This window comes from Pygoscelis adeliae, unplaced genomic scaffold (genome assembly GCF_000699105.1).
Source record: "Pygoscelis adeliae isolate BGI_AS28 unplaced genomic scaffold, ASM69910v1 Scaffold21, whole genome shotgun sequence".
NCBI lineage: Eukaryota > Metazoa > Chordata > Aves > Sphenisciformes > Spheniscidae > Pygoscelis > Pygoscelis adeliae.
Window position 1 is genome coordinate 5,004,818 of NW_008824243.1, and position 51,754 is coordinate 5,056,571.

Consider the following 51,754-nt stretch of genomic DNA (forward strand, 5'->3'; position numbering starts at 1 on the left):
AGCCCGGGAGCGGGCGGGGGAGGGACGGAGATGCTGAGCCGGTGCGAGGCCCTCCGGCGCGGGGCTGGCCCCGGCCGATACGCGTTGCAGACGGAGCCGCAGCCCGCCCTTCCTCCTCCTGCCCTCCCTCCTGCCCTAATAATCCCGCGAAAGGACCCCAAAGTTGGCCTCTGAATCCACATTAAGTCACTGACCCCGTTTAACCCTCTCAGGCAGGTACCCTGTGGTCTCCTGGGGCCAGGAGCTCCCCAGGTTACACAGAAAACGTGGATGTTTATTTAGGTGCCTGATAATACGCTTTTGGATCCTGATGCTAGGTACCTGTTCTAGGAAGTCTTGGCTTTAGAGCTAACATCAGGGTTTAGCTTGCACTGCATGCCACTCAGAGAGGACTGCTGTTTGTTAAGTGCTCTTGAACCACTTAGCTTTCTCTAAATCAGACTAGGCAATTAGGAAGGAATAAGGAAACATTAATATTTTTGTTTGCTATGTTCAGACTTTGCCACTTTCCTCCCCAGGACCAGTTGAAAGGACACTTTCTGCATTGTGCTTGGGTCTAATTTTAATCCTTACAAACTTGGAGCATCTGATTGGGTTTAGATTTTTGAAACTTCTTGGTGGGGGAAAGGAGAGCTCAAACTTTGTCTGTCAAAGCTTTATTAATACAGTGAGGCAGTAATAAACTTGCCAAAGAAATGGGTGTGTGCTAAGCACACCAACGCAAACAGAAGGGAAGCCTATTTCTGCACATTTTGTTGTTTTAGTCTGTATTTTTCCCCCTTATTTCCAGGTTCTTCAAGAGCAGCTACACGCAGTTGCCAGCTTCCCTCCATGTGGTGCCCCAGCATGCCTTGTGCTGGTGATGCCACACATACCATTCATCTGCCCTGGAGAATGGAGCCTACCTCTAGGGTAAGGCAACAGGCACAGCCCCGGAGGCCTGGCTCCTGCGGGGTCAGCAGCAGTGGTCTGGGAGAGGGAGTGCAGATTGCGAGCCTGCTCCCCTTCCACGTGTCCACGCTTCCACTTAAACGGGCTTGCTCTTTCACTTCCAACCAGATGCCCAGGGCATCCCACACATAGTTCTGACTTAAGCCTCAGTCCTCCCTTTGAAATGCCTGCTCTGAAATGCAGAGAGGGAGGGTTGGATTTGGGGTTAAAAAAACTTAATACAAAATCCAGACTTGGGGTAAAATAATCTGGGTGCTCACCTTTCTTCACCAACAGTAAGTAGTTTTCTAAACTTTTCATTGTTCTTAATAATTTCCAGTCCTGTGGGCCAGTGGGCCAGGGATACTGCAAAAAAAGGTTTAGGAAACAGTACAGGACTGAGGAGAAAACCCGGGCGCACTTACCTTCCTTCTGAGGCAGGCTCCGGCTTTTATTGCTGATGAATGGTGGGTGTGATGCCCTGCAGACTGCATAAGAGAGCACCGCATGAAGGGGAGCTGGAGACTCTTAGGTGGTTGTAAGACTTCAGCATTGGCATAAAGTATTAGGAACTCCATGATTTCTTTCGTGTGCTTCAGCCAGATGTGCTTGTATACAGTATGCTTCTCCCAAAGACTGAACAGATTCGCAGCAGAACTGATGAGGTGGTTCTAATAGTGTGCTGCTCAGCTGTCGCTGCCAGTATATCCTGCAAAAGTAGCATCCAAGAAATGGAGAGACTGAAGGGAAGAATTAGAGCCTCAGGCAGAAAAGGCATACAAGAGCTCATAGTTCAAGGCAATTCTAGCTCATGGCACCAGTACTGTGACAGAAGGTGAAGTTGGTTTAGCGATAATGATGTTTTAAAGCTACCTATTCCTTGGGGTCTGTGTACTTAGCTTTTGGAGATGTTGTGTTGTGCTGGTCACATTTAGTCTTTTCTGGATAACCCACAGGCACTGGGAGTTCTTTTAGGAAAAAAAAGCTGAGATTTTCAGAAAGCTACAGGAATTTGGGGCTGTAAGAGAAACGTAAATGCTTGGAAGTATTGGCAACTCTGCATTATGGCTCCTCCAAAAATGTGTCCACTTAGATGAGGCGTTGGACTTGAACTCAATGGTCTGTAGGAGGAGCTATGACAACCCTCTGTAAGAATGGGACTTTGGAAGGTTAGAGGTATATAAGAAAACCTTTTACCTGTATCAAACCTGAATATTTGCAGTGCTAGTTTGATTTAGGGCGTCTGTAGAAATCTACCAAAGATGTTAATTCCCAAACCTTGTTCCTGCACTATAACATAGTGCTTGAAGAACTGACCTACTTACAATTTGTAGACTAAGAAATAGCTGCATAATTTTTAGGTAATATAATATATTTTGGTATATAATGCTGCATAACAGTATGTTTCTAAGTTTTTTAACCTGGTTGAACACAGTAATGAAAAACAAATTTCTGTTCTTTATCTTTTTCCATTCCCATTCCACTTGAGAGTATTCACAGAGTTGTTTTTTTTTTCTTAACTTTTGCAAAACAATGGATGTTGTCTGGATTATTTTCTTGGGGCGGGGCAGGGCAGGGAGAGAGAGACAGAGGGAGGAATTGGTCCTGAAATAGTTGTCCTTCTCTGAATGCAACATAGATTATGTTTTCAATGGTAGTCCTTTCTTGACAAAGTTGTTTGTGTTTGTTTGGCCAAGTACTTTCATGTCCTGAAGGGGAAAAATAGATGAAATTTAGCTGAATGAATTTAGCTCAAGGGAACCTGGCTAGTCAGCATTTTAGGCTGTATGTTTGCTATTTAATTGACTGCCTGAGGTATCTCAGGTTGTGATTTTGGTCTCCTGAAGATAGTAGAGATTCAGTCTTTTCCAGGAAGAATCAAAACAAGTGTAGTGAAGCAAGGAAGCCAGTGACACTATTTAACTTGCTTGCAAAAGAGATCTAGTACTATATATTCACTGGATAAGCTCTCACATGCTGAGGCAGACACAGGAGGAGCTAACCAGTAAGAAAAAATGCTAGGTGCAAACTTTCCACTTGGCACATTTATTTGTAGTAAATATTCAAATGCACAACTTCTAGAATTAAACAAAATTCCTCTATTGTCTTTTACCAGTTTTGTCCCCCTAGTTATAATAACAATAGTAGTAGTTATTATTCGCTGATTTGGTTAATGAGACCAAAGAGCTAAAACTTGTTTTCCTGGGACGGAGGGAGATGAAGGCAACTGTGCCTGAAGGAATCGGTGGGACTCTTATGTGGGCACAGTGGCCACCCTCACTGAAAAGGGAGGTCTAGTCCCCGAGATGTTTCTTACCTGAGGTTTGCCACAGAAGGAGGTGTACAACAGGCAATCATCAGCTTTTATGTAGGACAGGTATGGTAGATGTGAAGAAGCATAAGATGCACTGAAGAAACCCTGTTTGAGGGAATACCAACACCCGGTGCAGTTCAAGCAATGCAATTTTAGAAGCATAGTCTCAAGAGTGCACAATTTCAGTATGATGTATATAGAAAATATAGAAACAAAAATATGAAAAATACAGAGAATGTGAAATCTAGTTATTGTAATACCTTTCTGAAGTAATGAGAAGCTTGAGAGTATGACTGACAAATGGGTACTGGACTGACAAGCAGAAAGTGTGCATTCCATCAAAAGACAGAAGTCCACAAGAGATATTTTTTATTGGATAGAGGAGGATATGCAAAGTGAGAAACATCCTAATACATCATTTCCAGTGTACAACCTGGACTAGTGACTGAGGCTTGTCTTGCATGAATACTTTTTTATGGCTAAAGTGGTTATCATGCACTTACTAGTAGTTTAGAAGATAAGCACAACAGGTCAATTCATGAACACAATGTGTGGTTTACAGCATGTTTCTTTTAGATGCATATAGTCTTTGGCTTCAAGTTGCTGAATTAAGAGCAAACCAGTGGTTATGCTAAAAACCTTAATAAAGGAACCTCTTAATTACAGCTCAGCAAGGCTGAGTGAGTCTGAATTGTGGAAGAGATGGGATTAAAAGCAGACCCTGGACCCTGATTAACTGTGTGTGGTGGGCAAGTGCCACGCAGGAGGTGAGGTTCTGATGGGCTTGAAGAGCCGCAGTCTGTGAAGTGTAGATCATGGCCGGTCAGAGAAACAGTCAGCAAAGTCTCTTCTGCTGATCTTCCTTTAGCCTCAAGAAACTGTCCTTGGCCGGCTGTTTGGTAGATACACTTATATACATTTATGTATGTTATATACTTTTAACACTACAGTATATCAGTACTTCTGGGGAAGAAATGAGCTTGCATCTCCACCATCAGGGCTCCATTATAAGCATGTTCTTGGGTGTGCTCAGTCTTTGCAGGGAAGGCTGCTGTGCTGATGGTTTCAAGCCAGCCATTACTGGATATTGTGTGTTGTGGTTATTTAATTTGATTTCACAATTAATGACCTAATAATAGTTGCATCTAAACTGTCTTAGGACAATAAAGTGTCCAACTATCCACTGGAATTCCATTTGATAAACCTTTGTTATTTCTGATGTATGTCAAACTTGAAGATTTCCAGTGATGGTGACTACATCATCTCTCTAGGCAATCTATCCCAATGCTTCAATGTCCTTATGACTAGAATGTTTCCTAATGTCTTACCTGCATCTATATTACTGTAATTTGAGCTTGGTACTTCTCATCCTGTCCACGCTTGAGCTCAAGAAGAGACTAATTCCCTTCTGTAACAAACTATATACTTGAAAATATTGTCATGCCCTGCCTCAACCTTTTCTGTCTTATGCAACACAACCCTGTTCAACCTTTTTTTACAGGTCATTTTTCATTACAGTGGAGTTTTTCATTTTGACTGCCTTCTTTTGGATTCTCTCCAGTTATCTTCATCTTTCTTGAAACCTAGTACCCAAACCTGGATGTAAGGTCCTATCTGAAGTCTTACCAGTGACAAGTTAAACAGCAAAGAACTTTGTAGAGCTTTAAGAACTTTGTAGACTCCTGAATGTAAGAATTTAATTATGTTGTCAACATTTTTTGTTGTTGTTGTGTTTTTTTGAAATAGCATTGCATAGCTGATGCTTATTCATCTTATACTACACTATGGTCTCTAGACTTTTTTGTTGTTGGGTTTTGGTTTTGGGGTTTTTTTTAGCACTACTACCTTAGTCAGCTGTTTCCCATTCTGTACATGTACAGGTGATTCTCCTCTTCATGTGCAGAATCTTGCACTTGTCTCAGCTGAATTTCAACAGTTTTCAGAGCATTTCTCTAAAAGAAAAACATTGTCAAAAATTGACTGTCAAAAATAATTTTGAATTCTAAACCTGTCCTGCAACATAACTGCAGTCCTCATAACTCATATCATATTAAGATTTAATGAAGATATCCTTTCTTCTGTCTCCAGCTTATCAAAGAGTACTCCAGCTGGTGCGGCTATGATGAAGTCTAGAAGCTGCCTTGCCTTTATAATGCTCTGAGGCACCACGTATGCAGTCCGGGTAGCCCAGACAAAAATATTATTGAAGAAATTATAGTCTGTAAGCAAACCTCAGTCTCTTTTTCACTTGTGGGGCCATCTTGAGGTTATGTGTTCTGAAGAAGGAAACTGGCCAAAAAAATACGTTTTTGCTACTTGTTCCAGCAAAAGCCTGAGTGCCACTAATCCAACAACAATGAAGCTGGGAATGGAGACAGACTCATGAGAGAATACTGAGTTGCAGTTTGGTAAAGGTTGTCTAATCATGGAAACTTTTAAGGTCAATATTTAAAAAAAAATACTTATGGATTTAGATACTGAACTTGTAACACTTCACTAGAACCTCACTTCCAGTACTTGGTTGCTTTGTGCTTTGAGAAAACCAAGTTTTTTAAGCTATATAAGACTAAGTGCCTTAAACACTCTGTCCAAGATTTTAAGTGGTTCAGGATTTCAGGCCTCTCAGTTTTTATCCATTTCTTGGTAACCACACAGTAAAGAACTGAAGTTATTTATGGTATATGTAACACTTAGATCCGTGATTAGAGATTAGTGCATCCAGCATAAAACAAGTTAGACATCTCCTTTCAAGCTTTTATAATTTGCCTTAATGATCAGAAAACCCTTTGGAAAAAATGCACAAAAATAATTTATTTAGATACATTGTCTTAAATCACCTTTCCTTCAAAAGTACGAGTACACAGTGTTTTTTTGGTCAGTCAATATCCTTTTACAGTTTATTATGATCCCTTATGTTTTTCATAGCATCTTCTCTTTCCTCTTTTATCTTGTGGTAACAAAGACCCTTCCTGCTGGAGAAACAATAAAACATTTCTTTGCAGAAAGAAAAAAAAGCTAATCATCTGGTTAAATTCAACCATCTTGTGGGACTTACACTTTAAAAATTGCAGAAACATTTCAGGTTTGACATTTAATATCTATGAGTTTGGCAGAAGGCTGGTTCAGCTATTCCAATTACTCACCATACCTCTCTCAAAGTTGAGGTTGTCCCTAAGGATAGTCAAAGTCCAACACTGAGGACAGGTGATGTGTCTGTTGAAAGCAGTTGCATCTATACTGCGTGGTGTGATATCGCTTGCTCTTCTCTTACTCTCGTTTTCTTTGTGTTGCTTCTGGGAGCTAAGTTTGGATTTTATTTACAGTTGCTTCCTCTCTTTTGAGTTATCCATCACTGCCATTTGTTGGCCAGGAGGCCTTCTACATCTTTCTTTATCTTCTTTTTCCCTTCCCTCCCATATGCTGCGCCTTCCAAAATCCTGAAACTCAGGCTGCCTGGCCCTGAAGCCATTTCTATTTTTATTCTAATTTCTCTTCTACCAGCCCAGACGTCACCCTTAGTTTGTCTTAAGTCTTCAGTTTCTCCCTTCAGGAAACAACTCTATTTCTAGCACATTGCTCTCACTTTCCCTGAATACTAAGAAAAAAAACGTAGTTCACAGTTGTATGTGATCTGAAGCCCTTCATCATGGACCAGCCATCTTCCTTCATTGATCTCTTGTTCTTTATATATTTGTTAAATTTCTGTTTTCACAATTCAATTTTTTTCTTATATTTTTTAGATTTTCTTGTGAACAAGATATTTCTTGTTATTTCTTATTTTGTGTTTTATTATTTGATTGTTACTCATATTGTGTTTCTGTTTATTTGGCGATACATGTTTAATAGGTTTTCCATAGGTGACTTATGAAACGTCCTAATTTCTTTACTGCACTCATTTACTTTAAATTAAGCACATGCATATTTCTAGAAAGTTAGTGCCATTTTTTATAGCTCTATCACACTAGAAAGTCTAGTCTGATTTGCTGTCTTCTGTTTGCAGTATCTTTCATATTAGCTCTCTTCCATTTCTCATCCTCCATAGAATAGTTGTATTTAGGTTATTTTGCTACATGTGATTAAATGATCTAATCTGATGTCTTTTTTTTCCCCGCACTGTTATTTTGTTTACATGTTAAAGTGCAAAGGAACAGGAGGTTTTTTTGCTTAATCTGTTTCATGTGATGCAAAGCACAAATTAAACTCTTAGCGACATTATCAGAAATTTCAGCTGAAAAGAAAACTGGCAGACTTATCCGTTGGAAGGCCTAGAGCAAAATAACAAGAGGAAAAAATATGGGTCATATGGCCAGAATGTTTTTGGAGCGATGCTGTGATAGAAATCTTGGCTTAGCCTGAATTGACCCATGCTTGGCTATGTCTCCAACTGTACGTCTTTGCCATTTTATAAGGGGTGAATACTGATTGTTGAATTAAGTGGTAAAACTTCAGAGAAATCAAGGTTCACCAACACCACAGAATACATAGTAGGAGTTTCCAGATTGACCTAGTTCTCATTCTCATAAGGTCTGGCCTCCACAGTCACTGTTGCATTTCCTTCATTAGTGTATTGTTTTAAGAAGGAGCCAGTCTCCTTTATTGTCTCTATATCCTGATATGAATTTATTTAATAGTCCCAGATCCCAGTTCATTGACTTACGTGGTGTCTCCTCATTTCAGGCTCTGTGGCTGCATTGCCACTCTTGCTGTTTTTTATCAAACTACAGTAGATTCAGCTGCGGTAGGATATTTCTCCTAGTTGAAGTACAAAACCATTTATAAAACCATAGAGAATGGATTGCATTAAAAATGTTTAAGCAGGTTTTCACTGCAGAAGTGACCAAAATGACTTGCCTGGAGGTGGGAACAAGCACACCCATGCTTAAAACCATGTTAAATAGTCATGGTTGATTTTTGCTGTAGATCAACCTCAATAGGCTGACACATTTTCTATATTTGATACGGTTTAAACCGAGTTCTGAATCATCTTTAACATGTTTCTAATAACATATTTTTTCCAGTTTAAACCTGGCTTGGGTGTACAGTTTCTGGTATACTTGGTTGGAAAAATTTCCAGTCATTTCTTCTGCCATCATGTCAACTGCTTTTTGAGGAGACTTCCTATGCAAAACATGTTATATGCAACGTAGCATGGTTTGTGCTTACTAAATAGTCTGTCTACATTTTTTTTTGCTATGTAAGAAATATATCCGGCTTTGAACTATTAGGCCTCTGTGCTTCTTACCCGTTTTCTACTCTTCCTTTTCTATGAATTTAACAGTATCTTTTTGGAGACCTTAAGATAACCCAGGCTGAAATTGCCCTTGATATAAGAAGGCACAATTCCTAGTGAAGTCCATGGGAGTTATGTCAGCTTACCCAAAGATTGAATTTAGCCTCTCTGTTTTATTGGGAAACCAGCACACAGTGCTTCATTTTGTATTTGCAACAGCCAAGGCCTAGTTTTGGAAAGGTAAAGGTCTATGATGAGCTGTTACTAAGCATATGTTATTTCAACAGCATGTACTTTGGAAATTTCCATGCAATGTATAGTTTTTAGTTGAAGATCAGTTAGTGCACATCATGGATTTGTTTGGTTTTCAGTGATAATTTTGTTTGGTAAATCCTGATTCTTGCTCTTTCTCACAATATTCACAAGGCAATTTAAATGCTAGAAAGGATTTGTCAAACCATCTGGCATCCTCTGAAGTAAGAAACCCTGGCCCTGGAGGAAAGGCAAATGAGTAATGTAGGAGCAACTAGTTAGCAGAGCACTTGCATTCTACTTGTCTAACAGCATACACTAACCTGTAGTTTATGAAAGAGTAGGAAGTTACTTTTTAGAGATATTATTTTCCATGAATTCTAGAGGGAGAATTTTTTTCAGTGTGGAAAATACTTCCTGCAAAACTGGAAAAACACCCATTTCATTCTTACATTAGGGAACTTGGTTTGAATGCTAGAAGTGTAATCGAAGAAAACCTTTGCTTTGATCTGAATGTTGTACAATGAGTATTAATATGAAGACGGTTTTCTTCAGAAGCTGCATTAATCTTCTGTAGTCATGTTTTTCTTTTACCAGACAAGGCTTTGAGGGTAACAGTTAATATCAGATAGGCAAATGTCTATCAGTTTCCTCCCTCTCGGGAAGTCAAATGCTCTGCTGAATCTGTACATCTTTGGCAAGGCTGACTTTCCAAGCAAAGAAACTAATCTTCATATGGAACTTACATAATTATCACACTGCCATCTCTGTTGAAAGGTAGCCAATAATTGCTTTGTATAGATCATTCCTTTTTCCAGGTTTCTCACTGAGGCTTAGCAGAGCCCGGTGAGGACATATAACGTATCACTTAAGCTTTGCATGGAGCCTTGTGCAGGTAAAGTGCTTTGGTCTCGAAGGGAATGTCTGGGAAATCACATACACTTGGTCTGAGCAATAAGTTATGCGTATGTGAGAGAAAGGGAGAGACTGGAAGGAGATCTGATAAGGGGATGTGAAATACAAAATCTCTGGAACTTTTCTGGAAGCTGCCAAGACAAAGGAGCTGTTTTACTTTCCAGGCTCGCAAATTCTCAAAGAGCACCTGTGCTGAGTTTCACACCACTGATTCGGTTCACTAAAACCATCTTCTTTTGATGAGTTGACATGAAACAATAATATAATATAGCAAGCAGTGGTGATGGTAGGTGCAGTAAGGAAACACAAATCAGGCTTTGGGAAGAAGATGGGGAAGGGACACCAGAATTACTGCATTTGATTACCAGTAACCTTGAAAATTTTAGCTGATGAAGTCTATGAGCAAATGATATATTGAACAAACCTCAGGAACACAGGAAATTTCTGAAATTTTCAGATGGTTTATGTGTTGGCATTTTACATGGTTTTATGAAAGTCAACCAACTGTGCTGTTCTTGTATGATAGAAATTCTAAAGCATGATATATTCATGCTTCACAGTGCAGAGCACGCTCAGTAAGGAAATAGATGTATGATGTCAGTGAAGCAATTATCATGCAGATTAAAAATTGGCTAACTGATAGGTCTCGAATAAATGTATGTAGGGAATACTTGTCCAAATACAGCAATTTTTGTGAGCTCCTACAGGGACTTACAGAGTGGATAGGAGTGATGACATTTGCTTTGGCAGCAATCTAGCTTGCTTGCTTGCTTGGTAATCTAAGCTTGTTTAAAAATGGGTATTTTAATATGGCAAAACTACAGGTAACATACAAAATCAGTGGTTGTACTTCACAGACCAGTAGTTGTGAAACCAACTTTGCTGTTGGAGTGAAGATACAGCTGGGCATAACTTGCCACACCGAGGCATTGACTAAGAGATGTAACAGTGCTTGGGCCTATGCACTCTTTAATGTTAGATAGGACAAAATGGCAGATATATTACACTTGCTTTTAATGTTTGTGAGGTTGTTACTAGAACTGGGTGCCAGTCTGAAGCTCGAGTATTGTTAAAGGCTGCTGATGAATTAGAAGGGATTCAGAGGAATTTCAGTAATGTTTAGAAAACCTGCCTTACATTTAGGAACTGGTTTATCCAAGGTAACTTTAAGGGTTTTGCTTAAGATGAACAAGTATCTTTATGAGGCAAGAGGGTAATGGGATCCAGCTGTTCACGTACACAGTAAAAATAAGGGGGAGGTGGGTGTGGGGAGAACCACTGTTGTGATCTGTTCACTTCTAATCAGTCATTACTAGAGTGTCCACATCAGGCCAGCTCCACTACCTAGAACTGCAGATATTTTTATTGGCTCATGCGACTGTCGTGCTTGCCCATTAGTAAGACAGAGTTAGCTTGGCTAATTGTAGCTGAAAGGAAAAAATGAGTTTCTGTCTTGATGCTGTCCATAACTTTATTTTAGAATCTTAATATTCTAAATAATGTCTTCCCTCTTTTTTTATAGGGCACCAATGCCTCTGCTCTGGAAAAAGACATTGGCCCAGAGCAGTTTCCAATCAATGAACACTACTTTGGATTGGTCAATGTAAGTACCATTTTCAGTAGGCAAACCATATACAGAACTATGGCTTTGGTGTTACTTGAACTTTGGTATCTTCTTTTTTTTTTTTCTTTTTTTTGCCCTCCCCCAATCCTGTTCTAAGGTAGGATTGCCTTTTTTTGAAAAAGTGCTGCTCACGTTCCAATTTTAGGCAAAGTGGGTTGCAAAACTGTATCAGATGTTTGAAGATAGCTTCATACACCCTCAGAGAAAACAGTTTACTGTTCTATGAATGTTTCCAGGGATTAGAACTTACACTTCAATAAAGTTAAAACTCTATTTTAGCTATGAAATGTGAGGGAGGAAGTGATGGAAGTATGTACAAGCCTAGGTACAGCAGTCTGCATTGGGAACTCTCTTAGGAGGAGCTTTTTTATCTGACTAAGGAGAGAATGAGTGAGAAGGGTGTTTAATCGCTTGTTTATTCCCATATAAATAAAACAGATACAGTATTCTTTCCATTGAAAACATTAGTTATTCTGCTACTGAGCAGGAAGATAGAACCCAGCAAGAGTATATTAATATATGGAAACAAGCTTAACGAGATCCGCTACAATAAATGTCTCTTGCAAGTGGAAACTTTTACTTTGTATCCCAGTTAATTTAGAACACCATAGGTTTTTTTCTGTGACGTGTCAGGGGTGGGTGTGGAAATATATTCCTACAGCAGCTGCATGGCAAAATGGCTGGTATGTGACAGGGGCACAGAAGCCAGAAGTTGAATGAAACAACTAGTTTTATTGTAATGCACAGGGATTAAGATTGTTTTTAATTTTACATGGCAGTTTGGGAACACCTGCTACTGTAACTCCGTGCTGCAGGCATTGTATTTTTGCCGGCCGTTTCGGGAAAATGTATTATCATACAAGGCCCAACAGAAAAAGAAAGAAAATCTCTTGACTTGCCTGGCAGATCTTTTCCACAGTATTGCTACTCAGAAGAAGAAAGTTGGAGTTATTCCACCAAAGAAGTTCATATCAAGGTTACGAAAAGAGAACGGTAAGTGTAAAACTGGAATCCTCTTAGACATCCATACATTGATCAGGAAAATATAAATAAATATTGGGCAATGTGGTCATATTAATCAGATGTTCAGGTTAGATTTGTAAATTCCTTTTAGTACTTTCTGGGGTTTAGATATTAATATTTTAGTATCTGTGTACATGATATTATGTTTGAAATAGCCATACCAGGTTTCGCAAGTTCCCAGAGGTGCATGAATTAATGAAGTTTTCACAGCATGGTGGGACAGACTGCACTGTACAGTGAGCTAGGACTGGGAATAGCATGACACTGCTGTAATTTTTTAATTATTTTTTTGTGGAGTATGGCAGAGAGAAACGTTGAGGGCAGCTGGCAGTATAGAAACTGTGTGACCTAGGAGTGCTACAGGCACCACAAGTCCAAAATACCCTGGAAGATAGGTAACTGTATGTGTGGGGGGGTGTTCAGTGGACTACATGTCAACTGCTGCTCTTGTTCTTAGAAGTGGTGAGCACAGTCTTACTTTGTGAAGCATCAGGCCCTTTTTGAGCATTAGGTTGGCAACGGCATATGCTTAATCTTGTAGTAGTTCTGTCAAAGGGATATGAGGAACATCTTGAAATAAGGACGCCTGCCACACAGCTCCATTTTGGCCTGGATTCATATCAATGCGGGTGGTATGCTTAGAAACAGGGGAGCTTTGAATGAAGAGACAAAGTACGAGTCAAACACCTGGAAGAAGTTGCTTGCTGGTGACAGCATATAAATGGATGGACTGTTCATTCCAGAGCAGGCATTTGAAAGTGTGACAAAGTTAGCGCTGAGTCACCTAGTGATAAATGCCCCCACACTGTTGGGGACCACTTTTAGGGACTGGATCTTATGTTTTCAGCTTTTTTAAATTAGGGCCAGACTCAGTGTGTATTAACCTGCCTATGTGTCCAGGCTAGACACTGCAAAGCTGAAGGATCTGTGCAGTATTTTCTGAGGAAATCCACATGAGTTTTTTCAGGAGCAGGGGGATAAAAATACACATTTCTTGGGAACACAGATTCTTTTTTCTTCAACATGGTAGGCAAATTAAACCTTCACTGGAGAAGTCTGTACCAAATCACTGCTGAGATATTCTCCTCTCCTCCTGTAAGGATTTCTTATTGAAGAGGAAAAGTCTCTGCTCATCAGATTTGTGTGTGAAAAATGAGCTTTGTTAGATGGTGTTATTATTACTATTAGTGGTGGGTTAACCTTGGCTGGCTTCCAGGTGCCCACCAAGCCTGTGTCTCACTCCCCTCCTCAGAAGGACAGGGGGAGAAAATAAGATGAAAAAAACTCATGCATTGAGATGAAGGCAGTTTAATAAAAAAAAAAAAGGAAAGACCGCATGTGGAAGCAAAGCAAAACCCAAGGAGATTTATTCTCTGCCTCCCATCAGCAGGTGATTTCCAGCCACTCCCTGGGAAGCAGGGCCTTGGCATGTGTAGGAGTTGCTTCGGAAGACAAACTTCTTAATAATGAATGCCTCCCCCTCCTCCTTTCTCTTAGCTTTTGTTGCTGAACATGAAGTCACACGGCATGGAATATCCCTTTGGTCAGTTTGGGTCAGCTGTCCCAGCTATGTCCCCTCCCAACCTCTTGCCAAACCCCAGCCTACCAGCCTTTGGCAGGGGAGTGTGTGGTGTTGGAGAGACAGCCTTGATGCTGTGTGAGCACTGCTCAGCAATAGCCAAAACATTGGCGCATTATCAACACCATTCTAGTCACACGTACAAAGCACAGCACTGTATGGGCTGCTATGAGGAAAGGTAACTCCATCCCAGCCAGACACAGTCCACTAGTATGTGTCAGCATCCAATGTCTTCAGTTTCCCCAGCTGTGTGTCTTACTGTCCAAATTCTGTGATGCTCCTAAGTGTCTGAGGGACTTGGAATATATGGGTAGGAGTCAGTTCTGCCTGAAGTTAGGCATCTAGTCTAAGGAATTAATTTAGGATGAGTCACCCTCTTGCTTTCTTCATTGACTGTAGTGGGAACCTACACAACCAGCTCCAAAGAAGAGCGTAACCTTTCAGACAGCTAAAGTTAGGTGAGATGAAGCCTTCCCCCAAAGTAGCTTCGCTGAATCCAGTGTGACTGCAAAACTGCTCTTCTTTGGCATGATTCCAAATATTTTGCTGAGCAAGGGCCAGCACATGTATTTGGAAAGAAATAATGAATGTAGTTTGTTTTCTTGAAAGAAAGGATATACTCAGCTTTAGAAATCTCGACTCTCTTCTTCACAGATCTCTTTGACAACTACATGCAGCAGGATGCACATGAGTTTTTAAATTACCTGCTCAACACCATCGCAGACATTTTGCAGGAGGAGAAGAAACAGGAAAAGCAAAATGGGAAACTGAAAAATGGCAACATGAATGAAGCTGAAGAGAACAATAAACAAGAACTCACCTGGGTGCATGAGATTTTTCAGGGAACACTGACTAACGAAACTAGATGTTTGAACTGTGAAACCGTAAGCATTGGGATAGATTTTTTTGTTGTTGTTGTTGCCCATTAATAGATAGATACATTTTATATCTATAAATATATGAATCTTTTCAGACATCTGAGAATTGTGGATATTCCTGTAGACTTTACTTCTTGAAGTGAGTATATTCTTTTCTAAAAATTTATTTTTCTAAGCATTACTTGGCTAATCTATGCCAAGTCTTGCTGTCCTAATACATATCTCTACAGTTAAAATCCTTGCTAGTTAATCAATACCCTTCCTTATTACTGTAACTTTGGGAGAAGATATTCATATCATTATTCCATGAATAAGTAAAATGTTAAGACGAATTTGTGTTAATTCACTCCTAAGAACGTGGCGGCATACAAGAGGGTTTGTTATTAACAAACCATATGTTTTCTTTTATCTCCCTAATATTTTCTAGACGATGCTGTCAGTTTGAAGTCTGTTGTGTTTGAAGTATGAGTAAAAATTAGTTTTAGTTAGGCAACCTGATTGTAAGTCTCCTACTGATTTCTGTGGTTTTCAATCACATGCTCCTACTTAAAGGGAAAAGAAATAATAATAAAAAAAAAGTTTCTCTCTGTGAGGTTGCTATATGAAAGAGTAACACAGACAGGAATAAAATCTGTTTTGGGGAGAACAGTGACACTGACTTTCCAAAAAGTTTGGAATCAACCTCACCTAACCTTTGCTTTGTAAAAGGTAGGTGTCAAGGATGAGCTAGTTTTCTCAGCTCCTTCTGTAGATGATGGAGATTGCAACGGAGCTCCTGCAGGAAGCTCTCTCCATCTGTCTCTAGGCTGTTTCATGAAACAGAAAGTTTTTAGCAGTTTCAGGTATTCTGCTTCATACAGCTTGTCCTGGCTCCATTGTGTTACTGAGCTGTTGCAATTGTTGGTGCAGCAATGCTGTGAACTGGGCCAGCAAACTGATCTGGCATAAGAATAATGTGTTTTTAACTCAGACCAGTACTGCTACCAAGGACTTCCTCTAAAGCAAATGCAACTTTAGTTTATCTGCATTAAGATGGGAGAAGGTGCCTGGAGAAGATACCTTCAGACAGCAAGCTGAGGTTAAATACCTAACTTTAGACAGCTGAAGTTAGATGAGATAAACCCTACCCAGGTCTAACCGGATGTGTAAAAGAACATATTCTGATATTTCTAATCATAAAGAATAGCTCTGTACTCCAAGAAAATATGACTTCTCCAGGGATTTGGGTCAGAGAGGGGGGGGAAGAAATACAGTGACAGTCAACATGAAAAAAGGGGTTGGACCAAGCTTGGAACAAGCTTGTATAAGTGAAAACATGAGAGAAATATTGAAAATTAATTCTTTAATCTATTTCAATTACAAAAACCCAAGTAATAATAGCAAGTTAAAATAAGTGAAAGGGTAGAATTATTTTTTAACTGACAAACTCCTTTAAACGGTTGTAGCCTAATTCTAAATTAATATCCAATGTTTACTCAGACAAACTGTACAGAAGTCAGGATGTGTCCTTGGATAACAGCAAAATTGCACAATGCCCTGTTTGTAATTCAAAGTGCCCAAGCTTTATGGGAAAAATAGTGCTAGGTATTGCTGGTGTAGGAAGGCTTGTCTGTAGCTTCCTGTGAATGCAGAAATACTGTATACTACTCAGGATACTTCTCCAGTTTGTTTTTCTTGTATTATTGTATCTTGAAATCTTTGGGAAACAGTAAAATGGATTAAAAGATGTTCCTTTGCTAAAATATTCATATGTAGTGCATGAAGTCATTCAGATTCTAGCAGTTCTTTTTCTCACTTACAAAAAGTGCAGTTTGAATCTGGCTTTCCAGCTACCTTTAGGTTTGGTCTGTATTATTCTAGCTCATCTTCCCCTTTCAGTAAATATTTGATGTGCTGAAATCAATAACAAAATTCCTAGCTTCTTTGTGGTACTCAGATGAAACACTATACTTGCCAAAGACTTTTCCAAGTATTTAACCTCTTTCTTGTTATGCAGTGTGTCTGACAGAACTCATAGTTCCAGCCATAGAGACACAATGTTCTCTGAAGCTTTGTTGCTCTATCTTTTGAATTCTAGCTTATGTTTATACTGCAGTTGATTGCTGCCAGTTTTGTGGTTTCCTGTCCCCCGTGGGTCGAATCATGTCTCAGGGAGGATTTTTCTTTGAAGAACTGCTGTTCATTTTAATTGGGTGCATGTTATGCCTCTGTACATCCTTGATAATATCAAAATTCATCCTGATGAAGGTGTTCCTCTGGATTCAGGACTGATATGGGCTGCATTCACCATGTTTATAGGATCCCTGACATAACACAAAGATGAGCTGAAAGTAGTACCTAACTTTCACATCCATAGAATTGCAGAAATCTGAGCACGAGGGACTTGCGCCAGAACAATGGATTCAACCCCTCACTGAAGTTCTTCATTTGAACTTCACTATCCTATCATCTGATTTAATTATTCTAAGGAAATGCAGTCATAGGAGGCAAAATATGGAGTGTTCATGCAGCATTTTATAAACAGAATTGGTTGTTATGAATATGGCTAAATTCATGTGCAGTAAGTAATTCTGCAGTCTTTTTCACTCAGCTGAAGTATTACAACAATTATCTGTTTGGATGATTTTTTTTTTTTTTTTTACATTGCTTCATCTTCAAGATTAAACACTCTAAGCGAAAAATCATTTTCAAAGCAAAAATCAAGATCTATCATTCTGAAAATGTTTGGGGTTACTTTTTTAAATAAAACCTCTTTATTAGAATTTTTCTCCTCTTGTTCTGTCTAAAAAAACATTGGCAAAATTGAAATTATTTTGCAAAATATTATCACTTTGCCATTTTTACTTTTAATTTTTAAATTTTTAATCAAAATTATCGACCAGGACCAGTATTCAATGGGGAAATGCAGCTGTGTCAGCCAAATATAAAGCCAGCCTTTTGAACGCTCGCTGGAGAGAAAACATAACATGGTTAAATATGACGTTTCTTGACAGATGCTTATTTGGAAAATATCTTCATTGCGTCCTTAATAGTGGAAATAATTATGTAGGGCATAAACTGTAATTATATAGTGTAATATATTATACAAAGTGTAAATAAAATTCCAGTAAAATAAGAAACTAGGCTGTGTTGCATAACAAGGTAACATATGTAACGCACCAGTCACAGCTAATACAGGGGATGATGGTCCTTCTTTAATGAACAGTAGACTGTGGTCACTGGCCCATGGTTCGTGGGCTTGGATAAGGGGAACAGACAGAAGTTAAATGATATGAAAGCTGGATCGGTAGAGTTACTAATAAATATAGTCACGCTGAACAAGAAAAAAAAAATTAAAAGCATTGAAATGAATTATTTTTGTGTAATTTATTTCTGCAGAAATTGCTCTATCTTTAGCATTTGCACATAGATATAAACAGCATTTAGATGTCTGGCATTTTACTAAGTCTCTGTTTTACGTGTATATTTTTTGCAACAGGTTAGTAGCAAAGATGAAGATTTTCTTGACCTTTCTGTTGATGTGGAGCAGAACACATCAATTACACACTGTCTAAGGTAAATGAATGTATCTCTTTGGCAGATAGTTCTGTCTGACCTTGCTCAATTTTCCAAGCCTAGTAGATACAGAAAAGAGAAATAGAATAATACTGGGTTTTGAGCTTCTCCGAAGCAGAAGAAAAGATTGTAAACTGGATGTTTCCTCTAATGACAAAATAGATACTAATGTATTTTGGTTTATTCACTTTCTCTTTCAATCTATGTGTTTGAAAGAGAAAAAAAATCATCTCTTGGGGAAAATAATTGATTGCCTTGTCATCTGGAAGAATTGCTGCAGAATAATAATTGACTTCAAAGGGATTTAAGTGTGCTTATCTTTAAGCTTCTACTCAAGTGCTTTGTTGATTAGGACTTATGTGCATATTAAAAGTTAAGTGTGTGCTTTGCAGAATGAGTGCTAGAGTCCCTAGAGGGCAAAAGATTTCAAAAGTCTACTTTTCTGCCATATAAGTTTTTCTGTGTCTCATCCTAAAATTAAGGGGAGAAGTCTTTTATTCTAAGTTTCAGTTCTGCTCCTAGTATACTCTTAACTATTAAACAAATACTTCAGAGATAAAAATAATTTTCAGACTTGCATGGGTGATTATTCTGAGAGATTTATAATATCCGGAGTTTTGGCATTGATACAACAAACTGATACCTAGACTTAAGAGAATATGTTGCTGCTCTAAGGTAATGATTATCAATTGGACAGATTACTCTTTCAAGCTCCAAAATCACTACCAAGTTTGAAATTGCATTTAACAGTTATTCTGGAACACCTAGGAAGGGTTCCCTGGCATCTCACCCCAAGCTGAGAGTTACAGAAAAAGAAAGCATATGAGGTACTAACCATTTCCTGAGTCAGAAAGCAGTGATTTCTCTGTGGATACCACAACTGTACTAAATAACTTCCGTTACATTTTAAAGTGCTAGATCCAGTAAGTTTCTCAACTTTCTTCTCAACTTCTGTTCGATCTCCTGTAAGATACTGTAGCAGTCCTTAGCCCTCAAGTAGTCCACACTGCAGTAACTATCCTCATTTTAAAAGGTGAGCAAAGTGAAGAGCGGCTTTGGAAAGCAGTGCATTGTTTTCTTTTTTTTCCCATTGCCTCTTTGTCTGTTCATGGTCACCGATAATTGAATCAGTATTGGTACTACAGGCTTTTGTTCTCACACTTCTAAGTTTGTTCTTCATTGTAGCCACTACTTCGAACTTGTTTTTGTCAGCATTAGTTACCTTTCCCTATAGCGTTCAAAGTCAGTTTGAAATCACACTGACATGCAGGGAGGCTGAAGTGTGCATCTTCTGAGGTCCTTTCTAACCTGAATTGTTACTTGGTTCTATGATATACAGTTAGTGGAGACTGAGCACTGACTTTTTCTTACAGCTTATTCTGGTGAACTTGTTAGAAATTGCTGCTGTACATAATTTACCATCTGTCCTTCAGCTTTCTCCAATTTTTTATTTAATTTCTTAGTTGTTAAGCTTCCTGGAAATGTTTTGTTTGGAAAGCCCATTTTATGCAAAGGCACAGAGTACTTCAGTAAAAGTACCGATAGCGTTTCTACCACTGAACAGCCAGTGGCTGCAGCTTACCATGTGGAAGAACTGCATCTGCACTATTGCAACCAACAGGTGAATGGCGGAGTTGAAAGGGACCCCAAGAGGTTAGTCCCTATCTCCATCTCAGACAGAATGGTTGTCCAACCCATTCCAAAAGATCTTTTAGCAGTAGTAGCTCAACTGCCTATCCCAGTCCTTCCTGTTCTTACTACTAACAAGTTTTTCCTGCTGTGTAACATGAATCTTCCTTGTTTCAGTTCAAGCCCATTTCTACTTGCCCTGTGTAGTCTGGACATAAACCAGAGGTAGCTCCCCTTCCTCTTAGCAGCAGTCTTTTTTACACACAGGAAGAATGTAATCATTTTTCTTTAAGTTAAACAGCCTAAGGTCATTCAACCTTTCCTTCACATGCTATCTTCTCTAGATCTCTGCTCATGTTCATTACTCTTCGGCCTTCTCTCCAACTGAACCTCTCTCTTGAAATCTATCTTTCTTGAAGTGCAGTTGCCTAAAATTAGGCACAATATTCCAGCAGAGATCTACGCAATCCTGAGAAGAATGGATGCCCTAAAAGTTGTTTATACTCAGTATAGTATCTGCCTTTACTCCAAGAGCATGACACACATTTTGAAGTCCACTCATTGTTCCTTTTGGAAATAAAGGGAAGCAAAATCCCAGTTTTTCTTTTCTTGGCGTGGGAGGTGCAGACTGCTATTTACAGATTAAACAGGAAGAGGGTCATCACCTATCATCTATTCTGATTGTCTTGTACACTAGCAGCATGTCTACCTCTGTTTAGAAAACATATATTCAGTTAGAATATGGATTACCTCTCATTGCTCTATGGTATTATGCATTATTAAACAAAATGAAAGTGCTTTTGTGGTTTCTGTTATAGGAATGGCCAAGTTGTTATTACTCTTTTTGGAAACGTTGCTGTTTCCTTTTTTTTAACAACTGCTTTGCTGTGTCTTTACAGCTTTAAGTGCTACTGCATTGAAAAGGTAAATTAAAGAAAAACTGTGCAAGATAACATTTAAGTAGAATGAATTTCTTTGCCACTACAGATGAATGTTCTTTTTAGTTATTTCTGTAGCTTTTCAGATTGATAAGGTCCTTGTGTACATAAGACGTCCAAAGTATATAAGCCTCTGGCGTTATACATATACATATACACCACAGGGTAGGCAATCAGGCCTGAAGCCATAGAAGTCTAATAACAAATATAGTACATACAAATATAGTACATATCCATTATTTTTATTTCCACTAGGAGCTGCAAAGTTTACCAGTCCATTTGATCCTGACTTTTAACTAGTCCGCCTGTGCTTTTTTATTCCACTAAGAATTCTCTCATCTCTTAAAACAGAAAACTTGTATTATTTATGAATATAAACAATAGAAAGCATCTTTCACACTGTAGCATAGAGGCTGTAGAGAGACGGACTGTGGAAGCACATGAGGTCAACGATAAATTAGTATATCTTGAGCGGGTGTATTTAAAAATTCCTTTCTCCTGTTAAAACACCATATAAACAGAATACAGATTGGCCTGTTAATGGAATAGGAAAGAGTTAGAAATGTCTTGAAACTAGCTCTGCAGGTATAGAGAAAAGTTCCTCAAGCCTATAGTTCTTGTACATGCAGACTTTGTGTGAGCTCCAGTCAATGATCTGTTGTTTCTAACTGTTCAACATCTATTAGAATCTATCTATTTTCATGGGAGGCTTGGCATAGAACAAACTGGTATCTATCAAATTCTAGCATATGTACATGGTTTTTTATGTTAGAAAAATATTTTTTCCATTGTTTCACTTTGAGGTGGGAAGGAAACTAACAAATTCCACAAGTTTGTTTGTTTGTTTTTTTAAATTGAGACTTTTGGCTTTGAAAATAAACATCAGACTCTTTCCTTAACAGAAGATCTAAAACTTACTTACTTACACAATCACATTCTACTGAATCTTGCAGCATTATATTCCCCGCACATACAACCCGCCTCTAATCTTTTCTAAAGTTTCATCTCTTCACTTATGATTCCCTGAAAGGTTACTATGTTTTTCAGAGGAATTGGCTGAATTCAATTAATTTTGTCTTTAAATTCAAATATGAAATCAGATATTTGAGATCAATGTTTACCACTGAAGCAAATCCCTTCAAGTGATCATGTTTTATTTTTCTTTTAGATAAAAAATTATACTTATGATCAAAGTTTTGTTGCAACTTATCTTTCAAAAGATGTATTTTGTCCTAAATTTCAGCACTTTCTGATCAAACTGTTTAAGACCATATAAATAAAAAACCTAGTAAAAGCATTCTTAGTTAGTATAAATTTTATTCAGTCATATGAAGTGCCTCTCTGTCATGCTCTGTCAACCTTAAAGAACTTAAAACTTGAAAATGGAAAATCCTCCCTTTTTATTAAGTTATGTAAATAACTTCTAATACCTATACCCTGGCAATCTATATAGTCTTCAGCTGTCCCATCTACCCCTGTGGTGATGATGCCAGGAAGAAAAAACCATCCAGAATACTCCCTTTGCCTTTGTAAGATGATTCCGGTGCTGCCTGCTGTGAGAGCAGGCTGAACTTACAGACAGTGCAGCTTCAGCCTCCATGCGTGTGAACTGCAATGGTAGAATGGAGTTTATTGGGTCTGAATGGGTCTGAATTTGTCTGGAGCTCAGAAGTCTATTAGGTACAATGTGGGTGCAATCAACAGAACAGTTCTGTACTTCAGATACACCTATTTAAGGCCCAAAGTCACAAGAAAACCTGTGTGCTTAAAGTGGAAGATAGGTGCTTATGTCTGCATTTACAGTTCTCAAAACACCTGCTCTGCTGCAATGTAACACTAGAGGTGACAAAAAAGTACTGTCATTTTTTTTACAGTTAAGTTTTTTTTTAGGTACCTAAAATTCTGCTCCAAAGCATATCAGCACCGTGACTTCCGGCAAATCTTTTCTGTCAACTGAGAGACACTATCAAACCAGCCTTCCTCTGCCTCTCTCACTTCAAAAGCTTAATCCAGAAACATTTCCAAGTGTATTTACTTGATCAGGATTTACAAAATCTTCTATACTAGGTGACACTTTCCTTTTGAGACAACAAGAAGGTATAATCAAATAAATATTTGGGGATGACAGAAGGGTACTTGAAGCTGTTCCATTCTGCAAATAATTTAAAAAGGGAATGGATGGATTGAGAGACTACACCCAAGTCTAGGCAGCCCCTTGACATGTAAGAGACCAGGATGTAAGTCCCATGTTGAGATACCTGACCCTCCACCTGTATCATATGGAGGGCCTCAACTTCTAATACAGGGCTGTCATAGCAGCCATATACCTTAAGTCTCTTTGCAAACCCCAGTGCAGTTGCTTTAGATGTTCTAGAAAACTGCACTCAGTGGAGAGAGGTTTTTATCCTGTGTGTTTTTTTAGGGTTCCAGTTTATCAGCCCAAGTGGGGCAAAACTGTTAAGAACCTTTAAGAACTAATAATTGTATTTCTTTACAGAGACTTCAGTAACACAGAGACATTATGTAGTGAACAGAAATACTATTGTGAAACTTGCTGCAGTAAACAAGAGGCACAGAAAAGGTAAGTGAAGAGCAGGCTATTTCACCATGTCCCTCCTGGGCTTTAACAAATGTCTTCCTTGATATTTATTGTGTTTAGATACCTAGAAACCTTACACCCCAGCTGCATTCTCTGTGTGGGCCAGAGAACCTACAGACAGATTCAAAGCTATTACATGTGTCTTAGTCTAGAAGCTACTGCTGGTTGACTACTGTTACTTACAAAGTGCTTTTATAATGCAAACGTTTACTCATTAAGGAAAGACAGAATGGCTTTGAACTGGTCAGGTCTTTATCATATGCATTCTAACGGTTTCACAGGATGAGAGTAAAAAAACTGCCAATGATTCTTGCCTTACACCTCAAGAGATTCAAGTATATGGAGCAATTGCACAGGTATACTAAGCTGTCTTATCGTGTAGTATTTCCTCTGGAGTTACGTCTCTTCAACACATCTGGTGATGCTGTCAACTTAGATCGGATGTACGACTTGGTAGCTGTTGTTGTTCACTGTGGAAGGTAAGATACCTTCATGTATATCTCAAGCTACTGCCAGACATTTGCCAAAGGCGGAGGCATGCCTGACGATGTGGGGAGAGTGGGAGGGAGGACATAAACCCTGCTGCCGCACCAACTTGCCTGTGTCTTGGCCTGAACCTCTTAGCCACCTTCCCTCATAGTAAATCTGTACTTGTTTAAAAAATCAGGCCTCCAAAAGTCACAAGATTGGCTTAAATTAATGGAGCTGTCTCCTCCTTCATCAGCCCACTTAGAGAGCTTGGCAGCCAGGACTCTGTGAGGGCCAGACGCTGCTAGCATGTAGGCCTGACAACATTATCACCTTGGTCTCCTGTCAAAGCAATGAAAATTATAGCTTTAATAAAGCTTCTCACATATGGGGTATTGTCAAATACGAAACAAACAGAAAAATCCTTGGGGCTCTAGGAATACGATTGTTCTCCCTCTTCTCAAAGACTGTATATAGCTAAATATTCACTGTTGATATCAAACAATTTTCTCCCTTAAATTTTGTTCATAATGTTTTTAAAATATTTGCAATAGTTGGTGCCTGCCACGAGCAAATAGTTAAGTAATCTATAGGTTAATTTGCAAATGGTCATGGCACAGATGAAAACAACACATTTAGCTTTCAGTTGATGAAGTCTTTGCAACAGGTCAGTAAAAAGGTGAAAGGAGTAAATGTCTACTGTATCACCAGGGGTGGGTTTACCGTGTTCTTCATAACATTTTGTTATAATCCCGTCTGCTTGCGTATAGCAATGTGACTTATCAAAATGGACTCAATAGCATCTTCTAATATTTTGGGGTTTGTGTTTTTGTTTTGCTTTCTAGTGGACCGAATCGGGGGCATTATATTACTATTGTGAAAAGTCATGGATTTTGGCTCTTGTTTGATGATGACATTGTAGAGGTCAGTATGCTGAAGGTCATGAGCACAACTTTTTTGTTTATGTTCTCTTCTCTTCTCTATTTGGGGTTAAAATTCTGATCAGATCTGGGTATAGATTACTAGTCTGCAAAGCCACAGTTTGGTTGTAATGTGACATTTATCTCAAATCTGTTAGGAAGTAAGACTGCAAACAAAATTATTAATCCTGTAGTTCTTACTCTGTCAATGTCAGAGGGGGTTGTTTTATTTCAGAGCAACATCAAAGGTTTTTAATATCAGACTTCAAGGGTTTAATTTGGAATGTTTTCTATATCTAATAAAATAAATTTAATTCATTAAAACCTGAAATACCCAGGAACTATGTTGCAATCCTTGGCAATATCACTTGGCAAAATTGGACTGGGTAAAGCTAGCATTGCTGTGGAATTTTAATTTTTGAACAATTGGGAAGTTACAAGAAAGCCTGGATTCTGTAGTTGATCTGGGTTTGTCTGAATATAAATTAGAGCAGGATCTGGTCCACAGCTATTACAGATTCTGTCTAAGCATTCTGCAATTCATTCCTAAGCAAACCCTTTATGTCATTGTGGCACCTTGGCAAAACTGAGGTCTCGAGTCTGATTTCCCAGGAGTAAACCTAATGGAGGAAAGTAAGCACTGGGACATTGGATGGGGCATGTCTTGAAGAGGGTTTCTGGAAATTTCAGAAAGATGGGGTCACATGGTCACAATTATGTGTTTTAACAGTGTTCACTACTGCATTCCAAGGAGTGAGTCTGTTGTTGGAAAAAGCCTAATTCAGTTAGGTTCGCTGAGACAAACATTCCTATTGACTTCCATGAGCGAGACCAGTAGGGCGTAGCCCCTGAACATTACCCTTTCACTGCTTAAATTACAGACAGAATTTTCTAATTGCTACCCCGAAACAAATAACTGAATTTGTCTTTTGTGTTTATACAGTCATTTAATCCATGTTTGGTATTTCTTTTACCTAACAGCACATTAATTTTTTTTATTTACTTTGCAGAAAATAGATGCTCAAGCTATTGAAGAATTCTATGGTCTGACCTCTGATATATCAAAAAATTCAGAGTCTGGCTATATTTTATTCTATCAGTCAAGAGAATGACTTGGCAAACTGTGACAATTGTGCACAACGATGCTCCACGCAAAAGAAGGTGATGGCTCCCCTTAACTGACTTTTAGAGAGACCGCATCTTGTATGGTTGAACAACGATACACTCTGTCTCCTATTAAATGGTCTATGTGATATTGACTATAACCATCCATTTTTGACATGTGGAACTTTGTTTTGGGGAGGGGGGGTTGTTTGTAGTTTTTAAGTCTGATTGAAGAGTTAATTGCAGTCAGATTTTAGTGGAATTTGTATGGACTAACATTTACAGATAATAAGATTTGGAGGTCAACTGTTAAACCCAATCCAGCTAGAGTAGTATTTTATATGGAAGTGTTCATTACATTTAGAGCAAAATTGTTTAAAACTTTCTAAATGGCTTTGGGGTGTGTTGAGTTACAAAGCATTCCTTTAAATACATCCTGATATATACTTACCCATTTTAAGTGTAAGGAAAAAAATCTGTTTCATGATGATTGGAGTTGTGGTTGTATAGGGAATTTTTTTACATGTTACTCTGCTGCAAAAAAGATACTCTTCCAAAATCATTTAAGCTTGGGTTGTTAAAAACTTTCAGCGCATAACCTTAGGCCTAAAATTCACATAAAGAGATTTAAATTACAGTGGAACTAAGTAATTCTGTATGTCCAGTCACTTTATCATGAGACTGTACAGATGAGGTGAGATTTCAGAACTTACAGAGTACTGGAATAAAGGGAGCGAGATGACACATCGGAGACAGAGATAAATTACATCTATAGAGATTGAGCTTATCTTTCTGTTAAAACGATATCATAGGTTGTTTGTTTAATTGAGTTTGCAGAGATTGCAACGCTGCTCACGTATAACATATCCATCAGGACTGAAATTACACAGTCCATTTAAATAAGTGTTGTTTGTACAATACATAAGACACAGCTTGATCCTGCCATTTTCTGAATATCTGTAGGTCCCATTTTCATTTCTCAAGACAGAGTCCATTTCTTAGCAATATAATACATAACAACCATTAGTTTGCACACACTGTCATGTATATATCATCTCTAACATTTTGGCCGTGTTTGACACCATTTGGGTCACCACAGAAACAGATAGGGCTCTGGAGTGTCTGATTTTAAAACATCAAAAGGCTTAGTGCAAAAGGCTTAGTTTGTGATTTTACTGGGTGAATTTGGCTGGCACTAGTCATGCACTGGCTAATAAAATTGGTGAACTCACATACTGGAACTTGGCAAAGAATGAATGTAGAAGAAAGTCTCAATAGGGTATGAGAAGGGATCGACTGCAGGTTGAGGCAGTGGTAACGCTGGGTAACTACCTTGCTTGGTTTGACACTTTCACTCCATTATACAATTCTTGAACTTCAGTAGCCAAATTCCTATTCCAATGAAGTCAACAGCAAAAACACTCTTCTTGTCTTCAGAGGGACTGACAGTTGGTTCTAGTATTTACAAGGAAATATTCTCATCTCACAAAATTTATTTCTACCTGTTATATTTCATTCACTCGCGCTAAGTATTTATTAAACAATGTCCTTCTTTTCTTTAAGAAGCCTGCCTGCCACTTTATGGCTGACACTCCACTTCAAGAAATGGCTTTTGAAGTGCAGCTAAATCTTATATTTTAGTCTTCTGTAGGAAAGAGAATAACTTTTTTCATTGTAATCTACTGTGAATGTGAAATATCTTTTGTTAAATAATGGTGAAAATGAAGTACTAGCTTCTACTGTAACATCAATTGAAGTTCAGTTGGATTTATCAACGGCCATTTTGTAAACTAAGGAAATGTAGCACTTTACACTGAATGAGAAACAGAAGTGGACTTTTCATCTAACATTATTTGTGATTTATCATGTTGTTATACCGATACAGGAAAACAGATGTAGACTGTAACCTTAGAGTACTTACTTAGGTGAATAATAGTGGTGGTCTACAGAGATCACTCACATGAGTGAAGGCTGGTGTGCGGGCTCAAGACAAGCATAATTGGGATGCAGCTCTAGTTCTTTTATTGATGTTAGAATGAAATGTTCTGTCTCTAACACAGAAGACAGACATCTTACAGGAGACTTCAACTCTCACTGAGGCCCAGGAGCTTTTCCACTGAAAAGCTAAACCTGCAAATCCCTCTTTAATGGATTTATTTATAAGCATTCGGAATTTCCATATAAATATATAATAATCACTTGCCTTTTAAAATGGGTAAGGTTTCCTTGTTGTGAATGAAGGCACTTTCTAGATCGGCATTAACCAGTGCTGGTCCAAAGGTCTGTACTTCACAGTTTACTGCTGAACGTTCTTAGGGCATTCTTCAATTTTAAAACAAGCAACAAAAAGTGTATTCTTAAGGTATCATTTGAAGGTTTAGGGCTCATGTTTATATGAAAAGTAATTTTTCATAAAAATAATTTTTAAATCAGTTCAATTTTAGGAAATGTTTTCCATATTTCAATTGACTTACCTGAAAATTTATTTTTTAATGTTAATAATATGAATTAATATTTAAATGCTGAAGTACATTTGGTTTTCTTCAGCTGCAAGACACCTCTAGGTTGTAAAACATACAGATAATTACAGTATGTTATTGAGAGTAAAATTACTAGAATAAGCCTTTTCATAATGTTGGAAAAACATTTTGAATTCATGCTAGCCCATGAAAAGATCACAGCACTGGTACCACACCAGTCCAACATCAGTGGTCTGACATCAGCTCTGAAAAGTTGTGGAATACTCAGTTTATGCTAACACCAGCTAAAGTAAGGAGCATTTTCTTTTGATTAAAAAATAATAAATTGCAGTCACAATTCTATAACTTATATCCAGTCTACAGTGTGCTGAATGTCTTGACTTCAGTCCAGCAAAAGCTGTCCATCATGGCTGCATGAACAGTGCCAGTCCAGGCAGCAGAACTTCTCTTCTATGTCAAATTAGAGCACGGGTTTTGCAGGATTGGGATCCTCACAGGAACAATCATATGATGTAAAGTATTTTAGTTGATTAAATAAAGCATAATCCTTTTTCTCTTATGCTTATGTATAGATTTCCAGTCCCTTATGAAATAATGGAAAAATATCTAGGACAATAAAAGCTTTTCAGCCAGCAGCTAGAAAACAAAATGTCTAATAGTATTCCATGCTTCCCTAAAATGACTATTTTTATGGTGTCGGGTTCTGAGTATATTAGGCCTAATGACATCTGAAGTTTTCTACTTGTTTCACATGCTGTTGCTGAGATGCGTTGTCCATTTATAAATCTTATTACTATGTTCTTACTTAGAAAAAAGAACATTTTTGTCCTGTGCTGTTTTTCCACTGAACCCAAAGAAGCACTGCAGTGCTGATGAATCAGTTATCTTAGAGGATGAGCTCAGACCTCAATTTTTATGTTTCACAGAACAGGCTGTCAGGATTTTATGTAATTTCTATTTTGGGGACATAGCAGAGGGAGGCAGAAGAGGGGAGTGATGGAGAAACCATACCAGTGAAGCAGAACAACTTGTTGGAATTAAGTCCCAAAATTACTCCTGCCAATTTTATTTTAATAATTTACAGTTACCTCAGAGCAGTAGATTACATCTTAAAAGTCTTCTTCCTTTAGCAGTTGGAGTAAAGAAAATAAAGCAATAGGTGTTTCCTTCGCATGAGATTTGATAAAAATATTAAAGACCTAACTACGCTGAAACTGAAATTCACATTACATGGTGGGTCCTAAAGTGCTACCACAACCTGTCTTTTATCTTCAGTCATTACATTGCATTCACCCATCTGCTATAGCATCATGTACTTGGGACATGAGCCGACAACTTGCAGTTGCCAGTGATTTGATGCCTCTCAGCAGCAGACCCTTCTTGTTTCGTCTCTTTTTTGCTGCTTCTGGCTGACAAGCGTGAGCAGTATCTTACAGCTGAATGTGTACTAGAAATTTTAAGAGGTTTTGGCCGTGTACCTATTCTTTGCCAGTACCTTTTATCAGTGTTTGTTTTAATTTATTTCTCCTTTGTTGCTCTGTTATTGTATTTGTATAATAATTTATGTAGTTATTATTATTAGTTTTCTGTTTTTTTAAAATGTAATCAACCCAAGCACTTTAAGCAACAATGTCAATCTTGTGAAATTCCAATCAGCTTAACATTTTGCATTTGTCTTTTTGCTTTTGCAGCTGTTTGCTTGTGATCCAATGTCTCTAGTTACAACCCAATTTCCATTTTTAGGCTTGTAGTCCTAGCTGGGTTGTAAATTTGGGAAGCCCAAATTTGTTCGTACATATTTGTTCGTACATAGCAAGGATACAGTATCTACCACGTGTCTGCTACACATAGCGGCATGTACCTGACGAGTTGCACTCATGGTGCACATTTCACAACCTTTTTTGCACTCTACCTGCTAATCCAGCTCAGATTGACTGTAATACTTTAACCTGTGGCTCGGTTATCAATGACGATATAATTTAGAAAAGCTCCACTTCTCACAGAAGAATTCTCTTTTACCAAACACAGAGTTAGCTGTCAATCAGCTGATAGTACAGGTATTGCTCTCTTTGCCATTTTATCTGTGCTCTGTACAGTCTCAAGCATGAATAATCTTAAGACCTGCATTTATTCTTGGCCCTTGTCTGAATGCTAGCAAAGAGAGCAATCTTTTTGCATCTTCCTTCTCTCCACTTGGGCTCATATAAAGGGAAGAGATAATGAAGTAAGATAAGTGCTGGTGTAATAAACCCACGCCATCTATCAAAGACACTGGATGTTTCTCAGAGGCCAGCATCTGTGGTATCCATATCAGAAAGTCACTGACTTTCTGTGGTGTTAATGCAAGGGTTATTCTTAGTTTTTTAGACATCGCATTCTCTGATGTCTAAAAAGAGAGACATCTTTTCTCTGAAAAGACCAGGGCTTTTTCCTGTTGCATCAGTTCTGTTGCTGAGGTGTTTCTTCTCAATTTAACATGGTGCTTAATATTTAAATAGCCCTTGGGAAGCCTCCATAGACACCCTTTTAATTTCTTTCCAGTTAACATGCATTACTTCAAAGAGATTGCCTGAACCTGTCCACAAGACTTATTCAGATTAACACACTCCTTTTGCATACAAGGTCAAGTAACACCTATCAGGAGGTATGTGCCCACCTGATGGGACCATCTGGGCTAAGCCCATACCTTTTTACACACTAATGACTCTTTACCCCCTAGGAAGTTTGCTTGCTGTCTTTCACCGAATGATTTAATATGAAACTGCATGTAACTCCCTGTATTCATGGTCTCAGAGTTGCTATAATTCTTTAATAATTCTGCTTCATTTTGGTTATCAAGACTGGGACTATTGCACAATGGAAAATAAACTAACTTGTGTGCGCCATTCACAGTGGTCAATTTAACAGCCTAATGCTTCTGATGAAGGCTGTTGCAGGTGGCAACTTCACCAGATGTAAGAATATTAAAGCACAAGTGACTTTTCTGTGATAGCACAGTAGGTCTGTAGGAGGAGCTGGACTGGCATGCAGCTTCCTAACCCTCAGCCTGTACCCAGCTGAAGTTGGTGCTCCATCCTCTAGATAATCCTAACCCTTCTCCTAGGGGTTCCAAAGTGGCAGGAGGAAATCCTTTGCGAAGACACCTTGCAGTTCACCAAAACATCTTACTTGCCACAGTAGATAATTAATGAATATTTGCAACCCCTCTCTCCTCGCTCCCCAAACCTCATTAATAGGTATACATTCCTTAAAGAGGCTGAGCTTAAATATCAGCTTTGTATTTGCAATGCTGTTCATATTTGCAGATGTTCCAAGACAGATTGTGTTCACATGCTCAACTGTTTCCGAGTCGTCTCTCAACTCTCATTCTAACAGCAAGAGCAACATCAGGGCAACCATGTTACAGGTTCAAGTGCTTTTCCTGGAGACGATTTTCCAGCTTCAGTGGCTTTTGTTAAAGAAGACCTAACACAAGCTCCATAACTTATCCATGACTCTTTAGGATTAAAGTCACCATATGCTGTATGAATATGAGTGTAGGGTAGGGGGAAGAAGAAAGAGAAGAGGAAGAAATATGGAAAGGGCTGGTTTTTCAGAGGCTTTGAATATGTATATCTGTTTGTAAATATATAGTACCTCTCTACCTTGTCAAAACGATGCAATCATAATAAAACTACTTAAATATTTTGTGTTAGTTTTTTAAATGGAGTAAGAGGTAGTAAAATTATTAGGCACACAATTGGGGACACATAAAAATACTGAATTTCTAGTAAAGCGTACAATACATGTTGTATGTGTACAGTTGAGTATCTGCTCTTTTTAATCATGTACATGTAATTAAACCCTGCACTACCTGCAGAGCTGTAAGATAAATCTCATGTTGGTTATTAAGGCTGTAACATAGGAAAACAGTATTTTCTCCTGTTAACATGTTTATATTTTACATAAAATAAACTCCCTAGCTGATCTTTCTTCCATTCAGCTTGCTTTGAATTCAGCTGGAGCCAGACTAAGGCTGAACATTGGTGTTGGTTGTTACACAACATGCTTCTGAATGTCAGGAATCTGCATTCCTACAGATGGCAAGACTGCTGACGCTCGCTTTTTATTTCATTTAACGGAGCCATTGCATTTTAAGTGACTTCAGAGAATATTTCACCACCTGGGCTAACTGCCTCTGAAGTGCCTTAAGGGAACAAATTTTGCATGCAGTTCATGAGTAGTCTTGGTGGAATATACATACAATTGTGTGACTGAGCTGTACCTAGTTAAAGCACATCACTGACCTTGCCAATGTTACTGAGAACAGCTAAAACTGAACAGAATAAAAAGCAGCCAGAATTGAACTACTTTTTGCATCAGGGAACAAGGAGATTCCCAAGCCCTTTAGCCTGGGATTTTACCTGTGACTGCCGGAGTGGGAAAGGGTTTTACTAATGAGGTCTAAAATTCTGTCAAAGAATTGAAAGGTTCCTGCAGTCTGCTCATTTTCCCCAAGTTATTCATTAGCAAACACAATTTACTTTCTCAAAAGTGAGGTAAATAAAAGGCTGGAGTTTCTTGGTCTTGTCTAAATGGATTCTTGTTATTCCTTCAGAATCGTTTAGAGAACCAAAATCAAACATAGCTGTCAAACTGCATGTTAAATTTATAGCTAACATGCTATAAGATTTATGGCACATCAGACTACCAAAGGGTTAGGTTGAAAAACATTTCACATCTTACAGTACAGATTTCCTTTCAAAAACCTTGAAGTACCTTCAAATTTATTCCTAGGTTATTAGAACATAAGCTTTTAACTGCAGGATGGAGGCAGAAATTTAAAACACAGGAGATGACTAAAATAAATAAATTGCAAATCCACACTTCTTAAACATTTTAAAGGAATAAAATTTATAGTGTACATATAAAGAAACCAAGAAAAGGTTTTGAAGAGCAGGGTTCGCAATCACTGTACACGGGCTCCACTAGAATTGCTGTCACTTCAGGAAGGTATTTTCCCAGAAGCTGTATGATGTTTACCTATGTCTCTGTTCCTTGTCTTTTGGTATGAGTTAATCATTTTAGATTAGATTGGGTTGTGTTCTGTGTACCAGATAAACAGAGAAATGCTAAAAATATAATTTCATCTTGACTGAAAACTCAGGTATGGTAGGAGGAAATTATAAGATTCTTCACCAAACCTGAAACAACATTTATTAGACATGATGAAAAATATGACGTGGAAGACCATGTTTCTGGAGGTGTTGATTTCCTTGAATGTCTGTGTGCAATTTAAAAATCAAGTACAGTTTTTTAAAGAAGAAAAATAAGACAACAATTTTCAAGACATATAAATATATATATTGTAACAGAACATTTCAATTATCTGTTCTGAAAAACGTTCCTCTTCATTTATTAATTTTATATCAAATAGTAGAAGATTACTCCATCGCCTTGTTAAAGTTCACTCACCCCCACTGCATGACTCATTTGGCTGCTCTACTGTGACCTAAGATCTTCAAGCTTTCCTCAGTCTAAAGAGATTGTAGCCACGTGTCTTTGCAGTCTCTGGGAGACTTCTGTGGCACAGGCGGTGGGGCCAGCAACCCTCTGAAGCCCTGGATCTTCCTGGATCCTTTCTCCCAGGGCCAATGATGGCTCTCTCCACTCCACACCTAAGCCGCTTCAATACACATTTTGCCCAAGCGCATCTTTCCAGGAACACATGGTGCACAAGTTTTGTATTATTTCCAGTACAGAATCACTTTGCTTTACATAGGAAAATACATTAGCAGATCTAGAAAAAAGATAAACCACCGTATGTACTCTCCTGCTGCAGTTTGCTCATGTGGTTTGAACCTAAGAAGATTCCTTTAACAGATCCATCCAAGACCTTCCTGGACCATAACAACTCTTCCCTTTTTTTCCCCCTATGGTTCCCTTCCCCACATTCTTATATTGCTGGGGGGAGGCACTCTCAGTCCACTTTGTCACAGCAGGTGTCTACTACTATGAGCACAATGTTAGGGTTCGGATGTAAAGGATGGGCCTGCTCTGAAGGAAGACTTTGGTGGCATTGACCGCTGTAAAGAGTGATCATCATCAAACTGAACATGCCTCTATCAGTTTAACCCGCCACAAACACTTCACCTGGTGCTAACAGTGCATTTCATCTCACCATGAATACAGAAACAGCAGAGGAGGCAACAACCTGGAGCTTGCACGTTGCCCCAGGATGCGCGGAGAGACCTACCAGGATCAAACAGAATACAAGAGGTGGAGACTGATAGACATTTTTTGCCAAATCATTGCAAGGGTAAAATAAAGAGGTCAATACTGGAATGAAATTTGGAATAAGCCAGAGTGAAGCATTATCCTTTGGATTTCATTTCACACACATATGAGGAAAAATATTCAAGTCATGTTCCTGAACAGCAAAGATGTTGAAACAGAAGATACAGATTTCACCCAGCATTGCAAACTAGACATCACAAATGCTTAGGCATCAACTAAGAGACTACCTGATAGAGACCAAATTCTACCGTCAATCACTTCGGTGTAGCTGTAAAGAAGCTCCAGACAGGTTTGCAGTTTTACAGTGGGATTAGTAATAACAGAAACTGGAATCAAGTTTCTTACAACATCCTCATAAAACTTTTGGTGTGCAGAGCTGTGTTTTCTGTGCAGCTGTAAGACATGGTTATGTGTGGAACACTGTAAGCACTGAAGAAGAACTACAACTGGGATTCGCTCTGCTCTCTGAAAACAGAGTTCAGGAGCACAAACAAAATATTACACTTTATTCAGTCACTAATCATTTAATTCTCACTGTCACTCGTGAAGCATTTTTCATCCTCAAAATAGTTTACCAGATAACTTAATAACTTTCCAACTCTTAATTTCGTGAAAATTGTAGAAATTGGGTAATGTGTACCAAAATCCCTACGTATTTTAGATAACTACAACTTGAGCTGAATCTGGCCACCCCTCAGCTAGACCAGTTTAACTAGTAGGAACGTTTTCACCGGCTTCTCAGCAGCTGCCTTGATGACCTATTCACTCCTGGATGCAGTTCAAAGTGCAGATCTTGTAGCACATCGCCCCAGTATAACCTGATCCCTTGCTATCTCCCAAACAGCTTGTCTTGCCTGGGATGCACTGGGGCAGCTGAGGTTACTCGGGAAGTTTGTCATAACAGCACTTTACTTTCCAAGGAATGGATTAGCTTTCTTTTGCCCTCTAGTAATTGTTAATTATTATACACTAGCAGGAAATATTAGGTAAAGCAATTTATTTGGTTTATCTCTCTTTCTTCATTCTGGTTATTTCTAGTTACCTTTTCAGACGAACAAAAGTATTCACAGGTAAGGTCATTGAAGTTTTGACTGTTTTAATTCTGCAAGGTGAGTAGTTCAGGCAGAGACCAGTGTTGGCTAAGACACCAGAATGGCCCTCAGTTGCCCCTCAGAAGCTGGCCTCGAGGACAAAAAAAAAAACCCAAAAGGTAAGCAGAATTCTTCCCCCTAACCTTTACAACTACGATGTTTTTAAATGCTCAAGCACAGATTGCTAATTCTACAGTTGACATATACGGGGATATTTCTGGGCATACTGCATCACTATGCTGCGACGTGGTTTCAACCAACATTGAATTAACCACACTTTTGCAATAACATGCTTCAGAGTCACGTCCAGTATTTTCATTAAACTGTATTTTCCCATGGCTTAGAGAAGGTGATGCGTGAAATCTAAAAGCTTTGCTTTACGGCAATGTTACACATTCATACTCATTTATTGTTCCCAAATGGAGTTACAGAGGATGAGGAAAGACAATCAGTTTATCAGAAAGTAAGCGGCACTGCAGAATACAGACTGTGCACAGCCAGCGTTCGGTGTGGTAACAGCAGTGAATAAACGCTCATTGTTTAGTAGGTCTGTTTAGTTGTCATGACACTTGTAGAAGAAAGGTACCTAGAGAATGTGTTTCCTTAATATACTGAACCTCTTGCTCTCACTCTCGTGCAGTCAATCCCAGCCTCCAGATACTGAGCTGAAAACAAACCACTCCATTCACCATGCTCTATATACAGTTGAACTTTATTTATCCAAAGGTATTTTACTCAAAATCCCTGTAATATCAAAATGAGCCGTATCCCCCAGGCAAAACATTTTTTATTTTGAAACGCTGTTAAACCTGAATTAATGCAACCATTTCTTAATGAAAAAAACCAAGATGCAGGTTCCCTGGCAGAATTTCAAGTGACATTCTGCCCCCTTTTTATTGGCTTGGGGTTTTTTTTTCCCCATAAGCCATGATGTATGGGCTTCTTTATTTTTCCTATTATTCCTGTAATTTTGGACAGTATCATCTACCATTCTAGCTCTCATTGAATGGAAGAGTACCTAGCTTCTCTCTCTCTCTGAGGGGTTGCAATACCAGTCCACTCGCTTCAGTGAATTTTGCAACCACTTAATATCCAATATTATAGGGCACATTCACAGGACTCATCCTTCAGGAGACGATGTTCAGGAAAGCAGCAAGGTCTATAGCCTGAACATGACAGTCTGTGATTTCCAGTCTCATCCCTATCAAGAGCTCATTGTATTACACGGGGCAAATAATGCAACCTGTCTCTTCCTCTATTTCCCACCTAGAAAATGGGTATGCCAATATTTATCTATCTCAGAGAACCATGGAGCTTAGGTCGGAGGAGTAGAGGCTGCAACCTCGATTACTCTCATATGCGCAATAATTAGGTTATAACAGTATATTTTTTCCTTTTCAGGCAGTCTTCTTTTAATAACTGCAGCACTCCCTTCAAGGGGGGAGATTTGCAAACAGTAAGACTAGCTGATTGTTATTTGACAGGAAAAGACCTTTACAAAGAGATCAAACAACTGTCCAGAGGTGGCAGGGATTAATTCAGTGATACAAATATACTTCTAGTTTGTCCTGAAAGGTCAGTATTATTGAATTTTATTCCCAAGCAACATACCACATCATAACTCCAATCAAAGTCAGTGGGCAAAGATCAGGTCCAGAGTGAGTAATAGGTGATCTAACAAGGGAGTTGCCGCGTGTTTCTTTCAGCTCGCTGACTCTCACAATGACTGTATCTAGAGATTTCAAAGGAAAGGGGGAAAACCCTGCTGCAGACAGCTATGAAATAAATGACCCATTAAAGAAGATCATTTCCTTACAAAGAAAAGAAAGGAAAGTTTCCAAGGGAAAGAAAATTTCTCTCCAAACTTAGTTAATTGTTGCTTTTTTTACAGATAGGAATTAGGCTAATGGGTTATGCACTGCGTACTGCCCGGTTCTTTACGTATTTGCTTAGCTCATTCCCCCCTGAAAAATATTTTGTTACCCATAATAGTTTTCCATTTATGCCTCAGATAATAAGATGTTACCATGTCATTTCCAGAATTACTTATTATATCTTGGGCCCTTGGAATGATTTTAGGATGACTACAAGATCATCAACAAAACTGACCTAACAAGGTTAATACAAAAAAAACCCCAACAACCCCTCAATGGTTTTATGAAGTTAAATATTAAAAAGGTGAACAACACCATTTTTTTCCAGAACTCTGTCCTTAAATTATTTCTCTCTTGGGTTTTGTACTCTTCATTTTAACATTTTTCACATCTGCGAAGCAGAGAAGTCAGCTAAATCATTGCAATTTTCTGAGAAGGAAATGGTTAATATTCATGAAGGGGAGTAAGAAATGCTGTGTTCCTTTTATAAAGGGCAATTCCTCGCTCGCATGGGCGTTTGGAGCTCATAAGGATCAGGTTTCCAGAAAACCCACGTTCTGAGGCTGGAACAAACACTAGCAAATATACAGAAATGAACCATCCTTAGCTGTTACTGTGATGGACTGGTGATTTAAAGAGCTGCCATTCATTTTCTGTGTCCATTCTTAATCAGACCCTTTCTACTGGGCACCGAGCAAAGAAAAGGCAGCTATTCTCTTCCAAAAGCTGATAAGGTCTTTTGTAGAAGAAAATTTGCATTTGGCTGAATGTTAATTTTATAATGCTGTCCAACAGAGCAGAATAATTTGCCTCCCCACACCCAACACGCACACAGCCAGGAAGGGACTCTACCTAACCTTTTCAACTCCTTTGAACAAATTAAGCAAACCTGCACGACTGTGTGGCTTTTCTGTTTAACGGAGAGATACTTCGGGGAACAAAGAAGAAGAGTCAAGGACATTACACCAGAGGGTCGCTGTCCCTTGGTTTTGGGCCACATCAGCTATGTGACACAAAAATATTTTGTGCTTCTTAGTGCTTTTCTTTGTGGACGTTTACCAAGTGTTGCCTTTACTCTTTGGCTTCACAGTCTTATAATAATCATCTCAGCATTCCCAGACTTTGGGAAAGGTCAGATCCAGACCTAAAACCAGTTCCAAGTTTTATGAGTTTGATGTAAAAACATTAGTAATACTTGTTTTTAGAAGCAGCACATGGGACCCAACTAAACTCACATTAGGACTGCTGTGGGGTTTACAAGCCATGTGGTTCAAATCCATTTACAAGTGGCGAAGGCTGGATAGCTTGTGCCTAATCTCCTGATGGGTGATACAGTGGATTAGGTAACTAACACAAGTGTATAACACAGGAACTTGTAAGTGACAAGGACCTTTTCTAAACAGTTAAATCATCATCCACTTTTACTTGCTTCTCAGTCAATACACAGTTTTACACACAAAGGTCTCTCAGGTTTGAGGTCTACTTGAGAAAGCAATGGGAGAAGTGACGGATGACTGCCTCAGGCATGAGCCTCAGGGCACGGGTATCCTTGAGCTCCAGAGCATCCTGCAATGCTAATGAGAGCATCAAACGTCTTCCTACCGTCACCTTTTAAAAAAGATTATTCTTAACAACATATGTGCCCATTGTTTTGCTGTTTGGCAAACAGCAGCTTCTCGTCCTGTCATTGTTTCTCTGGACTATAACACAGATATTAATAAAAATAGAGAAGCTGCAGTAGGAGAAAACTGTGGTCTTATTTCTCTAATACAGCATATTTTCTTGGCAGCAGATGCCTTTTGACACTGGTCTCATTCACACTGGAACTGTATTTTCCTACTTCTGTGAAAAAGCACTGCTTTTCTTCCTCCCAAATCCTACCTGCCATCCTTCCGTAACAGGAATTTAATAAAAAGCCAAACAAAGCAACCCCCCCGTGCCTCAAAAAATCCTAACTGCCAGTGGATGAAATGGACCCAAGCACTGATGAACATGGTCTGATGAACGATGAGCTCAAAACAGAACACCACATCCAAATAAACCCCAACTGGCATGAATTATCATCATCTACATTCATGCAATATTTGATACACATGAACAGATGGGAAAGAAATCCTGCCTTTTGCATGCTACGATTCAATGTGCTTTGGGGCACTCACTGAAGTCAATGTGAGCAGTTTTTATCCTGTTGTGTTGGAAAACTGGCTAGGACAGCCGGTAACTAGGTGTCTGTTAATTGATAGTACACATATAATACTTGTAACTAGGTGCATGTTACTATACTTGAAAATGTAGCGTAGAGATGTTGGACCTTGGCAGCCCGTGATGAATGTCCTTAAGTTATAAGCACTCTGGCAATTTTGCCTGTGCTTTCCAGGACAATTTCCAGACAACCTGAGTCTGAAAAGACAAAAAAGAGCCAGGTTTCTGGAGGAAATATCAGTTCCAGGAGTGTGGCTCATCATGAAACAGCGGGGTTTGGAGGTCAGTAATTTTTTTTCCCTCCCTTTTAGAACCTGGCCATAATCTAAGGACTTGTACAAGAACAACTTGTACACAAGGAGCTTTGATAAAAGGGTCCACATCCCAATAACCCTTTGCTGCCTGAGTCTTTCATCAGCATGTCTCTGCAGCAGTAAACTTCCAGTCTCCAGTACCACAGCAAACAGAAGCTAACAGTTAAATTGAAAATTATGTCTATTCTTTAATTATTTTATGACTCCTTTCACATAAATCACTTGCATTTAAACTGCCCAAAATCTCTGCTACAAAGATCTTTTGTATGCATCTCTATAGCAACACATAAAGGAGCAGAAGTTTTTGTTTTACTGTGTACATAAAATATAAACCCACATTTTACAGATTCTGGCATAATATGTAGTCACTATTTCCTTAATTAGCTTTTTTTTTGGAAAAGGCTGGTATGCCCTTTGGAACAAGAGAGGGGGCAAGTCCTAGTCTCCCCTTCAGGACTGTGTAAGGGGCAGGAAGCCTGCGCTCTTCCAAAGTGGTTTGAGGAAATGTGAGTCTTTCATCCTCACCTTAGGACCCTTGAGATTACCTCTGGAAATACATGAGTATGCTCTTTTGCAAGGACCCAAAAGCCCTTTAAAAGTGTTCATCCAGGTAAAGTCCTTGACTGGAGTAACACAACACCCCAGTGTCCCGTGGGCAATAAAACCCAGAGCTCCTAATTCCTACATCTCCCTAGGCTGATCAGGGCCCCCTTCGCTCCCATCGACACCCCAGACCATTTGTCCTTCTTCCCATGCCCGCTGGCCTGTAGGACCCTGAGGTAATTAACCAGGTTGCTTGTTTCAGCAGTAAACTATCTGCTGTTATTACAATAAAGGGCAATAAGTCTCCCGGCTCTGAGAAGGGCTGGGACTCAACTAAATAACACCACCAACAGCACCAAAGTGTCTCCCATGGAGCACAGCAGTGGAAAGACAAATGTCATGGTGATAAGTATAAATGCTCTTACAAGCAAAACTGAGAATATCCTCATTATAATTCTTTCAACTTTTGGCTAGTTTTGTATTAACCTAGATCAATGCAATGTACTTCAACTATTTTGTGAGTATTCAAAATACTCTGTTCTATTTTTTGGCTTGAAAATAGGCAAAGAATATATAATTGCCACTTATATGGCTTGCTTCTGCTCCTTCTGAAACCAACAGGGAAATCTTTCCTTTGAATTCAATAGATTTTGTGTTAAGGCTGGATTAATAAATCTGTGGGTCTGGACCTGGTCAGTGCTGGAGATGGCAAAATGGAATAGATGTTCATTTGGTCTTACACAACTTGCATAGTATGGCCACTCCTGATTTCAGTTTATTTCAGTGGGAATAGCACTAAATTTAAGGTACTAGCCAAAAGTTGCTTTACTCAAATGCTACGTTTTAATATAGCTGTTTATCTAAATGTCAAAATGTTATGATCGGTTAATAAGAATTTGTAGTTTAAAAAAAATGAGGGTATTCAGATTCTATATTTCTCTTCTATCCACAGATCTCATGTGGATTTTAACAGCAGTTTAAAATTCATAATAATATTTTGTGCTCCTCCTGGCCCCCTCCATAAGTTCAAATTCAGTCTGTGATCATTGCTGCTCTTCAGGAGTTAAATTGCTCATAATTCCTTATTCATTCAAGTGAGAACCTCATAATCTAATGAAAGTCATTAAATTAAAGAGTTCTTTTGCAGTCCCATTGTATCTTAGCTGACAGACTCATCATAAAGGAAATAAATCAAATCAGCTAATGAGGTGAATTAATCTGATAACTAAAAGATTGTATGCAGATTGTACTGTTTGAAGCCTATTAAAAAAGGTAGGCCAGTTTATATTCCATTATAACCCCCTAAATTCAGAAGTCTGACACTGAATACACTCACAAATTCCTACCTCTTCTATTTGAAATTTGCTATGGAAAGTTTCCATCAAGGTGTTTCATCAGTGTTATCTAGTTCTCAGAGCAAGGAAGAAGGCACTAGAAAACCTGAGATTTTCCCCAGCATCAGCATGTGTTGAGTCCAGAGTTTTTAGTCTCTCTTTTGTTCTGGGGCTGCCCAGCAGCTTGCTAACTCTGGCGTGCATCTCCAAGAACAGAGTCATCTTTGACAAAAAGCCGTGTAGGCATCTAAGGAGCCAAGTTCTCTGCTGAAATAGGCTTGGTAGCTCTACTGGGAGCCGTGAAAACATACTGATTTTCACCACATGGAAACTATCCTCCATCCTTAATTGTTGCTGTCTTTTCTGAACCAAGTGGTTCTGATTTCAGACATGTAGCCTTGGGGGCATGGGGGAGCCGCTATATGAAACTCTTCGTGAGTTATCCCTAGAATGTTTTGATACACATTATCATGGAAAATTCATCTATCCCCTTCCTATTTAGTTTGCTATAAAAATGGCTTATAGAATTACCAAGAAGAGATAGATCCAAGTATCTAAATTACGTTTTCGCAACCAAGCAGAAAGCTGTAGCTCTGTGGTTTTTTCACAGGAACTCATACGAAGTGAAACAAGATTCCATCTTACCCCTGCCTTCATCATTAGATGATGCAGAGTATCTGGCTGTGTAGCTAATGCAGACAGTTGTTTCTTCTATTTGTAATAGAGCATGAGATGGGCTTTCAAAAAGCACTTAGGGTAGTCACAACTTCTCTTCACTAACGCACGCTTGAAACTCCCACATCAACAGACTTTCTATATAGGCGCTTCTTCTGATTCATGTGGCAGTATAGTTGATTGTACTTGGTATATGCACTTATAAAGGGAAAACTATGACCACATCCATCTAGAAATAAGCCCTGACTTTTTTAACGATTACACTGAATCATTAGGAGAGGCTTTGCTATCTTTCTTAATCTTCATAAGCTAGGGAAAAAACACCTGAATTGTCCATCACTCAGAATAAACTGCTCCACAAGGATGTGGTCTTTTGGTTTGAAAACTGTGGGCAGAACACTGCGACAAGTGGAAAGGAAACAAGTGTCCCAGTGGGAAGCAGAGGGTGGGTGCCACGCAGGGCTGCTTTCTTGCCCAGTGCATCACCCACACAGCAGCTGCAGCTTGCCGCCCGCATCAGACCAAGCAACTGTTCTGCCACCCTTGAAAACCAGGACAAAAAGTTAGAGGGGGAAAAAAAAATTATAAACCTCCCCACTCCAAGCAAATTCAATCATAAAGGCCTGTGTGTTCAGCGGTAATAAAATCTGGGCTGCAAAAAATTAATTGCCTTCAAAAAAGATAAGGATGCAATATTAATATAACTAAAGATATCAGCTGTAATGAATCATTTGGCTTCTTGGTTATTGGACTGACTTGACCGATTTTAACTTGAAATGTTTTCATAAAATGCATGGTGGTTAATTTAATCTGGGTCAGGCGTCCACTGAAAAGATGGTTGAATTTGTGTCAATGTGCGAGCGACAGTAACATATGTCTGCTAATAACAGTGAAAAGTAATGTTAAACAACACAGCAGAACAAAGTGCTCCTTTCTTAAGTCATAAGCCAATACGTAAGCATTAAGTAATGCTTTGGTGTCATATTGGGAGGCAAACATTGCACTGACAATATCGGAGTCAAAAAAGCATGTAAGAAAATACAGAGATGACAGTATTTTTGAGACTGAGAAGGAATGTGTCTGTGATAATTTTTCTTTGTCTTTTTCTTTTGTCTTTCCTGTTACTCAGAAACAGCTTTTTGTTATTCAAGATCAGGATTAGGCTGCTACTACAAAACCATTACTAGTTTCTCTCAAATCTCAAACATTAGAAATATTTTTCTGATTTAGGGTACTTTGTACTTGCCTGATCATCAGTGATATAGACTGCAGTCTTGCTCATCTTTCTCTGTCAGGTGGTGCAGGGTACAAGCAGACACGCAGATGCGCTGTCAGGGTGACCCAGTCTTGCTCCTAGACACCAGCCTCCTTCATGGGGGAGCCAAGCAACACCAGCTGGGGATCCTGGCAGAGACCGAGGGACTTGTGGGGTACTGGATTTTTTTTTATTTTTTATTAACTGAAGCATCTGCAAAGGTTGGTGGACACTGATACACCCAGAGAGATGGGGCAGGAGACTGGAACCATCCAACTACCAGCAAACACATTTCAACTTCACATTTGAACCAGGCCTGGCAGTGAGATTTGGAAACATTTGTTTACACAGACTGCTACTATTAGCTATTGTTCTTACAGGATCACTCATAAATTCAGCATGAGGAAAGGATGACAATATCTTTTTCTGTATCTCTGCAGAAGATGTGAGCAGACAGTGCCAACAAGAATTACATGAAACTGGAGAACTCGTGGAGAAACAAGACGACTCGTGGGCAGTATAGGTGGATGAGAAAAGCATTCAAGACATATGATAAAAAACGTCAATTGTGAAGAATGCCAACAAGTTATGTCATACAGCATTTTATAAACCAACGCTTCACATGTTTAAACCTCTGCATAAAGGGTAAGTAGCTCACCTTCATAATACTCTAGCAAGCTTTTGTCTTCCTTTGAAAGACAGAAACTTGAAACAAGTAGATGAATTGCCCAGTGTGATAGATCAGGTCAGTGATACATCCAGGAACAGAATGTGACAATTCCCACTTTCCTCTTTAAAACAAAACAGAGCCAAGAATCGGTTGGGGCTTCCACCTTTGCCAAATATGAGTATGGCTCGGCTGAACCCTATCTGTGAGGACCACACTACACCCAATGGAATTTGCTTCACCCACAAACATGATTAACTGCAGATGTCAGTATGTATTGGTCTTACATAGGACCATAAAATATTTTTGTGATTATTAATTTCTTTTTTTTTTTTTTAACTTTTGTTTTGTTTAAAGATCTTTACCTAGTTTTACTGCAGTGACTTTGTCAGTCTGGTTTCCCTTCTTGCACAATGCCCAGTTCTCCTGTGTACAGATATTTTTGCAAAATACAATTCTCTGTAGCTATTTCTAGGAGATACTCACTGCAGTATCTCTTAAAAACAGTTTTGTTTTATTAAGAAGTCCAAGTGTCACATTTCTATATCGCTGCAATTACCAGGTGACAGTGTTTTTACTTTTAAAATACCATTTCCAGGTTTATCATCCCACTCCATGACTTGTAATTCTTCTGGATAAACATGTTTCAGATCTGTGATGGTATCCCTGGTGATGGTTGCCATAGTGCTTCACAGGATTTTATTTCTGCTCATTCCTCAAAAGCAGGACTTTGGTTCTCTGTGGGAGGCCCAGAGTTGCACTAGTCTCAGATTTTATTGTCTTTGCTATTCTGTCCCCACTAGGGAATAAACTACCCAGACATGCCACTGTCATCTTTACCATATTCCATCCACTCTGCTCAAAATGCATGCCACAAATCATTCTCCTCCTTTCTGTAGGACCTTATTACACAACTGTTGAGGTTTTCATTGGTTTCTACTTAGTTTCCATCTCAAGCACAGATTATTCTCCATTAACATTTCAGACTACATTTTCTAACATCATGCACAATACTCTGAGTTTTTAAAATTTCAGTTACATTCAAATATACTTCAAAAGACTTAAAAATAGGAAATAGCAAAACCACCATGCTTCTAATTGCCTCAAATGCTATACTTTCCACAGGAGCAAATACACCTACCTCTGACCAGTTCAGCCTCACTCGTTTTGCTAAATGCCTTCCCTAAACCCTTTTTTTTTTTCCCTAAGAACTTTAGAAAAATTGCTGAGTCTCATTTCTATGAAATGACTAATACAATGACTATCTCAGAGGCCATATCAGTGGCAATTAGGCATCAAAATATCTTTGGGAAGCTGAGCCATGCTGATGCATTTGAAGAGGTAGACCATTTCCACTACCTTTGCTTATGTTAAAAGGTACTTTCAGCAGTGCCCTGTCTAAACAAGGTCAAAGCTGAAGGATCATTTCATATAACAGAGGTAGAATCTGGCTCACTGCAGTTTCAAAGTCAGGTGTTCAAACTGTTGTTTCTAAAGGGCATATATATAAAACCTATATCAAAATGAAGCCTCTCCTCACGGTAGGTAGAGCGGTCATTTTAAATGAGGAAGCACAGATATACACATAGGTTTTCTGTAAAATAGTAGTAACTGCCTCTCTTCCGCAGGGTTTGCATCTTCTGAGTGACTGAGGAACTCTCCTACAGCCCAATTTAATATTTGAGATTTATTTGACCAGAGGACAAATTTGGCATAAAATATTCAAGAAATGCGCAGGCTGCGATTGAAGGCTATCGAGGAGGAAAAAGCTCCCAGAGGAGCATGGGCACAAGGCAGTAGCCTTCCAAATTCCCCGCACAGTTGTGCAGATATGTTAGACAGCTGGCGTCATAACAGCCCACCACTAAGGCAACCAGGTTGTGACCATGGACCCAGTCCCGAGCAAAGCAGGTTACATAAGCAATAGCACTTGCCCACGCAGGATCTTGCGTTACGGACCCACGCTTCTCTAGGATCTGCAGTATGGTGTGGCAGGATGGAGGTGATGGAAAGGGCACAACAACATCCATCTGATCAGAGGTGCCTGGGAAATGGCTTTCTCCAGCCCATGAAAGTTTAAGGTTGGAGACGTTTTCCTGTTCCTTGACAAATAACTTTTGAAGCTTTTCTAGTTTGTAAAGCAGTAAAAAAGCACAAAAGGTGCTTCTGGGAAGACTCATAACCAATCTTACTGCTAGTCTCTATACCAACGGTTACATACCACTCACCTCCCTGTGCTTGCTCACCCATAGCAGTGAGCAGAGTCCAACGTTCACCCATTTCACTTTCCTAGTGGTAGGTGGACCTACCTGAACAGAGAGCGACTGCTGCAGCAATTTTAAATTTATCCACTGCATTATTCTCCTTTCAGAACATTAACCAAGCTGTACGTGCTGAAGAAGAAAGGAGGTAGAAATCACCTGCCTGGAGAGTGTGTAAGGGATAGCATGCCCTGTTAGGCTATCAGAGTTAACAAGAGGCAGTTGTTGATAGAGAGCTGCTCCGGGTCCTGCTCTACTTCATGGCCAGGATCATGAGTTCCACCTGTGAACCTCTGACGGTCGCTTATCACTCTGGGGAAAAATGGTACCAGTTACCAGGCATATCATGTAGGTCAATCCAAACATGTCTACATGACACAACACAGAGCTGTGCCGAGGAAGCTAAGCAGCCAAGTTAAAAATCCCATCAGTGTACTGTTCAGCCTGGGCAAATACACCTTGTTGATTAACAGGACTAATTAATTTGGATAGCTGCGCATAGCTCTGCTCCTGCAACAGAAACATCCCCTAGTGCCTCACCAGGGCAGAGTTTAAACCAAAGAGAAAACACAGTGCCAATAAGTCAATAAGAAAACAGTGTCATCCTTTTTTAAGGATGTCAGTCAATGTTCATCTACTTCAGGTAAAAATAGAAACTCTCCCATAATGACCTAGTTCTTCTGGTTCACAATTCTACCTCTGAGTTAACTGGCATCGTTCAATAGGAAATTCTAAACTTTCCAAAGAAGGTAAAGCTTGCATTTATAAACACATCATAGCAGATTTACTGTTAGACTGATTATATTATGTGTGTCTCTTAGAAACACCTAATAAAAAATTATAAATACTCTAAAGAGGTTTTAAGTACTAATGAAATAAACGGACCCTGGGCATTGGAAAGAGCTAGATATGGTTCAGGCAGATGCCAGCCAAGCGTCCTCACATACTTCTCCTCGTGTCTCTAAGGCCTGACCTGCAATACCCTTCTTTTCCAGGGGCAGGTTCCCCTCCATCACCGCACGTGTCTGCGTGCGGCCAGGCAACCGTCCCCGAAACACCTGCCATCAAAAAGGAGCACGGAGGGGGCATGGCCTGAAAGGGTGAAATACATACGTGCATGCATATACGTACCTACCTGCACACACATACTGGACTAGCCTCAGGACTTTTACAATAACTGAGAGAGAAAGAAAGTTGGTGGAATAAGTGCAGAGAGTGGAAAAGAACAAATGACAAGAACAAGTGCATGGTACGAAGACAGGGCAGGCAGCTGTTAAGAACAGAAAGAAATGGGATGTGTATGGCCTCTTAAGAGGGCAGATACATGCAGACACATCGTGGGACAAATAAAATAGTCAGATAGCAATATTAGCTACAAAAGATAACAGCAGTTAACCTGTGCTGCAAACCAGAGAGAGGTGAAAAAAAGATTGCGCTGGAAGACATGCAGCCGATTGCTCAGGTGGAGCCATTCTGCAAAGCAACAAGCACCTGGCACCATCAGGAGCAACCAAAGCACCCAGCAAGGACAGCCAGGCGGTGGGAGGAGACAGGCTTCCATAGGTGAACAAAAACAGGATTGGTTAGCCCTGCCTCAAAATCAGAGTAACAGCAAACAAAAAAACCCTTTTTTTTGAGCTGTAACAGAAAACCTAGGGAGGGTGAGGACTTCTTTGCAGAAAACCTCTTTCTGGTATCCTGTTTCTTTTGCTGTTGTTATTGCAGTTGAACATTCTCTGAAGCTGAAATAATTTCCTTCATCCTGCTTTCCTCCTTCCCTACCCTTGTTCTTAGCCTGGTTGAATTAACAATTTAAATTAATTAAAATCATACTTGTCTAAGTTAAAGCTCGTTTATACAATGTGATAAGAAGAAATATGACACATTGTTATAGTAGTTTCAAGTTTAACAGATTTTACCTTCCAAGCTTTGCAGATTTTCCCTATTGAGAAGACCAATTTTCTGTGATTACAGGGGTATCTTCAGAGCATAATTGTCACCAAATGTCATTCATTCCTCCTTCATGAAAAACCTTGATCTTTCTGACTCTCCTCCTGCTTCGGTGAATATTTTTTTAATACAAAAAATACTTGATTGTTTTTCAAACTATTTATATTCTTCCCTTTCAAACCTTTTGTCCTTGTCCAATAGGATTTCTACATGCTCACAATTCCTGGGATATTTCCTCTGTGTCTCTCTATTCCAGACTGAATTGGCTTTTGGGGGTTTTATGAACTTCTACACATATTCCTAGCAGTACGGGCTTCACTGTCTCTGCTTACTGATCTTATCATAAGCCATTTACTGATTCCATTTTATCCTTCAATTAGACCCTTCTTCAAACCCATTCTTTCACATTCCTTCCTGAGGTTGTATAAAAGAGAGGTCTTTAATCTCTCCTTTCCTCTAATTGAAGCTGTCCTTCCCAGCGTGTTTTCCACTGCAATGCTCTGGTTTTGATTAAGCAATGTCGGCAGTACTCCGGTTGCTGTTGCTTTCTGTTTAATGTGGTTTTGCAAGAATAATAACAACTTTTTGTCTTTATACAGAACATGGAAAGAAAGTTTTAATTTATTAGGCTCATAAAATAAAGCATTGCAGTACTGATGCCTTATGAGAACTAGGGTAAGGAAAAGACAAACTTCTGTTTCTAAGTCCCAAATAGGTAATGCATTACCAAGAGTGGCTGCCTGATTAGACACTGACGCACCAATACCTTCTAACTGTAACTGGAATGACTGCAGGTCAACCCTGTTAGGTAAACAACATGGAAAGGTAGTGAAACGAGGAAAGGTTCCCTGGGTCATGTAATTGCACTCTCCAGGGGCACAGTGCACTTAAACAGTCACAAAATCCTGATCCAGGTCTGCATAGCTGGAGGAGCTGGGACTAACAAATCTCAGCAATAATTCAGTGTAAATTGAGGGGAGATGCTAAACATTCATGCTTTGTTCTCTGGAAATGCAGTGATTAGCAGCCACTGAGGATCTGATCAAATTAAAATAAGACAAAAAGTGGCTATTTCCATAAGCAGGAGGTCTTGGCTTCCAGCAATCAGCAGAGCTCTGCTATTACCCAACAGCCACGGAGCTAGCATTTTCTCAGATAACACGCACAAGCAGTGATAATAAAGCAAATTCCTAGCCTGACTTGACTCAAATGCGCCAGTGCTTTTGTGGTGTGCAATTTCTTAGGATCACACTTGCAGACAGCTAGGTTTGCTCTGAGTGAGACAAGTGATGAAAATGAAAGCAGTATTCTCAGTATGTGCTGTAAATCGCATACAGCTGTCAGAGTAGGATAATACCTGTTTTTCTCATAGTTTGTTTTTAGTTAAGAAGGAAAAACAAGCAATTATTGGTTTTGAGTGGGAAGGGAGGAGAAGGAGAATGGAGGAATGAAAAGCAATTAAAAGATTCTCAAGAAATTTCCTGGTGTTTGTTCTTGCCTTCTTCCAGGATGACATTTCAAAGCCAGAGCTTAAAGATCAGGTTGAATTGGAAGCAGAGAACGCGTCAATGTTCAGAGTTTAATCAAGCTCAGTGTTACAGTGAGATGTGGCACAAAACCAGCTGCTTCTGACTTACATGATCCAAAGCCACTGCGAAACCTACAGGGTGTCTACGAGGTGCTTCTCAGGCCAGCAAAGCTGAGACCAAGGAATTTCTAACTACTAAGATGTGTCCTGGAAACCAAGTTACAGGTCCTTCAGACAGCGAGGGCTCTTGGGCTAAAAAAGGATTAACCATCTTCCCAGGTATTATTCCTATTACCACTTTCTTCCTTTATAGGTTTGTAGGTACTCTGCCTTTTTCAGTTTTAAAATGTGAGCAGTGAGCAACTTCCACACCTGCCAACCAAAAAAGGGTCAGCCAGCTCCAACGGCTAAGGAGAACCCATTTCTCCACCAAGGCCGTTCTTCTCTCTGTGTGGTCTCAGGTGAAGGCTGGCTGCCTGGGACAACACCTGGGAGTAGGAACTCAGACAGGCTCCCAAATGCCACACATCATCATGGGTTTTGGTTCTCTCTGCTTTGGGAACGTCTATGCCTCACAAAGGTGGCTCTGACCAGGACAAGGAGAGTGTAGCACTGTGTCCAGATGCTACTGTGGATGCTAAAATCCGGATGAGCCAAAAGTCCTACCTCTCAGCATGATTCATTGCCCGAGTTACTTACCAGGTCTGGAGCTACTGCAGCCACGGCCAGTTCAGGAGCTTGCCGGCCATGGTGTCCTTCCCCAGTTCGGTTCCTCCTAACGTGCACTCCAATAGGTATAACAAGCCACCTAATGAGGCATCAGCCCAGGATTTCAGAATAACTAGAACTGATTGAAATTCAGAACTTGTGTACCACAAGGAGGTTTTGACATTTCAAGTTCATTTTTGTTGTGGATCAAAGTTTGAAACAAAATATGTTTACCAGATATTGAAAGTATTTTAAGTAATTTGTTCTGGACTGAGTAAAATGTTTAATATTTATCTAATCGATGGCTTTTTACTTTGACTTTAAAAGATTAAAAATTTTAAACATTTACAAAACTAAAACTATTAAAAAGAAAGTAAATTCTAAATGGTAAACAGAAGAGTTGCATTTGGGAAATGGAAAAGGGAACATTTCCGCATTATTGGAATACCTCACTGACTTCTTTTAGAGTGATATTTCACATAAACAAGTACACATCCAACAAAAATAGTAATTATGAAGCAGCATTTTCTGATCGATAAACACAGTGGTAGAACTTTTCTGTTCCACTTCAAAAAGAGTGCTGATTATGTGCTCTGGTGAGTAGGTCCCCATGAAACTTCATTTGGAGCCAGGGACAT

At 39.2% G+C, this 51,754-nt stretch overlaps 1 protein-coding gene across 1 annotated transcript; it reads left to right on the top strand.

The window, feature by feature from the left end:
* Positions 1-11,155: 11,155 nt before the first annotated feature.
* On the top strand, positions 11,156-26,114 carry USP46 (ubiquitin specific peptidase 46). Its single transcript, XM_009335149.1, has 8 exons — positions 11,156-11,244; positions 12,045-12,258; positions 14,522-14,751; positions 18,224-18,300; positions 23,365-23,448; positions 23,748-23,945; positions 24,780-24,858; positions 25,865-26,114. Exons 3-8 carry the CDS (start codon positions 14,539-14,541, stop codon positions 25,964-25,966), a joined length of 753 nt encoding a protein of 250 aa, XP_009333424.1. The 5' UTR covers positions 11,156-11,244; positions 12,045-12,258; positions 14,522-14,538; the 3' UTR covers positions 25,967-26,114.
* The last annotated feature ends 25,640 nt before the right edge of the window (positions 26,115-51,754 follow it).

Bases quoted from the DNA above. Each gene is read 5' to 3' on its own strand.
- USP46 (XM_009335149.1), top strand. From the start codon at position 14,539: ATGCAGCAGGATGCACATGAGTTTTTAAATTACCTGCTCAACACCATC. The intron at 14,752-18,223 runs GTAAGCATTGGG...TTTTTGCAACAG, and splicing joins GATGTTTGAACTGTGAAACC to GTTAGTAGCAAAGATGAAGA. The intron at 23,449-23,747 runs GTAAGTGAAGAG...ACGGTTTCACAG, and splicing joins AAACAAGAGGCACAGAAAAG to GATGAGAGTAAAAAAACTGC.